The following is a 72,089-nucleotide window of genomic DNA, read 5'->3' as shown; positions in this document are numbered from 1 at the left end:
TCCTGCAGCTTTGTGTCGGAAGGCAACTGGTGCTTGTTATATTTGTGGTGAGCAGGGACATCTGCGGAGAGATTGTCCTCAGCGTATGGGTTCTGCTAGTGGATCGGGATCACAGGTTGGATCTCAGGCTTCTACTTTTCAACGTCAGCAGCCAGCACCACAGAGTTCTTCTGGTTACCGTTCACAGACTCAAGGGCAGGTGTTTGCTCTGTCTCAGGATCAGGCTACTGAGGGAAGCGATCGCTTGTTGGCAGGTACCTTTTTGTTATGTGGTATTCCTACACTTGTCTTAATTGATACTGGAGCATTGCATTCCTTTATTTCTAGTCGCTTTGTTAAGAGACATAGATTACCTTATGTATCATTAGATATGAATTTAGTTGTATTGATAAGTGTATTTTATACACTTAATTTGTATATGATTTTAATTGTTAATTTTTTGTTTTGAGCAGATTTATGTGGGTGTTTTGTTGTTTTTATGGTTGTAGAAATTTATGGAAGTTATGTGAAAAAGAAGAGAAAAATAAGAATTTAGAAGAGAGTTGAGGAAGAAAAGAAAATAAAGAGAAAAGAATAAAAGAAAGGAAAAAAAAAAGAAGGAAATAAACGTACAGAGAAGAAAAAAGAAGAAAAGAAGAGGAATAGTAATGGGCTTTTCTTATGGGCCATGATCAGCGCTTGTTTTTAGTGCTCCTTTAAGAGCTAACGCGCAAGATTCTGAAGATTGAAGAATTGGAATTTCGAGACAAAGGCGCGCCCGCGTCATTCCTAGCGCGCCCACCCCGTTGCTATTTGGAAAGTTTTATTATTTCGGGCAATAAGGTGCGCCCGCGCCGTTGCTGTTTGGAAATTTTTATTATTTCGGGCAATTATTCTATTGGGCTTTTGAGTGGGCTTTTGTGCATGATATAAAAGGAATTCTTATCAGAGAGAAAGAGGAGGAGCCGCCACACACCACACGGATATCAGAGAAATATTTGATCGTGTGATTTCTGAAGATTTTTGGAGGATTTTGTGCTTTACTTGAAGAACAAAGACGGAGATCGATAGATCGGACACGGCATCGACGACGGATTTGTTTCTTATCCTTTATTTATTTAATTCTGAATTTATGTTTGGATTTTTGAACATGTTTTGTTTTATTCAGAATTTTATTATGAACTAATTTTTTATAGTCTAGAGGCCGGATGGAACCTAGTGTAGACGCTTTCATGAATTCTTGATTTTATTAAATTGAGTTTCTTCCAGATTAATTGTTTTTTCTAGAATTGATTGTCTTTTAAATTATCTGATCAATAATTGATTTGTTATATTTATTTAAAATCATTGCTCGGGAGAGGGAATTTTGAATAGGACATTAGAAAATACACTGTTAATTATTTATACAGCTCGGGATAGTGTATAATTTTAACAGAGCTTTTTAAAAAAGAACATTGTTTTGTGATAGATCACTGCGATAAATTCTTAATAGGGATATTGGAATTGAATTGTAGTTGATAAACATTATTTGTTGCTCGGGAGAGGGAAATATACACGTAAGTGTTTTTGGCTATTAATTGATTGGAATTCATGAAGATTAATTAATTAGGATTGATTGTTGTTGAAACCAGGTGAAATCTATACCTTTAGACCATTTTTCTCTGATTGATATTATCTGAAAGTTGTGTGCGTGCTTATCAAAAATATCTTGATTATTTTATTTTTCTGCAAAATTCTCAAAGTTTGATTTTCTAGATAAAGTTTGGACTATTTTAATTACAAGCACTGATTATTTTCATTTTACTCCCTGTGGGATCGATATCTGAATTATTCACTATATTAAAACTTGACACTCGTACGCTTGCGAGAAATTTTCACAACATGTATCTACTCCGTTGTAGCAGAAGGTAGTAACTAAGTGTCTAGTGATGGGTTGCCTTCTAGAATTTTAGGGTCATGTATTGTCTGCTAATTTGATGATTTTAGCGATGGCAGATTTTGATTGTATTTTGGGAATAGATATGCTGACTTTGCATCACTCTACTGTGGATTGTTATCAGCGTCTTGTACAGTTTCATCCGGATGAGGGTGATAGCTGATACTTTAATGGTGAGGGTGCGCGACCTCCGATGCCACTTGTATCGGCTCTGAAGGCATGTCATGTCTTAGAGTCAGGTGGGGAGGGCTACCTCATTTATGCAGTTGATATGTCCACGAGTAGTCCGGGTATCGATCATTTACCGGTTGTCAGCGAGTTTCCTGATGTATTCCTTGATGAGATTCCTGGTTTTCCTCCGGTTCTAGAGGTTGAATTTGGTATTGATCTAGTATCAGGAACGACACCTATATCCCGAGCACCTTATCGTTTGGCACCGTCAGAGATGAGGGAATTGAAACAGCAGTTGCAGGATCTGCTTGATAAGGGATATATTCGTCCGAGTGTTTTTCCATGGGGAGCACCTGTTTTGTTCGTCAAGAAGAAGGATGGATCGATGCGATTATGTATTGATTACATGCAGTTGAATCGTGTCACCATCAAGAATAAGTATCATTTGCCACGAATTGATGATCTGTTTGATCAACTACAGGGTACTTCTGTCTACTCCAAGATAGATCTGAGATCAGGATACCACAAGATGCGGGTACGAGAATCAGATATTTTTACGACTGCTTTTAGGACCAGATACAGGCATTATGAATTTTTGGTTATGCCATTCGGTTTGACGAATGCATCGACAATCTTTATGAATCTGATGAATCAGGTATTTCGAGAATATCTGGATAGATTTGTCATCGTCTTCATTGATGATATTCTTGTCTATTCTCATGACAAGGATGAGCATGCACAACATCTAAGGATTGTTTTGCAGACGTTACGAGAGAAGCAGCAGTATGAGAAATTGAGCAAGTGTGAATTCTGGCTTGATCGGGTAGTGTTTCTCGGTCATGTGATTTCTAGTGAAGGAATATCTGTTGATCCAAGTAAGATAGAGGCAGTGCTGAACTGGTCTCGTCCGACGACGGTTGCTGAGATTTGAAGTTTCTTGGGTCTAGCTGGTTATTACCGTCGGTTCATCGAGAATTTTGCACACTTGGCCAGGCCTTTGACACAGCTTACACGGAAAGATGTTGCCTTCATTTGGTCCTCGGATTGTGAGGAGTCATTTCATGAGCTGCGTAGACGTCTTACTACTACACCTGTGCTCGCTCTACCTCTGGATCGGAAGGTTATGTTGTCTATACTGATGCCTCTGGTCAGGGGTTAGGATATGTTCTGACACAACATGAACATGTTATTGTCTATTCTTCTCGACAATTGAAGACACATGAGAATAATTATCCAGTGCATGATCTCGAGTTAGCCGCCATTGTATTTGCGCTCAAGATTTGGAGACATTATCTTTATGGAGAGAAATTTGAGATATTCACGGATCACAAGAGTCTGAAATATTTATTCACTCAGGCGGAGTTGAATATGCGACAGAGACGCTGGATGGATCTCTTGAAGGATTATGATTGTGAAATCAAATATCATCCAGGTTCTGCTAATCTTACTGCTGATGCCTTGAGTCGGCAGGTGAGACTTTCTGCACTTCAGACTAGTGAAGTATCTCATATGGTTCAGGAATGCTGTTCATTGAGTTTTACACTCAAGCACAAGAAAGGGAGAAATGGAATTCGTTTGTATACTATATTATCTGAGCCAACATTTTATTCCCAGATCAGGGAAGCTCAGATATCTGATGTTAAGACTCAGCGTTTGGCACGTCTAGCCAATAAGGTTAATACATCTGGATTCCATTATCAGGCAGATGGTTTATTGTGCTTATCGAATCGAGTGGTTGTACTTGATGTCGCGGAGCTCATGAATGATATTCTTTCTCAAGCTCACATGAGTCGATTGTCAGTTCATCCTGGAAGCATGAAAATGTATAAGGACTTGCAAACTAGATTCTGGTGGAAAGGGATGAAGTGGAGTGTATATCAGTTTGTTTCGAGATGTTTGGTTTGTCAACAGGTCATGGCTGAACACCGACGACCAAGTGGATTATTGCAGAATCTTGAGATTCCCGAATGGAAGTGGGAGTATGTGACTATGGATTTTGTCACCCACTTGCCTATGATTTCACGTCAGTGTGATGCTATCTGGGTCGTTGTTGACCGTTTGACGAAATCAGCACATTTTATTCCTTACAACCGGGAGTATTCTTATGATCGCATGACACACTTATATGTCCAGGAGATAGTGAGATTACATGGGGTTCCAGTGAGCATAGTTAGTGATAGAGACCCACGATTTCCCTCACATTTCTGGGATAGTTTTCAGCAGGCATTGGGTACCACTATGAGTTTGAGCACTGCATATCATCCGGAGACTGATGGGCAGTCAGAGCGCACTATTTGTACGCTGGAGGATATGCTACATTCTTCTGTCATGGACTTTGGCTTATCTTGGCAAGATCAATTACCTTTGATCTAATTTGCTTACAATAACAGTTATCATCGTAGTATTGATATGAAACCTTTCGAGGCATTGTATGGTCGACGGTGTCGTACTCCGTTATTCTAGGATGTGATAGGAGAACGAAAAGTCGAGGGTCCTGAGTTGGTGCAACAGATTGTAGACAAGGTAGATTTGATCAAGCGAAGGATCAAAGCTGCTCAAGATCGGCAAGCCAGTTATGCTAATATTCACCGCAGGATACTACAATTTGAGCCTGGTGAATATATGTTCTTGCGAGTATCACCTTTCAGGAAGGTGATGAGATTTGGTGTGAAAGGCAAGTTGTCACCTCGTTACATTGGGCCTTTCCAGATACTGAAGAAGATTGGAGATGTTGCATATCGTTTGGCATTACCGCCATATCTTTCCAGTATACATGATGTTTTTCATGTGTCGTTACTTTGACAGTACATATCTGATGAATCTCATGTTATTCAGCCTACTGATGTTCACCTAGAGCCAGATCTGTCGTATGTTGAACGACCACTCCGTATCCTAGATAGGAAGGAGAAAGTTCTTAGAAATAAGACTATACCACTTGTGATGGTACAGTGGAAACGTCGAGGTGTTGAAGAAGCAACTTGGGAAACCGAGAGTCGTATGCGAGCGGAATATCCTGAGTTTTTTGCTTTTTACTTTTGATTACCATGTAAAGATGTAATTACAAGTTTTTGTAATAAAACATGGTGTGATGTTTCATATTGTTATCTTGATTGGTCTTTAGATTTTATTTCGCGGACGAAATGTCTAAAGGTGGGGAGAATGTAGTAACCCAGAATCCATTTTAAGATAATAATATGTTAAACACGATTAAGGGTTAGTAATTAACCAATTCCGAGGCTTAATCAACTTCAGACCAAAGAATTGGACTTTCAATATTTGAGCCAGTTCGGACGGTCCGAAGTGGACTTCGGACGGTCCGAACTAAGCAGTCCGGGAGCTCCGATCATAGTCTTGTTGACTTTTGAGTTAAGGCACGTTCAGACGGTCCGAAGTAGGATCGGACGGCCCGAACTTCTCCTGTGCCAAGTAGGCAGGATTACTCAGCCATGGTTTTTGACAAGTGTCGGATTTAGGACACTTCGGATGGCCCGAAGTGGCGATCGGACGGTTCGAACTCGATGTGTCTCGCATGCAGGCAGTGAGTTGGATCGGACGATCCGAACCCGAGTTCGGAGGGTTCGAACTTGACCGGAAATTTTTCCTATAAATAGGGGTCTCCGGAGTTCATTTTGAATTACGAATTTCCGAGTTTCCTTCTTCAGTTATATAGTGTGAGATATACACTTGAGGGCCCTATCGGTAATAGTGAGATTCTGGAATAACAAAGAAGTTGTTATAGTCATCCAGAGTCAGCGACATCAAAGGGATTACTATGGACGAAGGTATGGTCTGGGAATCTATTTAATTTTTGGGAGTACTTATTAGCTTAGTTAAGACTTATAGAACTTGTTTAGTGATACGGTGAACTTTTAAATATAGGCTTGGAACCTAGGATCATACTAGACTTGAACTAGCCTAGAGGTACGTACACATTGACTGAGATTGCCAGCGAGTATACATGTTTATATGTTGCATTTATTTGGCATTATTATGTGGCATGATGTATGTTTTACCGCTTTCTGTACTCATATATCATGTGCACATACACGTTGAGCCTATACTTTGTTATACCTGATTATAGAGCTGCTCAGCTCTATACTCGATAGTCTGTCACTGAGAGTACCGCGACGGCGGGGACATGTATGTCTGACTACTCTGGTGTACTAGACGAGTGTGGTTGCACCCAGAGGTTGATCCGCGCGGTGGCAGCACTCATGTGGAGCCGGTACTGAGCATGACTTTTCAGATGATCCTTTACCAGTCATCATGTTGCATGCATCATATATATACGTGTACTCATGTTTATGTACTGGGCATTAGCGCTCACGTCCTAGTTATTATCTTGGACACCCTATTCCATGGGGCAGGTCGCAGGATGGACGGAGCCGGTAGATCGAGGCAGGACTAGGGAAACGGAGCTTTTCATGGGATTTTATACAGCAGGATTTATTTAGCTGTATAAATGTTTTAGACAGTTTACTTTAAGTTTTTCGATATGGTTGTATCACTACAGTATTAAGCCTGGACTTGTTTTACTAAGCTGATATGTAAATTATGGATTATGTTTCCGCACGTTTTACTCTGTTAAGTATTTTGCTGTATTAATTTTAATGCATGCTATTAGTTGCCAATTAATAGGTGATTCCATACAGGATCACTACATTGAAAACCAAGATACCAAACAATTTCCTAAAAAAAAACAAGTTCCACTAGTGCTTTTCTTATCTACCTTATATCCACCAAAGTCGGCATCACAATAAGCTTTTAAATCAAAGAAAGAATTCACAAGATTTGATTTTAAATACTAAAAGTATTAGTATTTCCTTATTTTAAATACTAAAAATATTAGTATTTTCTTCCAATTTGTGCAAGATGCAATCTTGATTTGATCACAAAATATATTAAACTATCAATTAATTAACTATTTATTTTTTGTAGGAATTTAATTTTCCAAAAACCAAAGAAAAAAGAAAGTATAGAACTTTTGTAAATATATTAATTAATTTTATAAACGTAGTATTTTTGTAAATTAATAGTTATCAAAGGAAAAATAAAAGTGACATTCTGGTAATTAAATAACAAACATTATGAAGATTGGTCATACCAACATACTAATTTCTCTAATACCAATATATCAACTTTAATCAGTCAAAAAATAAAATAAATATATAAACTTTAATATATTATAGAGATTATTGTCTCTATTTACATATTTTTGGTCCCTATGCATTTGAAAAGATGGATATCCGGCCACCTAGTTCGATATAGATGGATAATCAATCCTACTTATTGCTAGCTGTAACATTTCATCAATATTGATGTGTAGATATTTGTACGTATTCATGAAAAGATGTTCAAATGAGAAAAGTTTATTAAACCTCCTCACTAATATATACCTATCAATTATAAAAGTATAAACTAAGTTCAAAGTTTTTCTTTGTGTATTTTCAACTTTGTCCTTGGTTTTTACACACTTGATAAATCCTTGACATCCTTGATTTGTATACACTTGTATTTTCAAACTATGAACTTGTTGTTCTGATCATTGACATCCTTGTTGTTCTGTCCTCTACGTGCAGCCATAGTCTCGATGTCTAACATCGCCCATATAACTCATTCACGACTTTTACATAGAAAAACATAACATTTAACATGCATAAATCATAAATGTAGCATACTCTATGATGTACTTAATCATCAAAAACCTTAAAACTTACCAAAATGAAGAGGAAGAATCCGAGTCATAAGCGAGAATGGATGCACGCGCTATCTTACAGAACCAACTTCTCTGATACCAAGTTGTAACATCAAAAAACTAAAGGACGCTACTAAACTTACTATCTTATTTAAAAATAATAATTGAGTAAAAGAAAATACTGACTGTAGTAAAATATCTCTTAACAAGTTTTGCCAACGAGTAAAAATTAAAAGTAAAAACCATTTTCAATTCAAATAAACTTAAATCATGAACAACATGAAAGTTCATCTGACAGTGTGCTTGTGCATGTTCTCCTCGCACGACCTTCTACTCTGCATCATGTCCCTCGACATACTCGTCAATGACATCATTAACTTCATCATTATCTGCACCATTCAAGTATAGTGAGTCTAAAAAATCAACAAACATTGCTCATTTTCAAAATAAATACATAAAAAGGTTCATCATGCTATGGACGTGTAAAACATAAAAATAAACATCATGCATAACACATATGTCATAAAAATTTTCATTTTGGGTGATGAGGTGCATGCAGTTGTGGTAACCACCATTTATGAGCTATTGAGTTCCTGTGATCACGGTTGTTGTTTAACAAGCATATAACATTTGGTACATCCCATAGAAGACAAAGCCAATATGTGTACCGTCCCATATCGACCATCACATATATGTACTTTAAACTTTCATTCTTTGAAAAGGTCCTCCTGGAACTCATCATGGAATTCTAATCTCGTACTACTACCACAAAGACACATACTCATCATCAAAATATTTTCTCATGCATCATCATAAAATCATCATCATCATAAAATTGAATGCACTTTCTCATCATAAACATTTTTCATCATAAAACATCATAAACCTTCATCATTTCTTTCATAAAAACTTCATTCTTTCAAAATAAACATATATTTAGTGAAGAAAGATAGCATCTACATGCAATACATAGTTAACCTAATCCATGTGGGTTGTTCTTTCAGTTTTACACATCAAAACTTGAAATTTTTTTGATAGAACATCTAAAAAATACTTAAAATGTCTTAAAAGATCATTAACATAAATTTAGGACCTCAAATACACATAGTGAAATTTTTTGGACAGAATACTTCTCGCCAGGGCGGAAAAATATTTCCGCCGCAGCAAAGGCTCGTGCCTGGGGGTGAGAATATTGTGCCAGGGCACGAGGCGATCTGCCTGGGGTTTCCAGGAAGGTCGGCGCTGGTGCAAATTTGACCAAAAACTTTTCCAAATGATCCACTTCGATCCCCTTGATGTCTTTTGAGAAAAATACAAACTCACACGTTGAAAAGTACGAGTAAACACACGAGAAATCTTCAAAATACGAAGCGAATCCATAAACAATCCAACTTTCAAAAGTTTTATTAAAAACCTCGCAAACATCATACACACACAAAAATTCTGAATTTTTACATATCTCAAGTCATAAATCTCAATAAACTTCCAATAACTTTACATCAAAACCTCAAGAACGATCCACACTTCACGAATCTACATCATTTTCTTAAAAATCAATGCAAATGAATACTTATACACAACAACATGCATATTTTCATATGAAAATATGTATATCTTGAATGGTGGTTTCAAAAGCAATAAAAACTTATCTGATCGTTTTTGGTTGGAGATAACCGGTACCTTGGTAGCGATCCTATCCTTGCATGAACGAGATTGGGAAGTATTTATTCTTCCTTGGTGCAGCGTTTGAATGAGATAAAGGAGAGGGAATAAGCGGTTGGCAGCTGGGGGAGAGAAAATGAAAAAAAGGATTTTAACGCCTACTAAGTTGGTAACTAATGGTCTTGAAAGTCGGCCCATTAGTTGCGAATACAGTTTTTTTTTAAAAAAACTCTTCCCAAATATTAAAATAACATTGCACCAATCTAAAAATTAAAATAAACATGAAATATTTTTCTTAACCTCGTTGGCCAGTATCGTTTCTCAGTCCAGAATAATCTCAACCTGAATACATTAAAACTAATTGCAACATTAAAACATCAGGCATAAACATATCATAAATTTAAATTTCAAGAATGACATACATAAATTCATAAAAATTATTTTAAAATATCGTGAGTGAACTAGTGGACTTTTGGGCCTTATAGATTCCATTACCAATCTAATGATCCTGATGATGCGGAACTAAGGAATGAGATTCTAGCTCAAGATCACAGAAGTCGACGGACAGTCATCTTGGAAGTAAGAAGATTTATAACTACTTGCGAACTAGATTATTGTGGAGAGGAATAAAGTTGAGTGTATATCAGTACGTTGATGCCTTGTCTCTCAGAAGGTTTAGACCGAGCATAGACGACCATGTGGGTTATTGCAGAGCTTAGAGGTTCCTGAGTGAAAATGGTAGCATGTGACCATGAATTTTGTCATCCATTTGCCTATGACCTCTCGACAATGTGATGCTATCTTGGGCGTTGTGGATCATCTGACGAAGTTTGCACACTTTATTCCTTATAACCAATATTATTCTTTTGATCGCATGACATGACTATACATCCACGAGATTGTACGTTTCCCTTGAGTTCTATTGAGTATAGTCAGTGACAGAGATCCATGGTTTACCTCACGCTTCTAGGGTAGTTTTCAGTAGGCATTGGGCACCACTCTGAGCATGATTACATCATATCATCTAAAGAGAGATGGACGGTCGGAACGAACATACATACATTGGATGATATTCTAAGAGAATCTGTGATGGACTTTGGCTTGTATTGGCAGGATCACCTATCTCTGGTCGAGTTTGCCTATAATAACAGTTATCACCGTAGCATTGTGATGGAACCCTTTGAGGCATTATATGGATGACGAAGTCGTACTCCACTATTCAGGGATGATGTTGGAGAGCGACATGTTGAAGGGCCAGAGTTGGTGCAGCAGGTTGCGGATAAGGTTTACTTGATAAAGTGAAGAATCAAAGCTGACCAGGGCAGACAAGAGAGTTATGTCAATACTCAGTAGAGGACATCTCAGTTTGAGCATAGAGAACATGTCTTTCTCCGAGTGTCACCATTCCGAAAGGTGATGAGATTTTGCTTAAAAGGAAAATTTTCGAGTAGGTACATTGGACTATTCAAGATCCTGGAAAATATTGGAGACGATGCTTATCGTATGGTGGTACCGTCATATCTCTCCATTATCCTTTACATATTCCACGTGTCGTTACTTCGATAGTACATAACTAACGAATCACATGTGATACATCCGACTGTAGTTCAGCTAGTACTGGTTCTGTCATACATGGAACTACCACTTCGGATCTTGGACAGGTAAGACAAAGTACTCTGGAAAAAGCGCATACCATTGGTCATGTTTCAGTGGCAGCGTAAGGGTACTGAAGAGGAAACTTGAGAACTTGAAATCCGTACACTACAACAAAAAAGCTAACAGACAAGTATGAAAGAACGTTGTTAAAAGAAGGTCTGAAACCGATGTTAAAAGCCCTTTTGTTAAAAATACGGTCAAAGACAATGGTTAAAAACTGTTTTCCTTTTGAGCCAACAACAACGGTTTTACAACGGTGAGTCTTTTTTATTGCACTTTTAACAACAAGATCTTTAACATCAGTTTTAAAAACCCCTTTAATAACGATTTTTCACCCTTGTCTTTTTTCAGGTATAAAATAAAAAAAATACAATTTCCAATATTATAAATTCCTAAAAATTTGATATTTGAAAAATATACAAATTTTTAGTATTGTAAATTAATCAATATTCAAAATTTGAATCCTAATTTCATGCACTAGAAAATAGTGCTATGCTAATATCTTGATAAACTTAAAACCGCATCGATCTTTTTTCCTAATAGAGATACTTCATGAAAGTCGCATCCATCTTTTTCTTCTGATTTGTCTGTCCAATCAAATAAGCATCTCCACACTCAGCAAAATAAAAAAATGAAGAATATTTAGGAATCAAAATACAAAAAAGTTTATAAACCAATACACAAAAAGCGACCCAATTAACTAATAATTAAGCACATGTATAAAAATTCATATAACAATATCTATTATCTATCACAAAATACATAATACTAATCATCCTTGGCCAGGTTGCCAAATGAACTCATCTCGGCAAATAATAACAGTCCTCTGCCACGAGGCAAACCATGTCACAAGAAAGAATTTAAATCAGAGAAATGAAAGAGAATTCTAATCTCTCTTGTTGAAAACTGAGAATAACATCCTAACCTCCAATTTCAATCTATCCACAACTCTTGAACCCGAAATTATATGGGCATTTACTATATCTGCCCACTCCAATATATGGATGACACCTCAGCATTAAACAAACAAATAAGAATCGACCTGAGATTAAGAGGGAAAAAAAATTCAAATCTCACCTATCAACAGGTGAATGCAAAGCTCCTACCATGACACTTACCTGTTATTTGAAATGAACCTTGCCAAAGCCTGAGATATCACAAACATCTCACCTGAGGCATGGCAGAAGTAACTGTTCATGTAAAAATAATTTGTCAAGGTCAGAGTACATGTTTTAATGGGAGACTAGCGTGAGAAGTATTTTTAAATAGCTAATTTATGAATGACTAAACGATCATTACATTACATTGTAGGGATGACATGAGACTCTTTCTTTCAAGGGTGAGAGTAAGTATGACAACATTACTATCCTTTTTTTAAAAAATTAGCAGCACTATCCTTTTTGTGCCATAAATAGAGAAATTTATGTTGGGAAAATAATTTTCATTACGGTAAACTAGACATAAGATTCTTAAACCAGAGAGACTTGTATTTGATAGAGACAGTTGCTTTCAATGTGAAGAATATCAAGCATAGAATCCCATCATTTTCTTGGAATTAATGAGAGACAATTTAATTAAAAAACTCAAAAGTTCATATATTATATAAAGGTGCCTACCTTACAGTTGTCTAAGAAAGCTCAAATAATGTATTAGAATTGATGGCATGAAGAAGCTTTTCTCTCAAGGTGCTCAATCGCTTGTATGTTGGAAGCCTAAAAAGATATCATCTAACCGCTAATGATTGGACAAAATAATGCAACTGAAAATTGAATGAACAATGCAACGGACAAACGTATGGGCCTCTGAACGGTACCTTGAAAGTATTATAGCATGTAGAAGCATCCTGTCCTCCAAATGTTGCCAAAAGAGGAACATGACAGACCACCTATATTACGCTTGAGACAAACATTTACATTATCTTAGTCATGAATCCTATTGTGCATGTTTCCATATAGCTAGCTAGCTTTTGCATCTGTCAACTCAACTGTAAGCTGGCTGAAGAAAATTTTCATATATAGCTGAAGGTATATTATATTACAATCAATGGCATGAATACGAAATAAACAAACTGGATTTGATAAACATCTTCATCAAGGTTTTGGAAAATATCGAATAAATTAAATACCTTATGAATGGTATATGCAGGCTGAAGGAGGTCGACAACAGCTGGTTACAAACTTTTGAATCAAATACATCCACGTCATGGTTCTCAAAGTGATTCTTCAGTAACCAACCGTAAAATCCGAAGCCAGTTCCTCAACATCACCAACATAGTTCTGCATAACCAAGTCACTTATGACATCAGCTATTGAATTAAAGAAAAATAAATGAATGAAACTTCCTTTTGATCCTTTTGACACCCTTTTGATCCTCCGTCTTTTTCAAAGATGTACCTAGATACATATATGTAAACTTTGCAACAGAAACAATAATTCCTATCAATATCACAATTAAATAATTCGACATCTACAAGAATAGTGGATTTATATATCAATAATAATGCGATAATTGCAATAAAATTTGAAATAAATCGAGGAGATACTTTTTCATCTCCAAGCAGCCCAACCTCACGATAACGAACTAAAATATCGAGATAAAAGCTGAAAATAAGCATAAAAAACCGTTGTCATAAGTTTTAAAAACCCGCTCATAGACAAGGGTTTTTAAAACAGTTGTTTTTGACTACAAAAGAAGTCCAAAAAACCCGCTCATAAACAACGGTTTTAAAAAACTGTTGTCTTTGACCTATGAAAGACAATGGTTTTTTAAAAACCGTTGTCTATGAAAGAGTTATTTGAACTTATGACAACGATTTTCAATAAAACCGTTGTTAAAGGTAAAAGACAATGGTTTTTTGAAAAATTGTTGTCTATCAAGTGATGTTGAATCCTTATATTCTTGAAGTGGTATGTAGACAGAATATCCTGAGTTGTTTGATACATATCATTTAGATACGTATGGATATCATGTAAATATTGAAAGAGTGGGTGCCCGGTGAGCCAACTTGTGGCTAAGAGCTTTGATGACTCTTTGTATAAACAATATTTTGTTTAATATAATTTACACTTTTATAATGGCAATGACTTTATCTTTCTTCATATTGTTATATTGTGATATACTATTGTTGTTTTGATAAAGACCTTGAATATACTATAGTGTATGTAAGATGTGGTAGTGCATGGGGATGACTATCATGAAACACATCTTATAGTCACTGTATATTCTAAATAGTTCCTAGTCGATTGAGCCATCCGTTAATAAGGATAAGGATCGCTCGAGATTGAGACTAGCATTTGCGATGCCGAGTACCACGTTTCATTGGTATGGAACATAGAGATGTTCAAAGCATGCAAATGGATATTCATACGATGAATGATCGAACTACCCTATCCGGACTTTCCAAGTGGTTATCACTTATCGAGTGGATAAAGTCCGCGGTTTTGGTTGTACACCATTAGTCCTTGCTACTTGAAACATCATTGAGACTCTATATGCTAGTACTGTACTTTGACTCGTTTACCGACTCCATTGGGGTCATCAGGTGTCGGGATTGGGTACAGTTACAACACATATAGGAGTCGATGCTTTGTTGTCAAGGATTCACCACATACTTGCGAGTGTGGATATCCTATGCAATCTGAGGAGATATTAGTGTGACGAATCTCTGGACAGAGTACATGATGTGTTTTAAGAAATGGTTTCTTAGTAGCACATGCGATGTCACTATTTGATCTTCAAGATGTATTGCATAGTTATCGAATCTCGAACGACTCTCAATTTACCAATGGTTGTTGATTCGATCGGGATATTTGGATGAAGGGACCGTACTGTACGCTAACCAAAATCTATTGGTTCTTGCAGGCACTATCAGTGATACCTAGGGAATCATGGGGCGATGTTGCTAGGCGCTCTTACCATGATTCGATGGGCAAGTCGGAAATTGTTGTTCCGAGTCACAAGGAGTTGTGAGCCCACGGCTAGCTGTATCCCTGAACCATTGAGGGTCACACAGAGTAATGGATTTTTAATCCCCGTTGAGATAGTTAAATTTAAAGAGTTAAATTTAATGAACAAAGAAGTGGGACTTCTTATTTAAGAGTAGAGAAGTAAGATTTCCTAAAATGACATAGGGATGTGCATTTTTGGAAACCACTGAATTCGGATTCAGAAAATTTATCTTGACTTTAAAAGATGCAGAAATGGTTTCTGTGCACATTGGTGAAATTGGTTTATCAATCTGAGTCACGATGAATTTTATATTAATTTCTGAACATGCGGGCTTTGCTTGTCAGGCTTGAACTTATGACTAATGGGCCCTAAGCTGTTAGCAGCCCACATTATAAATAAGTTATTGCAGTACAGAAATTACACAACAGAGGCTCACAATTTTCGAAAACTCTAGTTGTTTTTATTAAAAGTGGCAGCCCCATTTTCTCCTCTCTCTGCACGAAAATTCCAGCCTGTGAATTTTGAATTTGCAGTCTGGTTTAACGGATCAAATTCGTTAATTCTCTTCGTAGAAACTTCTGATAGATTTTCTAGTGCAATCTATCAGAGGGATTAAATTTCCGTTCGTGGACCTGATTGAAGAACAGTTCGTCCATCAGTTCCTGGGATATACAACAAGAGCAGAGTAATCTGTTGGTGTCCATAATCTCGATTCGAGATTGGAGGTAAAAATTTATAATTGTTATTTAATTTTTACACGCACAATTTAATCGTAAAGTTTTGATACCCATTATGGAATCGTTCCATATATAAAATTTTTAAACTTCCGCTGCACCGGGTATCAATTCTGATTGATCTGATCACCGTTCTCCAACAGTGGTATCAGAGCCAGGTTGCTCAGATCAAGCGATTAAATTAATCGATTGTACAAAAATTTTTTAAGCCTCGGTTTTTTGAAACAAAATAAATTTTTTAAAATAAATTTTTTTTTTCGGGCAAAACACGGGCAGCGATTGGATCGCTGCCCAGGGGGGGGGGAAGCGACGGGCTGCCCGGCCCGACCCCTTTGGGGCGCGGGCAGCCCGGGAGCGTCCCGGGCGGCCCGGGAAAAATTAATTTTTTTATTTTAAATTAAAATTTTAATATGTTAAAATTCTATTTTTGGTCCGATCGAAAATTGTTTTTGATTGGTCCACGAGGCGTCGGATCGAATTGTTCGAGTCCGAAAATTTTAAAATTGATTTTTGGATAAATTTGAATTTTTGGAAAATTTATAGATTTTATCCGTTAAATCAGATTTTATGAAATTAATTATTTTTGGTACAATTGATGATAAGATATGATCTTATGGAAATATTGAGTAAAATATGATTTTATGTATAAAATTGGATTTTATATGTAAAATATGATTTTATTTGATAAAAAGATAAAATATGATTTTGTATGTAAAATAAGATTTTATATATGGAATATGATTTTATCCTTTTAAATTTAATTACCATTGTATGTTATCCAATAAATTAATTTTGAATTAAATGTTATTGGATAAGGATGATCGATTGCCATGACCAATTTTGTAGGTGTATGTTAGGAATTTACATTTGTTTTTATTGTTGTTGGATTTATTAATGGGCCTGGTTTATGGCCCAATATGAATTGTCATATGTAATAAAAGTGGGTCTGGTTTATGGCCCGTTCCCACCCCTTAAAATGTATCCCCTACTTGTCATAGTTATTTATTGTAAATACATTAGATTTAGTGGGAGATGAAGATTTGAAGACGGAGGTGGGCCCAGCAGACAATAAAGACTGAAGAAATGTAAATTGGAAGCTCAATGTAATAGGATTGCATTGCATACCTGCATATTACCTAGGATTGGACTTAGACTCGTGATTGGCAACCACGGGTCGATTAGAAATGGAATCGATCATCCTATATAATATATGATATTATCGTTGTATGCATGTTTTAGACTAAATTGTATGAATCCCGCAAGCATACAAATTATAAATGATGAGACAAATTTTCAAAATTAAAATCTCTCATTTTAAATATGATTTAAAATTGATATCAAGATAAATAAAGGAAATTTAAATATTGTTTAAATGTTCCTACCTTCCATCAACGATCAATGTATGAGATGCTACCCGCGGATATGGTCCGGCTCATATTATTGGGGGGGCCCGTTCGTCGGAAAGCTGTACATTGGATCGACACATGTTGTAAGTTGGGTGGAACTCCCATGGGATCGACTCATATTATTGGGGGATCCACATGGCGACCGTCCATCACAACTTAATATTGATGGGTCATCTTGACATGTCACAATAAACATCGTCATATTATTGGGCCCTTATTGGACATGAGGTAAAAACGTGGAGGTTGCTTTGGAAACAATTGGGCTCTACCTTTTGAAAATTATGGTTGGCTGATATTATTCGGGACCATAGTTTGTCAATTGGACTCCATGTTCCCACTAAGGAAAATAGTTTCCCGTTTTCACTAGAGGGTAGTGAAATCGTTAAAATAGTGGGAGTGAGATTCATAAAATAAATTTTGCCATATTTTATGTCTTAGTAAATTAATTAAACAATCACCGATAATTGTCTGTTTCATCTCAGTATTTCATTAAGATGAATTCGCGCAATCCACTATTTTCTATTCTCGAACAAAATAAACTGACTGGCGCAAACAATACAGAATGATTCCATAAGTTAAGATTGTCCTAAGTTTGGAAAAGATTTTCTAAGTGTTAGAAAAGGCTTTTCCAAAAACAGCCCCGGCTGATGTAACTGCCGAAAGGTTGGCCGAACTAGAGAAATGGTTGGACCATGATCTCAAGGCCAAATGTTACATGCAAAATTGGACAAGTCTAAACAAGTTTGCCATCACTGCAAGAAATCCGGTCATTGGAAACGTAACTGCAAGGAATACCTCGAGCAGTTGTGAACTGCAAAGGGTATGTTTTACATTGAAATAAATGTTTTTCTTAATACTACTTCTTGGGTATTGGATACCAGATGTAGATCTCACATTTGCAATGAGTTGCAAATGATGACAAGAAGTAATAGGCTAAGGATGGGTGAGACATAGCTATGGGAAATATTTGTTTAAATTTTGCAAACCAATTTTAAGTTGTATTATGAGAAAGATATTTTTATTTGTGCCAAAGATTTCATTAAAACATTATTTCTATTTCTATGCTTGATAGAGATGGATTTTCTTGTAATTTTGTGAATGAGATTTGCAATATTTACAAGAATGAATGTTTGGTTGGAAATGGACAACTTGAAAACGATCTATATAACTTAAAATTAAAAGACGTTCCAATAAATTATGTTGATAAACCGGTAACAACAAACAAAAGAAAAATCGATAGTCAAAACCCGGCAAACCTTTGGCATGCTAGGCTAGGTCATATTTCCTCAAGGAGGATGAACAAGCTAGTGGGAGAGGGCATGTTTGATATGTCTGATATTAACTCTCTACCTACTTGTGAGTCCTGCCTGAAAGGAAAAATGACTAAATCTCCTTTTAAGGGGAAACCTGAGCGTAGTCAAAATCTGTTGGATTTGATCCATACAGATGTTTGTGGTCCATTTAGAATTGGTACTCAATTTGGCCACACCTACTTCATTACCTTTACTGATGATTATTCAAGGTATGTGTATTTATATTTAATGAAATATAAGTCTGAAGCATTTGAAAAGTTCAAAGAATTCAAGGCTGAAGTAGAAAACAAGCTAGGTAAAAGTATTAAAGCACTTCGATCGGATCGAGGTGGAGAATACTTAAGTACCGAGTTTTTGGACTATCTGAAAGAGAATGGGATTCTCTCTCAGTGGACTCCTCCTATGACACCACAGCTGAATGGTGTATCGGAGCGTCGTAATCGAACTTTGTTGGACATGGTTCGATCCATGATGAGCTTCACTGAGCTTCCACCTTCGTTTTGGGGCTACGCGCTTGAAACGGCGGTGTTGTTGTTGAACAACGTCCACACCAAAGCAGTGGACAAAACACCATACGAGTTATGGATGGCAAAGCTCCTAAGTATTCGTACTTGAGGATTTGGGGATGTCCTGCTTACATGAAGCAGACAGTGGGAGATAAGTTGGATAGTCGATCCACCTTATGTTATTTTGTAGGGTATCCGAAGAATTCAATCGGATATTATTTCTATCATCCTGCTGAAACAAAGGTGTTTGTTTCAAGGAATGCCACCTTCTTGGAGAAGGAGTTCTTATTGGATAAGAAAGGCGAGATGATGGAACTCGAAGAAATTCGAGAAGAACCCGAAATACAAAATAATGATCCTGTACCTCAGGAACCAATGATGGACACGCCTATACCTAGAAGATCCGAGAGGACTTCTAGACCTCCTATTCGATATGGTCTTCTTCTTGAAGGGGATCAAGATGAACCCGATGTTGGATGTGATCCAATAAACTTCAAGGAAGCAATTTTTGATGCGGATTCAAATTTATGGCTTGAAGCTATGCAGTCGGAAATAGATTCGATGCATACAAACCAAGTTTGGTCTTTAGTAGATCCTCCCGATGGAATTGTTCCAATAGGGTGTAAATGGATCTACAAGAGAAAGCTTGGGCCTGATGGTAAGGTATTGACCTACAAGGCGCGATTGGTGGCGAAAGGTTATACTCAAAGACAAGGAGTTGACTATGATGAAACCTTTTCACCAGTTGCAATGTTCAAGTCCATAAGAATCCTTATTGCCATAGCTGCTTGGTATGACTATGAGATATGACAAATGGATGTGAAGACTGCATTTCTTAATGGAAACATTAAGGAAGAGATCTATATGACGCAGCCTGAGGGATACACATCCATGGGAAGCGAGCATAAGGTATGAAAGCTTCAGAGATCGATCTATGGTTTCTAACAAGCATCAAGAAGTTGGAACCAGAAATTTGATGAAACAATAAAGGATTTTTGTTTCATCAAGAACCCGGAGGAACCGTGCGTGTACAAGAAAGTAGTTAAGGATGCTGTGACATTCTTAGTACTTTATGTTGATGACATCCTACTCATTGGGAATGATGTAGGGATGTTGCAGTCAACAAAGATATGGTTATCAGGTAGATTCTCGATGAAGGATTTGGGTGAGGCATCCTATATTCTAGGGATACAGATCTATAGAGATAGATCTAAGAGAATGATAGGACTCACTCAATCAACTTACATCGAAACCATATTGAAAAGGTTTTCAATGGATGGGTCCAAGAGAGGACATCTACCTATGTGTCATGAAGTTTCTCTATCCAAGTCCATGTGTCCCAAGACTGATGAAGAGATAGAGAAAATGACACATGTACCATATGCGTCAGCCATAGGTAGTATCATGTATGGGATGATATCTACCAGACCGGATGTAGCATTTGCTCTGAGTGTCACGAGCAGATATCAAGCTAACCCCGGTCAAATGCATTGGAAAGCCGTGAAGGACATTCTTAAGTACTTACGAAGGACTAAGAATATGTTCATGGTATATGGAGGAAGAGAACTGAAATTGGAAGGCTATACCAACTCTAGCTTTCAAAGTGACGTGGATGACTCAAAGTCAACCTCTGGATTTGTGTTCATGCTCAATGGCGGTGCTGTCTCTTGGAAGAGTTCCAAGCAGGACACCACAGCGGATTCCACCACTGAGGCAGAATACATTGCGGCATCAGCTGCTGCTAAAGAGGCCGTTTGGATGAGGAATTTCGTCCAAGAGTTGGGCGTTATTCCGGAAGTTGTTGGTCCAGTCCCGGTGTACTGTGACAACACGGGTGCCATTGCTCAGGCAAAGGAACCAAGGTCTCATCAAAGATCCAAACACGTACTGAGGAAATACCACATCATCCGGGAGATCGTGGAAAGAGGAGACATCACTGTCGAGAGAGTGGCCTCTGCAGACAATATCGCTGATCCACTTACTAAGCCCTTGCCAGGACCATTATTTGACAAACATCGCGAAGCAATGGGTCTACGTAGTATGACTAGTTGGCTTTAGGGCAAGTGGGAGATTGAAAGAGTGGGTGCCCGGTGAGCCAACTTGTGGCTAAGGGCTTTGATGACTCTTTGTATAAATAATCTTTTGTTTAATATAATTTACACTTTTATAATGGCAATGACTTTATCTTTCTTCATATTGTTATATTGTGATATACCATTGTTGTTTTGATAAAGACCTTGAATATACTATAGTGTATGTAAGATGTGGTAGTGCATGGGGATGACTATCATGAAACACATCTTATAGTCACTGTATATTCTAAACAGTTCCTAGTCGATTGAGCCATCCGTTAATAAGGATAAGGATCGCTCGAGATTGAGACTAGTATTTGTGATGCCGAGTACCACGTTTCATTGGTATGGAACATAGAGATGTTCAAAGCATGAAAATGGATATTCATACGATGAATGATCGAACTACCCTATCCGAACTTTCCAAGTGGTTATCACTTATCGAGTGGATAAAGTCCGCGGTTTTGGTTGTACACCATTAGTCCTTACTACTTGAAACATCATTGAGACTCTATATGCTAGTACTGTACTTTGACTCGTTTACCGACTCCATTGGGGTTATCAGGTGTCGGGATTGGGTACAGTTATAACACATATAGGAGTCGATGCTTTGTTGTCAAGGATTCACCACATACTTGCGAGTGTGGATATCCTATGCAATCTGAGGAGATATTAGTGTGACGAATCTCTGACCAGAGTACATGATGTGTTTTAAGAAATGGTTTTTTAGTAGCACATGCGATGTCACTATTTGATCTTCAAGATGTATTGCATAGTTATCGAATCTCGAACGACTCTCGATTTACCAATGGTTGTTGATTCGATCGGGATATTTGGATGAAGGGACCGTACTGTACGCTAACCAAAATCTATTGGTTCTTGCAGGCACTATCAGTGATACCTAGGAAATCATGGGGCGATGTTGCTAGGCGCTCTTACCATGATTCGATGGGCAAGTCGGAAATTGTTGTTCCGAGTCACAAGGAGTTGTGAGCCCACGGCTAGCTGTATCCCTGAACCATTGAGGGTCACATAGAGTAATGGATTTTTAATCCCCGTTGAGATAGTTAAATTTAAAGAGTTAAATTTAATGAACAAAAAAGTGAGACTTCTTATTTAAGAGTAGAGGAGTAAGATTTCCTAAAATGACATAGGGATGGACATTTTTGGAAACCACTAAATTCGGATTCAGAAAATTTATCTTGACTTTAAAAGATGCAGAAATGGTTTCTGTGCACATTGGTGAAATTGGTTTATCAATCTGAGTCACGATTAATTTTATATAAATTTCTGAACATGCGGGCTTTGCTTGTCAGGCTTGAACTTATGACTAATGGTCCCTAAGCTGTTAGCAGCCCACATTATAAATAAGTTATTGCAGTACAGAAATTACACAACAGAGGCTCACAATTTTCGAAAACCCTAGTTGTTTTTATTAAAAGTGGCCGCCCCCTTTTCTCCTCTCTCTGCACGAAAATTCCAGCCTGTGAATTTTGAATTTGCAGTCTGGTTTAACGGATCAAATTCGTTAATTCTCTTCGTAGAAACTTCTGATAGATTTTCTAGTGCAATCTATCAGAGGGATTAAATTTCCGTTCTTGGACCTGATTGAAGAACAGTTCGTCCATCAGTTCCTGGGATATACAACAAGAGCAGAGTAATCTGTTGGTGTCCATAATCTCGATTCGAGATTGGAGGTAAAAATTTATAATTGTTATTTAATTTTTACACGCACAATTTAATCGTAAAGTTTTGATACCCATTATGGAATCGTTCCATATATAAAATATTTAAACTTCCGCTGCACCGGGTATCAATTCTGATTGATCTGATCACCGTTCTCCAACAAATATGTATGATAAATTTTGATGAAATAAAGCATGCATTCAAGTTATCTTGATTTGTTATCCTTGACTTAGATTTCGAGGATTAAATTTCATAAGTTGGGGAGAATGTTTGCAATCAGTTTCATGTTGATATGGAAAAATACATTAGGGTTTTTAGTACCGGTTGTATTCTGCCGGTTTATTTTGTAGTAGGTTTTAAGTTTGCGCAATAAACTCTGTTGTTTTAATAGGTATTTTTATATTAAGCTAATTGCATGCTTAAGATTGCTAGTTAGTAAGTGATCTAGACTCAGTCACTAGACTACATGTCTTCACTTACCTGACAAAACTTGACCATCTATTGATAACAATCCACAGTGATTCCGTACATCACCTAAGAGATCAATTTAAGCAAAAATTTCTAGTTTCTGATTCCTTCTGGAATCTTACATCACGGATTTGCATATACTGGACTTAGAGTTCTACTCTAATCAAATTCTGAGACAAAACTGAACTTAACAATATTTCAAATTGTTTTTCATCAAGGAAATTCCTTGTTCCAGGACAACTTCGATCAAAGAAATCTCACAACCTTATATTTCACATACATAAATCTGACGATACCAGATGATAGATACACTAACCCTTGGCATTAAACCTAGTACCAAACTGAATCTCACTGCTAGAGAAATATCTATGATCTCAACAAGAGAATCCATTCATTTCCGGAATGTTATTGGATATCTAAATCTTCTGTGTAAACCATCAAAACTGAGGTAGCCTACCATGTACAATCTCTAAAACACAATAGGCTTCTAGAATAAAATATCAGCATAAGGTCGTGCTTCTTCAAACTTCAAAACAAAGACAATCATTCCCTACCAAACGAATAAAATACATTCCATAGTACTCGATATCCTCCAAAACTGTGCCTATGATGCAACTAGTCATCTCTGACAACAATAATTAGATCTGGCCAAGGGCTGGGTTGGGCCCGGACCCGGCCCGGAACCGGCCTGTGGTCAACGGGCCGGTTAACCGGGTCAATGGGCCCAACCCGAAACCGGGACCGGACCGGCCACTAGGTGGTCCGGTCCCGATTTTCCATTTGGAAAACCGTCAACCCGGCGGTTTGGACCCGCTGGGTTGAATGGGTCTGACCCGCCGGGTTGGAATCGTCCAACCCGGCGGGTTGGACACGTGGCGCCCAGATCCAATGGCCACTAGCAAGTGGCCGTTGGATCTCTCTCAACGGCCACGATTTTGTGGCCGTTGAAAACCCGGCCGATCCGGCGGGTCGGCCCGCCGGACCCGTCGGGTCTACCGGTTTTTTTTTTTTAAAACCTACTTTTTTTTCTATAAATACCCCCAATCTCCTTTCATTTTGTTTACACAATTCTCTCTTCATTCTCTCTATTCTCAATTCCTTTTAATTTCTTGAATTATCAAAAATATCAAGTTTCAATAATTCGATTATTAGTTTATTGTCAATTGTTGATTTATTTCCATATTTATACAAATAAAAATGTCCGGAGCGGAATCAAGTCATAGGGGTGACAAAGGAAAAGGAAAGGAAAAGAGCATCATACCACCCGAGGTCGAGTATCCTCAATTCAATGTCGATGACTTTGATCTTGAATATTCCGATGATGAAATTCAAGAAATTCGACAAGAGGCGCAAGAAAGACAACAAGTTGAACAACCACCACCACCACGTCATCATGCAAGTCAAGAAAGTATGAACGATTCGGCGGCCTCTCAAAGACAAACTTGAGCGGTGCCTCGCCCGACATCCGATATCTTCACCAAACATTTCGACAAGGTGACGCTTCCCTCCGGTGATTTGCAAGCCAAATGCAAATATTGTTCAAAATGTTACAAATTTAAACAAGGAGGTGGTTCTGGAACTTTGAAGCGGCATATCGAGAAAAATCATCCTGTGGAAATTGGGATTGATCGTGCTCAAACTCAAATTCCGACATTCTCTTCTCAATTGGGTAATGAATCTCAACTAGTTAAATATAACGAAGCTAGATTTAGAGAAGAAACGGCTAAATTTTGTGCGGTTGAACAACTTTCTTTTAGTTTTAGCGATAAATTATCTTTTAAAAATTGGCTTTCTACAAGTGCAAATCCTTCTATTAGACGTATTCCAAGAAATAGTCTCAAACGCACAATGAAAAAGTTAGTTGTTAATCAAAAAAAAGAATTAATTAAGGAATTTTATAGTTTGAATAATAAAGTTTCTTTGAGTTCCGATATTTGGAGTGATCATTGGCAAAGTTGTTCATATATGGGTATTACATGTCATTGGATTGAAAATAATTGGAACATTCAAAAAAGATTGCTTGCATATAGATGTTTCAACGAATCACTGATAAGTGCATTTTATGCGCTTATATTGCTTAGTATTTAGCTTGAATCTTGTGTTTGATTGGTAGGTATTATGTGATGTTATGTTGTTTTTTTTGGATGAAGGCAAGAAGAGCCTTGGATTTGATTTGATGGATTTAAGCTAGAAAGAATGGAAGAAAAATCAAAGATCAAGACTTGAAAGATGAAGATAAGAAGAAAATACGAAGCGAATGAGTGCCCGCGCCGCTCTGAGTATTGTGAAAAGCGTACATCAGGCGCGCCCGCGCAGTAATACCGAGCGTCCGCGCGATGGTCTGTAGCAAACAAGGAATTTATGCGTGGGAGTGGAGCGTCCGCGCAGGAATTTGGAGCGCCCGCGCCACTCTGAATAATATAAGATGCGAAGAAGCTGCGCGCCCGCGCCATTCCATTGAGCGCCCGCGCCATCATGCGCAGACTTATTTTTGGAAGAGTTTTATGTTTTGGAAACTCTTGTTTTAATTCCGAGGCTTATCTTTGGACGATTTGTTGCCAAGATATAAGTTTTTTATTAAGTTTTAAAATAAAGAGACGCAGACTTTGAATTAGAGTGGAAGATTTATCTCTTGCAAAGACTAGGTTTTTTTTGAGAATTCTAGAATTTCGCCTTTTATTATTATTTTTATTTTGTTCTTCATGAATTGTGTTGGCTAGTTCTTAATACTTGGTTAAGGAAGATGAAGCCCTTGATTAATTTATTCGTGAGATTTATGTTTTACAGAGCTTGATTATTGTTGAGTATCAATAATTATTCTGATTTATTTCATGATTGTATATTTGATTATTAGCTTGATCACCTGATAATTCTTATATAAAATCTATTGCTATATTGGAGTTTGAATCCGTAATTGTTTGAATTATCTGATTTGTGAAGCAACTGCAATTAATAATCGTCCGCTTGTGAGATTAGGAATTGTAGGGATAATAATTTACTAAGCTAAATTCATCCGCTTGTGTATGAGTTGTCTAGATTTATCAATTTTACTAGTTTGTATGCTATCGTGGGTTTAAATCTAATCGCTTATATTAGGTTAATTCATTGGTAAGGGTTATCTTAGAACACTTGTGTCTAGTTAACTACAATTAAGGTGAAACAGGAATTTAATTTCCAATGATGAATATTCAACAGGATTAAATATTTTTAGATAATCGATGATCGAACGAATGACATCAAGGGTGTAGTTGACCAAAACCAAGGCTTGTCTCTTATTGAATTTTTCGTTGTGATTTAATTGTGCTTGGTAATTGATAGAATTGCATTCATAATTGTTTTTAAATTTTAGTGGATAAATTTCAAACCAAAAACCCCCTTTTTACTATTTTCGTATTTTTAAAGAACACGAAATTTTACCTTTCCTCGTGGAAACGATCCCTACTCACACTACTGCATGTTTTTATTTATCTGAGTGAGTCGGGTAATTTGGGCGTACACGATAAGTGCTACCAAATTTTGGCGCCGTTGCCAGGGAATCGGTGTTAAATTTTTTTTGTGTTCTTTTTAGTTTTTTTTTTGTTTTTTTTGTTTATCTCACTCTCTGTCTTTTCTTTATCTCTAGTACCTCTCCCATCGTTCATGCTTTCAGGTGATTCTTCGTCTGAAGAAGAAGTCCCCTACGACCCGGAAATTGAAAGGACTTTGTACAGGCGTAGGCGAGAAGCTCGTAAAAGATAAGAAGAAGAAGAAGAAGAAGAGATGGCTGCTAATGCGAACCTGAGCCTCAGACAATTGGGCACTCCAGATTTGAATCAGCAACCCTTATGCATTACTTTTCCCCCCTTAGAAAATAATGCTACATTCGAATTGAAATCTGGATTAATTCACTTATTGCCTTCTTTCATGGTCTTGCAGGTGAAGATCCTCATAAGCATCTGATGGAGTTCCATGTAGTGTGCACTAGCATGAAACCACATGGAGTAACAGAGGAGCAGATCCAACTTCGAGCCTTTCCTTTCTCTTTGAAGAGTGCTGCTAAGGATTGGCTATACTACTTGCCCTCTGGATCGATCATAGTCTGGACTGACATGAAAAGAATTTTTCTCGAAAAATATTTTCCAGCGTCGAGAGCAGCAAACATCAGGAAAGAGATCTATGGAATCAAGCAAATGACGGGGGAATCACTTCACGAGTATTGGGAGCGGTTCAAAAAGCTATGCGCTAGTTGCCCGCAACATCAGATAAGTGAAAACCTCTTAATTCAATATTGCTATGAAGGTTTGCTACCTCATGACAGGAGTATGCTGGATGCGGCTAGTGGAGGAGTTTTTGTGGACAAAACTCCGGTGCAAGCAAGAAACTTAATAGAAAATATGGCTGCCAATTCTCAGCAATTTGGCACCAACAGAATTGATCATGCACCCAGGAGAAACAACGAGGTAAATGTCTCTTCCCTTGAGCAGCAATTAATTGAATTAACGACTCTTGTGCGTCAAATGGCTGTAGGGAATGGACAGAATGCGAAGGCATGTGGCATCTGCGCTGCAATAGGACACGCCACTGATATGTGTCCTACACTTCAAGAGGACTCAGTTGAACAGGTAAACGCTACTGGCAGATTTCATGGACCACCACAACGGAAGTATGATCCGTATTCCAACACATACAATCCTGGTTGGAAGGATCATCTCAATCTTAGATACGGGAATCAACAAGCAAATCAACCTGGACCTCAGGCTCCACTGCAAAATCAAGCTTTTAGGCCACCCTTTCAACCACAACAGCAGTGCCCTCAAATTCCTACACCAGGTGAGTTTCTTGAAAAGATAGTTAAGGATCTTGCAACTAACACTTTGGCCTTCCAACAGGACACCCGGGCAAGTATTCAAAACTTAACTACTCAAATGGGACAGCTCGCTACAGCAATCAACAAGCTGGAAGCACAAAATTCCAGCAGTCTACCATCTCAAACTGTGGTGAACCCAAGAGAGAATGCAAGTGCAATAACTCTAAGAACTGGGAAGGAATTGAAGGTGAAGGAGAAATAAGTTGAGGTTGAGCCCAAAGAGAAGCTAAAAGAAGAAGAAGAGCAAAAGGTAAGTGATGAAAAAGCATCCAAGGATGAAGCGCCAAGAGGTAAGTTCCCTCATTTATCTGAATATAAGCCTGTTGCCCCTTTTCCCTTAGCACTTAAGGACTCTAGGAAAGGTGAGGGGATTAAGGAGCTCTATGAAACTTTTCGTAGATGTGAGGTTAATATTCCATTGCTAGATGCTATTAAACAGGTACCTCGATACGCAAAGTTTTTGAAGGAGTTGTGCACAGCAAAGAGGAAACAGACATTGAAGGGTTGTCAAAAAGTGGAATTAGGTGAGAATGTATCTGCAGTGATCCAAAGAAAATTACCCGCCAAATGCAAGGATCCAGGTATGTTCTCCATCCCATGTACTATAGGAAATATTAGACTTGAAAAAGCCATGTTAGATCTAGGAGCATCAATTAATGTTATGTCATACTTTATTTATGCATCCTTGGAACTTGGCCCATTGAATAATACTGGAATTGTCATACAATTAGCTGATAGGTCTAATGCATATCCTAGAGGAGTAGTCGAAGATGTGTTAGTGCAAATGAATGATTTGGTTTTTCCTGCCAATTTTTATGTGCTAGACATGGAAAACGGTGATCATAATAGTCCTATTTTGTTAGGCAGGCCGTTTTTGAAAACTTCCATGACAAAAATTGATGTTCACATTGGCACACTCACTATGGAATTTGATGGCGAGGTTGTAAAATTTAATATTTATGATGCCATGAAATTTCCTGATAGTGATGATTGTGTGTTTTCTGTTGACATTGTGGATTTCTTGGCACAAGATTTTTGTGAGCATGCAAGAAAAGATGATTTAGAGGTGGCTATTACAGCACCCATTATGCAGACAGAATATGAGATTCGATGCAGTCAAGAAGTGGAAGAGATTGAAAAAATTCTGAATAGTTCACCTGAGCTACCTCAGTCAGGTAATGTCTCTTACATATCTTTACCAATATCTAATACTAGGCATCTTCCATCTGTTTTGCAGGCGCCAGTGATCGAGCTAAAGACGCTTCCAAACCACCTTAAGTATGTTTTCCTTGGAGAAGGAGAAACACTACCTATCATCATATCCAACAGCTTGGAAGCCGAGCAAGAAGAACAACTGGTCAAGGTTCTGAAGGAGAATAAAACTGCTATTGGGTGTACCATAGCAGATATCAAGGGAATTAGCCCGTCTACATGCATGCACCGAATTCTGATGGAGGATGGGGCGAATCCCTTATGTCAACCGCAGAGGAAATTGAATCCACCAATGATGGAGGTGGTCAAAGCGGAAATTCTGAAGTTACTTGAAGTTGGGGTCATCTACCCAATTTCTGACAGTCAGTGGGTCAGTCCGGTTCAAGTGGTACCCAAGAAAACCGGAATTACTGTGGTGAAAAATAAGGATGACGAGTTGGTTCCCACCCGTATTCAAAATGGGTGGAGAGTTTGTATTGATTATAGGAAGCTGAATGCAGGAACCCGAAAGGACCACTTCCCTCTTCCCTTTATTGATCAAATGATTGAAAGGTTAGCATGTCATTCTTACTATTGTTTTCTTGATGGTTATTTTGGTTATTTTCAGATTGCGATTGCACCGGAAGATCAGGAGAAGACGACATTCACATGCCCATTTGGAACTTTTGCATACCGACGCATGCCCTTTGGTCTATGCAATGCACCGACTACTTTCCAACGGTGTATGGTTAGTATATTTTCTGATTTTGTAGAGCACATATTAGAAGTCTTCATGGATGATTTTACTGTCTATGGTGACTCTTTCGAAGACTGTCTGTCTGATCTTGCTCTAGTTCTTAAGAGGTATGTCGAAACCAACCTGGTTCTTAATTCTGAAAAATGTCATTTTATGGTTGGGCAAGGTATAGTGTTGGGTCATGTCGTCTCATCTAAGGGGATGGAGGTAGATAAAACTAAAATTGATATTATTCAGTCTCTACCTTACCCCGTAAGTGTGCGGGAGGTGCGCTCTTTTCTTGGCCATGCAGGTTTTTACAGGAGATATATTCAGGATTTTGCCAAGATTGCATCCCCTATGTGCAAACTGCTGCAGAAGGATGTGTCGTTTGAATTCAATGAGCCATGCAAAACTGCTTTTGATAAACTCAAGGACTCATTGACTTCAGCGCCAATCATCCAACCACCGGACTGGACCAAGCCATTTGAAATCATGTGTGACGCCAGTGACTATGCCGTAGGAGCGGTATTGGGACAAAAAGTTGGGAAGGCATCGCACGCTATCTACTACGCTTCGCGCATTCTGAACGATGCCCAACGAAACTACTCCACTACTGAAAAGGAGCTTTTAGCAGTAGTTTTTGCTTTAGAGAAATTTCGTTCATATTTACTTGGTGCTAAAGTTATTGTTTATTCTGATCATGCAGCTCTTCGTTTTCTGATGGCGAAGAAGGAGGCAAAACCAAGACTGATAAGATGGATACTACTGCTGAGCGAATTTGATGTGGAGATTAAGGACAAGAGAGGGACCGAAAATCGAGTGGCTGACCACTTGAGTTGACTAGTTCATGTTGAAGAAGAGCTGAAGTTACGAGAAGAATTTCCTGATGAGCAGTTATTTTCAGTCAGCACAGAATTACCATGGTACGCAAATATTGTGAATTATTTAGTTACTAATGGATTCCCTTCTGAATTCTCTAAGGCACAGAAAGATAAGGTCCGAAGTGATGCTAAATATTATGTGTGGGATGATCCATACTTGTGGAAGCACTGCGCTGATCAAGTCATACGACGATGTGTATCTGCAAGCGAGGTAATCCCAATTCTCACATTTTGTCACTCATATGCTTGTGGTGGCCATTTTGGAGCAAAAAGAACAGCTAGGAAGGTATTGGACTGTGGATTTTTCTGGTCATCCATATTTCGAGACGCTTACATGTTTTGTAAGTCATGCGCTCAATGCCAAAAGACAGGTAATATATCCCAGCGTAAGGAGATGCCTCAACAACCCATTTTAATATGTGAAATCTTTGATGTATGAGGCATCGACTTCATGGGGCCTTTTCCTAGTTCATATGGATTTATTTATATAGTACTTGCTGTGGATTATGTCTCGAAATGTGTGGAAGCCAAGGACACCCGTATTGACGATTCTAAAGTGGTTGCAGAATTCATTCAGCATAATATTTTCTCTAGGTTTGAAATTCCAAGAGCCCTCATTAGTGATAGAGGAACGTACTTCTGCAACCGCACTGTGGCTAGTTTATTGAAGAAATATCATGTGACGCACAAACTCTCCACTGCGTATCACCCGCAATCGAATGGCCAAGCCGAGGTCTCAAATCGAGAAATCAAATCCATTTTGGAGAAGACAGTGAATCCTACTAGGAAAGACTGGAGTTTGCGCTTGGATGATGGACTGTGGGCATACAGAACCGCGTTCAAGACACCGATTGGGATGTCCCCATATCGATTGATTTTTGGGAAACCATGCCATCTGCCTGTCGAATTGGAGCATCGAGCCTACTGGGCTATTAAAATTTCAATACGCAGACGGATGAGAGTGGAGCGCATAGAAAGCTGCAGTTGCAAGAACTAGAAGAGATACGCAATGATGCATATGCGAGCTCAAATATTTACAAGGAAAAGACAAAGGCGTTCCATGACAAGATGATCTCTAGAAGGGTGTTTGAAGTCGGTCAAAAAGTTTTGCTCTATCACTCACGACTTCGATTATTCCCAGGTAAGTTGCGTTCTAGATGGATTGGCCCGTTTGTTATCACTGATGTCTTTCCTCATGGTGCATTGGAAATAAAAAGCTTGGAAACTGCGAAAACATTCAAGGTGAATGGCCAATGATTGAAGCATTATTTTGAAGGGGTCCAAGCAAATGCGGAAGAGGATGCGCATGATCTCACACTCGATGATCCGCCACAGATTGATTAAATTCACAGCATCCAGTCGGGCTGACGACTATAAACCAAGCGCTGTTTGGGAGGCAACCCAAATCTTTATTTTTTTCGTCTTTGCACCTCTGTTTATTTCGTTTCTTTTGTCATTTTTTTAGTTTTTACTGTACTAATTTTGCGTGACTTGAGAATTGATTTGGTTTTACTTTTCCACAGGTTTTGTCACACAAAATTGGGCAGATTCGAAGCCCAGGCGCGCACGCCCCATTCAACTGGGCGCCCGCGCAGCTTCAAAGTCAGGAAACGTACTTTTTGCGAAGGCCAGGAGCGGACGCCCGACCAAACCGCGCACCCGCGCGATTTCTCATTTTTGGAAAATATAAAAAGACGTCAAGCAGGCGCGCGTGCGCCATTATACCGATCGCCCGCGCGAGTCCTGGGCACCAATTTGTGGAAACTCGATGCGCAAGCGCGTGCGTTCCACTACACTGAGCGGCCGCGCGACGGGTTTTTAAAGAATCCGAGGATCGATATAATCTTCACTTTCTCATCTATCCTACATTCTAAAGCCCTAAATCCCTAAAACCCTCCCACTCTCACTCAATATTCCTCTCCAAATCGTTTCCTTCTTTGAGAAATTGTCTACTACATCCCACATCCCTGTCACCAAATTCTTTCCCCAATTTCTCTCAACCCATCGAAGACGCGTGAATTTGGGTCGAGTTGCTCATCTCGTTCGTGGGAATTGTTTGGAGCTTTTCAAAGTCAGACATCGAGTTCTATCTTATATTGGGTAAGTGTTGGCTTTCATCTCCGGGTTTGAAGCTCTTTTTCAAGCCGAAATTAATATTGTGAAGTTGTGAAGTGTGGATTTTGTTGAAGTTTTGGGGGAATATTATGTGTGAATTTTTTGGTTGGTGATTGTGGTGAAGTTATATTGGTGTGTATTGTTGAAGTTTAGAGGGAAGAATAGAGTGGTATATTGACATATTTGAATACGTTTACAGGAGTGCACCCCAAGTGTTTGATAGATGGCGCCCAAGAAGAAAACTAAGTTTGGTGCTTCTTCTTCTTCTGCTCGCGCTCCTACCGAAGCTAATAGGCGTTTTTGGAATGCCCAGGCTGCTGCATATTATCAAGAATGACTTGGTAACTCCAGCGGAGTAGCGAACGAGAGAAGAGAGAGCTGCAGCACGTAGAGCACAGGCACCCCAGCATCAGTCGGCTCCTTCTGCGACTGATCGATTGACTAGACTAGAGGAGGAGGTGCGACTGTCACGACAGGAGCAGCAACAGCAGAAAGAGGAGATTTGAGCTATGTAGCAGACGTCTGACGTCTTTATGAACTATATGATGGACCTTTCTGCAGCTGTTCTCCCGCACTACTTTCCTGATGGTGCTAGCTTCCTACCTCCGCGACCACAGTGGCCTCCGATGTTTGGCCCGACTGACCCTCCTACTGATCCACATTCTAATGGTGATGATGGTGACCACTGACGGTCATCACCCGAGGTACATGTCCTGTTTCTGTTTTTTATACTGTCATATCATTGAGGACAATGTATGTACCTAAGTTTGGGGGGAGCTCAGTAGGTTGTTGGATTTTATTGTGTTTTGTCTTGTTTATTTGAGTGTCAGTGTGGTTGTTTTTATGTGTCGAGTTAGTTAGTTAGTTTGTTTGCTTGAGTTGTAAGAGTTGCATAACTTTTGAGAAAAAATTAAGAAGTGAAAATATAGCCGATGATGATTTTTAGTTGTGTTAATTGGAAAAAAAATTGACTCCTTGAATATCTGCCTCCCTACGAATTTTTTTTTTTTTTTGAAACTTTGACCAAGTGGACTTCAAACTCCTATATACTCTGTGAATTTTGTTTGATCCTGAGTTTGAAACAGACAAATATAGATAGGATTGAGGCGTTGTTTGGATCATTTGGGCCTTTACTGATTAATTCATGCAATATCCTTAGTTGCCCTTTGAGCTTTCACATATACATGAGCACATGAGGTGCATTTGCTGAGTATTTGTTGTGCAAAATCACCGTTTACTGTTGGTGATTCTTCTTTTTCTGCACTGGTTGAATTCATGTGAGTTAATTGTGGAGAGAGATTAATCTAGAACTAGCTTGAACATCCCTCGAGGTGCAATACGGGTATACTGTGACTTAGGAATGAGATAGAAAATTTTTCTAAATTAGATTGAGCCTTTCAAGCCACCCTTAATACATTGTGTCCCTAGTATCTCTTTTGAGCCTAATTGAAAACGAATGGCATGCGTGAAAACGTGTGATAAACCCCCATTCGACATTATTTCAAGGTCCTACAACTACTACCTGCAGCTTAAACACTATTTCCTACCATTATGGAGTAATTGCATGTTTGATTTTTATACTCTTGATTTGAATGCTAATAAATGGATAGTGTGTTGAGAAGTGCAACGAAAAAATCGAAAGAAGTGTAGTAGTGGAGGGGATGAGAAATAAAATAAAGAAATAGATTGGGTGGAAGGAAGAAATCTGAAAAAAAAAAAAAAAAGAAAACTGTGAATAAAAGGCGAGTTGAAAATGAAAAATAAAAAAAAATGGAGTTGAAAGAATGAAAAGAGTTTGTCATGTGAATAAAAAGGAGTGGATTTAAGGGATAAGATCATATTTTACTCCCTCTTTGAATTATTTCCTTCGTTTGTAGCCATAAGCCCAGCCTTACATTATAAGCCGAATAAGACCTATGGACCGAGTCACAGTCGCCTAATATACTAGTGGAGAGGGGTTGTGAGAGTTTAGCTTATGGATTGTCGATTGACATTTTTGATGAATATGAATTTTGATCAAAACACGCACACACTATATTCTTTCTTGAGCTAATTTCATTGTGAGCGTTTTTGATTGAATACCCTTCATGTTGGTTCCGAGTTACCTTGAAAGTCCTCATGATCTATAGATGTTTGAATTGAGTTTGGGGGAGAATGTTGTGAACGTGAGTTGGGGAGTCTAAAAGTCTATGAGGTTGAGCTATGTTTCTTGCTTAAACAATTTTCCAATGTTAGGAGGATGTGATGTGATTGGATTTGAAAAATTGTGATTTCGTTGCTGAGGCTATTGATACACGATAATTATTGATGATTCTCTTATATTGTGTATACTTATTTTTATTAGGTGTTTTGTTTTGTTCGGGACGAACAAGAGTTCAAGTTTGGGGGAATTTGATAAGTGCATTTTATGCGCTTATATTGCTTAGTATTTAGCTTGAATCTTGTGTTTGATTGGTAGGTATTATGTGATGTTATGTTGTTTTTGTTGGATGAAGGCAAGAAGAGCCTTGGATTTGATTTGATGGATTTAAGCTAGAAAGAATGGAAGAAAAATCAAAGATCAAGACTTGAAAGATGAAGATAAGAAAAAAATACAAAGCGAAGGCGCGCCCGTGCATCAATATCGCGCGCCCGCGCCGCTCTGAGTATTGTGAAAAGCGTACATCAGGCGCGCCCGCGCAGTAATACCGAGCGTCCGCGCGATGGTCTGTAGCGAACAAGGAATTTATGCGTGGGAGTGGAGCGCCCGCGCAGGAATTTGGAGCACCCACGCCACTCTGAAGAATATAAGATGCGAAGAAGCTGCGCGCCCGCGCCATTCCATTGAGCGCCCGCGCCGTCGTGCGCAGACTTATTTTTGGAAGAGTTTTATGTTTTGAAAAATCTTGTTTTAATTCCGAGGCTTATCTTTGGACGATTTGTTGCCAAGATATAAGTCTTTTATTAAGTTTTAAAAGAAAGAGACGCAGACTTTGAATTGGAGTGGAAGATTTATCTCTTGCAAAGACTAGGTTTTTTCTGAGAATTCTAGAATTCCGCCTTTTATTATTATTTTTATTTTGTTCTTCATGAATTGTGTTGGCTGGTTCTTAATACTTGGTTAAGGAAGATGAAGCCCTTGATTAATTTATTCGTGAGATTTATGTTTTACAGAGCTTGATTATTGTTGAGTATCAATAATTATTCTGATTTATTTCATGATTGTATATTTGATTATTAGCTTGATCACCTGATAATTCTTATATAAAATCTATTGCTAAATTGGAGTTTGAATCCGTAATTGTTTGAATTATCTGATTTGCGAAGCAACTGCAATTAATAATCGTCCGCTTGTGAGATTAGGAATTGTATGGATAATAATTGACTAGGCTAAATTCATCCGCTTGTGTATGGGTTGTCTAGATTTATCAGTTTTACTAGTTTGTATGCTATCGTAGGTTTAAATCTAATCGCTTGTATTAGGTTAATTCATTGGAAAGGATTATCTTAGAACGCTTGTGTCTAGTTAACTACAATTAAGGTGAAACAGGAATTTAATTTCCAATGATGAATATTCAACAGGATTAAATATTTTTAGATAATCGATGATCGAACGAATGACATCAAGGGTGTAGTTGACCAAAACCAAGGCTTGTCTCTTATTGAATTTTCCGTTGTGATTTAATTGTGCTTGGTAATTGATAGAATTGCATTCATAATTGTTTTTAAATTTTAGTGGATAAATTTCAAACCAAAAACCCCCTTTTTACTATTTTCGTATTTTTAAAGAACACGGAATTTTACCTTTCCTCGTGGAAACGATCCCTACTCACACTACTGCATGTTTTTATTTATCTGAGTGGGTAGGGTAATTTGGGCATACACGATAAGCGCTACCAATCACACACGGCACAAAATATTTCGCAACTTATATTTGTTATTTTAGAAGAATATGGTCTAACTACCAATGTTTTTTCAATGTCTTTTGACAATGCTAGTGCAAATACTTCTAGTATTAGTGAGCTTATTGAAATATGTAAACCATCACTAGGTGGCAAATTTTTTCATATTAGATGCACATGTCATATTTTAAATTTGTGTGTTCAAGATGGGCTAAAAAGTTTAGGCATACATATTCAACCAATTTGGAACGCTATTCATTATTTATGGACGCATCCTCGAGTTATGAAGCAATGAGGAAAATTTTATAGATTAAATGGTATGAAGCCTAAGCGGTTTGCACGAGATGTTCCAACTCGTTGGAATTCAACATATAAATTGTTATTATCCTCTTTTGAATATAAAGATTTATTATGTACATTTTTTCATCAATTTGTTCAAGCTCGTGATATTTATTTGTTTTCAAATCAATGGAACATATGCACTAGTATTTGTGAAATTTTAAAAGTTTTAATGATGCTAGTGACCAATTATCTGGTGTTTATTACCCTACTTCACATTTAGTTTTAACACATTGTTGCAACATTCCTTGTATTTTTCATGAACATGTTAAATCTAATGATAGTGCTTTATCTCAATGTATTCTCGTCATGAAAGCAAAATGGGAAAAATATTTTTTAATTGCTCATTCCTGAAATTTTTTTATGTGCTTTTGTTTTAGATCCTAGACTTAAATTAGATGGCTTAAGCGACATGTTAACATTATATTATGAATCTTTGGAGCCTATTGCGAAAACGATTCCTTCTATCTCATTGATTTTGTTTAATATTAAAAGTCATTTACTTGATATTTATAATGAATATAACATCAAATATGGTGGACAAATTGTTTCACATGAAACACAATCCACTGCAACTAGTAATGTTACTTCTAAACTTACTAAAGCACAACTTTTATTAAGGAAACAGACGAAACGTCCACGAGGATCCTCAAGTTCCAGTCAGGAACTTGAGAATTATTTTACTACTACTTTTGATTTTAGTGATACAAATGAGAAAAAATTCGACATTTTGAGATGGTGGTCGCAAAAAACACAAATATATCCAATTTTGGCTATAATGGCAAAAGAAATTCTAGCTTGTCCGGTTTCAACAGTTGCAGTGGAGCAAGCATTTAGTATTTGAGGAAATACATTGGATGAGAGACGTTCTAGCTTAAGGCCGGAAAATTTGGAAGCCCAATGTTTGCTCAATGATTGGTCAAAAGCCGCTACTCGAACACAACATATTCAAAGTGATGAAGAAGACCAAGATGATACCGAAGGAACATCCGGAACTACGACAGGAGGAAATGCGAGTGAAGTAGAATAAAATGTAATAGATTTGTAATATAAGTTATAAGATGTTGAAATTCTAATATATTGTTTATTTAATAAATGTAATAGATTTTTATTATGGAGATATGAAATATTTGATTGAGATTATTTAAAGAATATTTCTTATTAAAAATTTGTTTAAAAATTTAAAAAAAATTGAAGTTGCTCACTTGCCCGGTTGCCCCTTCGAATTTAATTCTAAGGTTAAGCGCCCCAGCACTGATTTTGCAGCGCTGGGGCGCTGCCCCTTTGAATTGAATTCGAAGGCTTTTGAAGCGCTGGGGCGCTGCAATTCTTTTTTTTTAAAAAAAATGCACGGGTTAGCCCGGACCCTGAACCGGCGGTTAACCGGACCCGGACCCGGACCCGGAACCGGCCATGGGCGGGCCGGTTAAGGGTTGGCTAAATGCCGGCCCGGACCCGACGGGTCCGACCCGTGGCCAGGTCTAACAATAATCAAGATCAGATACTTAAGCAACTGATGTCTCTGATGCCAACTGATGTAAACCGAGATACAAATGAGGTTTAAGTTTGAGAGAAATGCTCGTTTTAAATTTTATTAATAATATCAAAACTGTCCAAAAATAACAACGTAAGTCCTATAAATAATAAATAGAGTTCTACTTCGAGTGAAAGAATAAAAAATACCAAATTAATAAACAAGACAATCTTTAAAATAAAGTTTAATAAAACACTCATAAAATAGAGTTAACTATCTTCAGTCATAACTCCTTTACGCAATAGTTTGCATACTCATGTTTACATACAACGTGATTTATCGCTAACACCTTTGCTCTTATATTGGGCAGTACTCCATTCCCACGAAGCAGGTCTTATGTTGGGTGAGATAGGTAGTTTGGGTCGAGGTTAGTTGTGGAGGAAGAGTGGATATCCGAGGAGGTTTATTTTTCCGTTATTTATGTTTACTGGTTTAAGATACAAGTTCATATTGGTTGTATAACTATTTAAGATTTTAGCATGTATATCGGTACCGGTTCTAAGTCGGATTTAAAACTGGATTTTCTTTTTGTGAATTTTCTCGTAGTTTGTTTACTTTAATTTAATTGCATGTTTAGTAGTGGATCTTGGTTTGGTTGCCACATATTTCTTTAAATTTATGGGCCGAAATTATTAATACTTCTGGCTCATCTAAAAATTTGTTTTTGGACCGAAAAGATTCTAAAATTAATAATCAAGTCAAGAAAGGGATTATAAAAAGAATTTATTATTTCCTACTTTCCATGACAGTCAATTACATGATGATACTACTCGTGGTCAACGCAATAAACCATTGAAATTTTGAAGTAATGATCACCAGAAAACTATGATTTTCGACAGACATGTTATATAAATGGATTGGGACGTCCATGACTATTCTCCATATAATTTGAAATTCATGGGCCCTGCTCATTGTTGTTTAATATCAATGTGTTGAATTGACGTAAGATGATGTTAATCGTCATAAAAATGAGATTATGAAAATTTTGAGGCGAAAAACTTTTGTATTTCAACAAGCCCGAAGTTACAGGGTAATGAAATTCGTAAAATTTAACAGGAGGTAATTAAACATATAAAAGTCGATGTTTTATAAAAAAATAATAATTTAATAATCCGATAATATTTATTTGTTTTATTTTTAGTATATTAAAATGTTTTGTCTAAGTGCTCTGTATCGATATGATGACTATCATGTTCATGTCGAGGTTTGTTCGGGCCGCACGTTTTTGTGGGGTGGTCTCCTTTAATGATTTACTTACTGTTGGTGGCTGGACATGCTTCTCATTCAAGCAGGCAGATCAGCTAAAGGGTTTGCTAGAGTCTGATTGTAGTAATTTTGATTGTCACGAGAAGATTGATATATATGGGTGTGGGTGTGTTTTAAGTTCCTCAATATATTGTGACATTTATTTTGAGTTACATGACTCTTTACATGTTGATATTAACCTTATAAGTATATAAATACTTGGATATTAAATGAATTTTGTGGATAACTCAACAGATCATTCGTATTATTTTTAATTAAGTTGTTATTTTGTAAAACTTTGGCAAACAAGATTATTGGTTTTAAATTATCACTTGCAACACTTGTGAATCTTGCTAGTTTTTTTTTAAAATATACACACGAGTTTCTGTTGCAAATGTAGTATAATCTTCAAACCATATCGCTCAATACATAAAGTTTGAATATATGTGTTCGACCATTAAATTAATTTGGCTCATTAATTCGTCATTTATTTCATTTAGCATTTTAATGATGAACCTTGGTGAATTAAAGCTCAAGAAGATTGGAGGAACTGCAAAGAAACTGGTCAATAACCTGGGTAGTCGAGGAACTAACTCGAGAAAGAAAATGGAGTGAGAAATAAGAAGTCAAAGAAGTTACAAGTTAGTGTGATAATTAGTAGGTTTATTGGTGCCGTAGTTAATGGATTAGTGGATGCAAACAGTTATCGTAATAACTAACTCGGACAACTAAAGTTTAAAAAACAATGCAGAATCACCATATCCAACAATCAACAACTCATCATCAATATATGCATAAATTACAAGTTACAAATCCCCTGGTTCAATCAATTCGTTGCAATTTCAACACATTTTTTCAAGGCTGTTAACAGACTTATCATGATTCTTTGTTCTCCCGGAGGTGGTTCATCTTTCAAGGGTCCATTTCTTATGGCTCTGAATAGGGGAACTACACTATCTTCAGTTGCGCCAAATACCAAGCAATCTATGTACACAGCCACTTCTGGTTCCCCATCAGCTTTAACACTAATGAATCCAAGTCTTGCTCCCCCAGGAATCTTGTCCACCTGTTTAAACACAAACCATGGAAGTCTTAATACTTAATTAAACCCCGTTATAAAATCAAATCTTTAATACTTAATTAAGCCCAAAAATTACAAACACACACTTTGAGATTTTAAAAGAGAAACTAATTTCAGACTTTCTATGGGGCAGCTAACGAAATTGAAATTTGATATAAAATTTATTAACCTAACCTTGAGGGGCACCGGAAGTGGCAAATTAGCACCTTGGCAAAGACTGTTCCCCCACTGTTATTCATGTGACAAATGTTATCACTCGATGAATTTATATATGAAAAAGACACACACACGAACCCATCAAGCTTCTCTTGATGAAACGGAAAGCAAAAAACAAGAATCGAACCTGGAAGAGTAAGGTTTCGAATCTAGCAATGTCAGTGTTTGATGGAAGTTTCAGGGTTCCCAAAGAAACCCCATCTTCTTTAATGGGAATTATGTCACCTTGTGATGCCTTAATTATTGGAATAAGGCTTATTTTACCAGAAAATCGAAGAGGGTGGTGATTGAAGAACTGGACAATGTTGTTGGAGATGAATTTAGGAAGCTTGGGATAGATAAGGATTGGGCAAGAAGATGATTTTGGGTGGGAGGGGGTATGAGTTATGTTGGCTACTGCTCTAACGTCCATGGAACCAAGCATTCTTCAGATTCCGTTTTGTGGTGCCAATGATATGAAGGTGGATAAAATATGCTGCAAAATATTTATCGGACATATTTGGGAAAATGGTGTTTTTTTTTTTTTTTTTTTTTTTTTTTTTACTTTAAAATAAAATATAGATCAGAATTGATTTTGAAAAACATTTCACTAATCGATATGTGGCAGAAATATTATAAAACAACAATTTTTATTTTATTTTCTTTTTTGAATATTAGGGATGAGGACGTTTACACGGTCTTGAACTCAACCTTTCCCAATTGTGGGAGATTGCCGTGCCCGTGCCCCTAGGCTAACAAGTCTTGGGCAAAAAATAATATTTTTTGTCCAATAGAAAATGGATATTTATAAAAGGAAAAATAATATTTTTCATCAAATAACTTGTCAAATATATGTTTTTGTGTACTAAGTATAATTTTCAATTACTTGGTCCAATTGTTGATGTGATGTCGGTTATGTTAGTATTTTTCGGGGCTACGAAAATATTGTTGGAGAACCTCGATCAGATCAATCAGAATTGATACCCGGTGCAGCGAAAGTTTAAAAATTTTATATGGAATGATTCCATAATGGGTATCAAAACTTTACGATTAAATTGTGTGTGTAAAAATTAAATAACAATTATAAATTTTTACCTCCAATCTCGAATCGAGATTATGGACACCAACAGATTACTCTGCTCTTGTTGTATATCCTTGGAACTGATGGACGAACTGTTCTTCAATCAGGTCCACGAACAGAGATTTAATCCCTCTGATAGATTGCACTAGAAAATCTATCAGAAGTTTCTAGGAAGAGAATTAACGAATTTGATCCGTTAAACCAGACTGCAAATTCAAAATTCACAGGCTGGATTTTTCTCGAGCAGAGGGGAGGGGGCGGCGGCCACAGTAAGAAAAACCAGGGTTTTCGAAAAATATTTTGTGACCTCTGTTGTGTAATTTCTGTACTGCAATAACTTATTTATAATATGGGCTGCTAACAGCTTAGGGCCCATTAGTCATAAGTTCAAGCCTGACAAACAAAGCCCGCATGTTCAAAAATTAATATAAAATTCATCGTGACTCAGATTGATAAACCAATTTCACCAATGTTCACAGAAACCATTTCTGCATCTTTTAGAGTCAAGATAAATTTTCTGAATCCGAATTCAGTGATTTCCAAAAATGCCCATCCCTATGTCATTTTAGGAAATCTTACTCCTCTACTCTTAAATAAGAAGTCCCACTTCTTTGTTCATTAAATTTAACTCTTTAAATTTAACTATCTCAACGGGGATTAAAAATCCATTACTCTATGTGACCCTCAATGGTTCAGGGATACAGCTAGCCGTGGGCTCACAACTCCTTGTGACTCGGAACAACAATTTCCGACTTGCCCATCGAATCATGGTAAGAGCGCCTAGCAACATCGCCCCATGATTTCCTAGGTATCACTGATAGTGCCTGCAAGAACCAATAGATTTTGGTTAGCGTACAGTACGGTCCCTTCATCCATATATCCCGATCGAATCAACAACCATTGGTAAATCGAGAGTCGTTCGAGATTCGATAACTATGCAATACATCTTGAAGATCAAATAGTGACATCGCATGTGCTACTAAGAAACCATTTCTTAAAACACATCATGTACTTTGGCCAGAGATTCGTCACACTAATATCTCCTCAGATTGCATAGGATATCCACACTCGCAAGTATGTGGTGAATCCTTGACAACAAAGCATCGACTCCTATATGTGTCTTAACTGTACCCAATCCCGACATCTGATGACCCCAATGGAGTCGGTAAACGAGTCAAAGTACAGTACTAGCATATAGAGTCTCAATGATGTTTCAAGTAGTAAGGACTAATGGTGTACAACCAAAACCGCGGACTTTATCCACTCGATAAGTGATAACCACGTGGAAAGTCCGGATAGGGTAGTTCGATCATTCATCGTATGAATATCCATTTGCATGCTTCGAACATCTCTATGTTCCTTACCAATGAAACGTGGTACTCTGCATCGCAAATGCTAGTCTCAATCTCGAGCGATCCTTATCCTTATTAACGGATGACTCAATCGACTAGGAACAGTTTAGAATATACATTGACTATAAGATGTGTTTCATTATAGCCATTCCCATGTGCTACCACATCTTACATACACTATAGTATATTTAAGGTCTTTATCAAAACAACAATAGTATATCACAATATAACAATATGAAGAAAGATAAAGTCATTGCCATTAATAAAAGTGTAAATTATATTAAACAAAAGATTGTTTATACAAAGAGTCATCAAAGCCCTTAGCCACAAGTTGGCTCACCGGGCACCCACTCTTTCAATCTCCCACTTGCCCTAAAGCCAACTAGTCATACTACGTAGACCCATTGCTTCGCGATGTTTGTCAAATAATGGTCCTGGAAAGGGCTTAGTAAGTGGATCAGCGATATTGTCTGCAGAGGCCACTCTTTCGACAGTGATGTCTCCTCTTTCCACGATCTCCCGGATGATGTGCTATTTTCTCAGTACGTGTTTGGATCTTTGATGAGACCTTGGTTCCTTTGCCTGAGCAACGGCACCCGTGTTGTCACAGTACACCGGGACTGGACCAACAACTTCCGGAATAACGCCCAACTCTTGGACGAAATTCCTCATCCAAACGGCCTCTTTAGCAGCAGCCGATGCTGCAATGTATTCTGCCTCAGTGGTGGAATCCGCTGTGGTGTCCTGCTTGGAACTCTTCCAAGAGACAGCACCGCCATTGAGCATGAACACAAATCCAGAGGTTGACTTCGAGTCATCCACGTCACTTTGAAAGCTAGAGTCGGTATAGCCTTCCAATTTTAGTTCTCTTCCTCCATATACCATGAACATATTCTTAGTCCTTCGTAAGTACTTAAGAATGTCCTTCACGGCTTTCCAATGCATTTGACCGGGATTAGCTTGATATCTGCTCGTGACACTCAGAGCAAATGCTACATCCGGTCTGGTAGATATCATCCCATACATGATACTACCAATGGCTGACGCATATGGTACATGTGTCATTTTCTCTATCTCTTCATCAGTCTTGGGACACATAGACCTGGATAGAGAAACTCCATGACACATAGGTAGATGTCCTCTCTTGGACCCATCCATTGAAAACCATTTCAATATGGTGTCGATGTAGGTTGCTTGAGTGAGTCCTATCATTCTCTTAGATCTATCTTTATAGATCTGTATCCCTAGAATATAGGATGCCTCACCCAAATCCTTCATCGAGAATCTACCTGATAACCATATCTTTGTTGACTGCAACATCCCTACGTCATTCCCAATGAGTAGGATGTCATCAACATAAAGTACTAAGAATGTCACAGCATCCTTAACCACTTTCTTGTACACGCATGGTTCCTCCGGGTTCTTGATGAAACCAAAATCCTTTATTGTTTCATCAAATTTCTGGTTCCAACTTCTTGATGCTTGTTTTAGACCATAGATTGATCTCTGAAGCTTGCATACCTTATGCTCGCTTCCCATGGATGTGTATCCCTCAGGCTGCGTCATATAGATCTCTTCCTTAATTTTTCCATTAAGAAATGCAGTCTTCACATCCATTTGCCATATCTCATAGTCATACCAAGCAGTTATGACAATAAGGATTCTTATGGACTTGAACATTGCAACTGGTGAAAAGGTTTCATCATAGTCAACTCCTTGTCTTTGAGTATAACCTTTCGCCACTAATCGTGCCTTGTAGGTCAATACCTTACCATCAGGCCCAAGCTTTCTCTTGTAGATCCATTTACACCCTATTGGAACAATTCCATCGGGAGGATCTACTAAAGACCAAACTTGGTTTGTATGCATTGAATCTATTTCCGACTGCATAGCTTCAAGCCATAAATTTGAATCCGCATCAGAAATTGCTTCTTTGAAGTTTCTTGGATCACATCCAACGTCGGGTTCATCTTGATCCCCTTCAAGAAGAAGACCATATCGAATGGGAGGTCTAGAAGTCCTCTCGGATCTTCTAGGTATAGGCGTGTCTATCAATGGTTCCTGAGGTGTAGGATCATTATTTTGTATTTCGGGTTCTTCTCGAATTTCTTCGAGTTCCATCATCTCGCCTTTCTTATCTAATAAGAACTCCTTCTCCAAGAAGGTGGCATTCCTTGAAACAAACACCTTTGTTTCAGCAGGATGATAGAAATAATATCCGATTGAATTCTTCGAATACCCTACAAAATAACATAAGGTGGATCGACTATCCAACTTATCTCCCACTGTCTGCTTCACATAAGCAGGACATCCCCAAATCCTCAAGTACGAATACTTAGGAGCTTTGCCATTCCATAACTCGTATGGTGTTTTGTCCACTACTTTGGTGTGGACGTTGTTCAACAACAACACCGCCGTTTCAAGCGCGTAGCCCCAAAACAAAGGTGGAAGCTCAGTGAAGCTCATCATGGATCGAACCATGTCCAACAAAGTTCGATTACGACGCTCCGATACACCATTCAGCTGTGGTGTCATAGGAGGAGTCCACTGAGAGAGAATCCCATTCTCTTTCAGATAGTCCAAAAACTCGGTACTCAAGTATTCTCCACCTCGATCCAATCGAAGTGCTTTAATACTTTTACCTAGCTTGTTTTCTACTTCAGCTTTGAATTCTTTGAACTTTTCAAATGCTTCAGACTTATATTTCATTAAATATAAATATCCATACCTAGAATAATCATCAGTAAAGGTAATGAAGTAGGTGTGGCCATATTGAGTACCAATTCTAAATGGACCACAAACATCTGTATTGATCAAATCCAACAGATTTTGACTACGCTCAGGTTTCCCCTTAAAAGGAGATTTAGTCATTTTTCCTTTCAGGCAGGACTCACAAGTAGGTAGAGAGTTAACATCAGACATATCAAACATGCCCTCTCCCACTAGCTTGTTCATCCTCCTTGAGGAAATATGACCTAGCCTAGCATGCCATAGGTTTGCCGGGTTTTGACTATCGATTTTCCTTTTGTTTGTTGTTACCGGTTTATCAACATAATTTATTGGAACGTCTTTTAATTTTAAGTTATATAGATCGTTTTCAAGTTGTCCATTTCCAATCAAACATTCATTCTTGTAAATATTGCAAATCTCATTCACAAAATTGCAAGAATAACCATCTCTATCAAGCATAGAAACAGAAATAATGTTTTTAATCAAATCTGGAACAAATAAAACATCTCTCAAAAGTAACTTAAAATCGTTTTGCAAAATTAAATAAACATCTCCCACAACTTTAGCTTCAACTCTAGAACCATTTCCGAGCCTCAGCTGGGTCTCACCCATTCTAAGCCTGCGACTTCTTGTCATCACCTGCAAATCATTGCAAATGTGAGATCCACATCCGGTATCCAATACCCAAGAAGTAGTATTAAGTGAAACATTTATTTCAATATAGAACATACCCTTCGCAGTTCGCAACTGCTCTAGATATTCCTTGCAGTTACGTTTCCAATGACCGGGCTTCTTGCAGTAATGGCAAACATCCTTGGACTTTTCCATGTTTGAAGCCTTTGTCTTGAACTTCTTCTCGGGTTCGGTTTTCTTGGGTGGGGCAGAACGTTTCTTACCCTTTGTACTTGGCCCCTTCTTAGCAGAAGAAGAGGAGCCCACCAAGAAAGCCGGTTTATCCTTCTTTAAAGTGGATTCATATGTTACAAGCATATTGACCATCTCTTCAAGGGAGGCCTCTATCTTGTTCATATTGAAATTTACCACAAATCCGTCAAACGAAGAAGGAAGAGATAGAAGTAATAAGTCCACGTTGAGTTCATGCTCCAACACCAAATCAAGCGTAACCAACTTCTGTATGAGCCAAATCACTCGTACCCCATGATCACGGACCGAAATCCCTTCACGCATGCGACACGTCATTAGCTCTTTTACAGTAGCGAACCTTTCAGCTCTCATTGAGCCCCAAAAAGTTCCTTGAGTTGTACGTGAATGTCAGCAGCATTCACGGTGTCCTCAAATTGTCTCTGGAGTTCATCAGACATCGAGGCTTGCATATAGCATTTGGCCTTGATATCATGGTCCCACCATGTATCAAGTTTGGCCAACTCTTCCGGACTTATGTCAGCTGGTGCTTCCTTCGGAGGAGATTTTTCTAACACGTAGAGCATCTTCTCCGAAGTCAAGACAATCTTCAACTTACGGAACCATTCCGTATAGTTTGCGCCAGTCAGTTTATTTTGTTCGAGAATAGAGAATAGTGGATTGCGCGAATTCATCTTTATGAAATACTGAAAAGAAACAGACAATTATCAGTGATTGTTTAATTAATTTACTAAGACATAAAATAGGCGAAATTTATTTTATGAATCTCACTCCCACTATTTTAACGATTTCACTACCCTCTAGTGAAAACGGGAAACTGTTTTCCTTAGTGGGAACATGGAGTCCAATTGACAAACTATGGTCCCGAATAATATCAGCCAACCATAATTTTCAAAAGGTAGAGCCCAATTGCTTCCAAAGCAACCTCCACGTTTTTACCTCATGTCCAATAAGGGCCCAATAATATGACGCCATTTATTGTGACATGTCAAGATGACCCATCAATATTAAGTTGTGATGGACGGTCGCCATGTGGATCCCCCAATAATATGAGCCGATCCCATGGGAGTTCCACCCAACTTACAACATGTGTCGATCCAATGTACAGCTTTCCGACGAACGGGCCCCCCCAATAATATGAGCCGGACCGTATCCGCGGGTAGCATCTCATACATTGATCGTTGATGGAAGGTAGGAACATTTAAACAATTTTAAATTTCCTTTATTTATCTTGATATCAATTTTAAATCATATTTAAAATGAGGGATTTTAATTTTAAAAATTTGTCTCATCATTTTAAAATTTTTATGCTTGCCGGATTCATACAATTTTGTCTAAAACATGCATACAACGATAATATCATATATTATATAGGATGATCGATTCCATTTTTAATCGACCCGTGGTTGCCGATCACGAGTCTTAGTCCAATCCTAGGTAATATGCAGGTATGCAATGCAATCCTATTACATTGAGCTTCCAATTTACATTTTTTCTGTCTTTATTGTCTGCTGGGCCCACCTCCGTCTTCAAATCTTCATCTTCCACTAAGTCTAATGTATTTACAATAAATAACCATGACAAGTAGGGGATACATTTTAAGGAGTGGGAACGGGCCATAAACCAGGCCCACTTTTATTACATATGACAATTCATATTGGGTCATAAACCAGGCCCATTAATAAATCCAACAACAATAAAAACAAATGTAAATTCCTAACATACACCTACAAAATTGGTCATGGCAATCGATCATCCTTATCCAATAACATTTAATTCAAAATTAATTTATTGGATAACATGCAATGACAATTAAATTTAAAAGGATAAAATCATATTCCATATATAAAATCTTATTTTACATACAAAATCATATTTTATCTTTTTATCAAATAAAATCATATTTTACATATAAAATCCAATTTTATACATAAAATCATATTTTACTCAATATTTCCATAAGATCATATCTTATCATCAATTGTACCAAAAATAATTAATTTCATAAAATCTGATTTAACGGATAAAATCTATAAATTTTTCAAAAATTCAAATTTATCCAAAAATCAATTTTAAAATTTTCGGACTCGAACAATTCGATCCAATGCCTCGTGGACCAATCAAAAACAATTTTCGATCAGACCAAAAATAGAATTTTAACATATTAAAATTTTAATTTTAAAATTAAAAAAAATTAATTTTTCGCGGGCCGCCTGGGACGCTCCCGGGCTGCCCGCGCCCCAAAGGGGCTCGGGCCGGGCAGCCCGTCGCTGCCCATGGGCAGCGCCGAGCTGCCCGTGCGCACGGCGCTGCGCTGCCCGGGGCAGCGATCCAATCGCTGCCCGTGTTTTGCCCGGAAAAAAAAAATTTTATTTTTTAAAAAAAATTATTTTGTTTCAAAAACCGAGGCTTAAAAATTTTTGTACAATCGATTAATTTAATCGCTTGATTTGAGCAACCTGGCTCTGATACCACTGTTGGAGAACCTCGATCAGATCAATCAGAATTGATACCCGGTGCAGCGGAAGTTTAAAAATTTTATATGGAACGATTCCATAATGGGTATCAAAACTTTACGATTAAATTGTGTGTGTAAAAATTAAATAACAATTATAAATTTTTACCTCCAATCTCGAATCGAGATTATGGACACCAACAGATTACTCTGCTCTTGTTGTATATCCCTGGAACTGATGGACGAACTGTTCTTCAATCAGGTCCACGAACAGAGATTTAATCCCTCTGATAGATTGCACTAGAAAATCTATCAGAAGTTTCTACGAAGAGAATTAACGAATTTGATCCGTTAAACCAGACTGCAAATTCAAAATTCACAGGCTGGATTTTTCCCGAGCAGAGGGGAGGGGGCGGCGGCCACAGTAAGAAAAACCAGGGTTTTCGAAAAATATTTTGTGACCTCTGTTGTGTAATTTCTGTACTGCAATAACTTATTTATAATATGGGCTGCTAACAGCTTAGGGCCCATTAGTCATAAGTTCAAGCCTGACAAGCAAAGCCCGCATGTTCAGAAATTAATATAAAATTCATCGTGACTCAGATTGATAAACCAATTTCACCAATGTTCACAGAAACCATTTCTGCATCTTTTAGAGTCAAGATAAATTTTCTGAATCCGAATTCAGTGATTTCCAAAAATGCCCATCCCTATGTCATTTTAGGAAATCTTACTTCTCTACTCTTAAATAAGAAGTCCCACTTCTTTGTTCATTAAATTTAACTCTTTAAATTTAACTATCTCAACGGGGATTAAAAATCCATTACTCTGTGTGACCCTCAATGGTTCAGGGATACAGCTAGCCGTGGGCTCACAACTCCTTGTGACTCGGAACAACAATTTCCGACTTGCCCATCGAATCATGGTAAGAGCGCCTAGCAACATCGCCCCATGATTCCCTAGGTATCACTGATAGTGCCTGCAAGAACCAATAGATTTTGGTTAGCGTACAGTACGGTCCCTTCATCCATATATCCCGATCGAATCAACAACCATTGGTAAATCGAGAGTCGTTCGAGATTCGATAACTATGCAATACATCTTGAAGATCAAATAGTGACATCGCATGTGCTACTAAGAAACCATTTCTTAAAACACATCATGTACTCTGGCCAGAGATTCGTCACACTAATATCTCCTCAGATTGCATAGGATATCCACACTCGCAAGTATGTGGTGAATCCTTGACAACAAAGCATCGACTCCTATATGTGTCGTAACTGTACCCAATCCCGACACCTGATGACCCCAATAGAGTCGGTAAACGAGTCAAAGTACAGTACTAGCATATAGAGTCTCAATGATGTTTCAAGTAGTAAGGACTAATGGTGTACAACCAAAACCGCGGACTTTATCCACTCGATAAGTGATAACCACTTGGAAAGTCCGGATAGGGTAGTTCGATCATTCATCGTATGAATATCCATTTGCATGCTTCGAACATCTCTATGTTCCTTACCAATGAAACGTGGTACTCTGCATCGCAAATGCTAGTCTCAATCTCGAGCGATCCTTATCCTTATTAACGGACGGCTCAATCGACTAGGAACAGTTTAGAATATACAGTGACTATAAGATGTGTTTCATGATAGCCATCGCCATGTGCTACCACATCTTACATACACTATAGTATATTCAAGGTCTTTATCAAAACAATAATAGTATATCACAATATAACAATATGAAGAAAGATAAAGTCATTGCCATTAATAAAAGTGTAAATTATATTAAACAAAAGATTGTTTATACAAAGAGTCATCAAAGCCCTTAGCCACAAGTTGGCTCACTGGGCACCCACTCTTTCAATTATTTTTTGGTGCCATTTAATACCCCATGAAACAGAACTAAAAATAGAGAAAAATAAAGTCAAAATTCACTTTGCGAAACTAAAATTTAAATAATTAATGGACTAAAATGAAACAACTTATTAGACAAAAATAGATTTTTTTTAAAAAAAAATAAAAAAAAATAAAGGCAAGACTTTAGCATATTTGAAAATCAAAGAGAATGTACATGTTCCTCCTGCGATATAAATTTTGGGACCAATTTATATATATATTTTATTTATTAATTATTATTGCGTTTGAGGCAAGAGAGAGAGGGGATAATTAATGATTATGTCCCTAAAGTTTCCTAACTTTCCCAAAAATATACTAACACTTTTTTTGGGGTCAATTACATCCCTCTTTTTATAAAAAGTTTCCCTGATATGTCCTCCAAACTAAAAATTTCCTATACTACCCTTATATTAATATTTTATATTAATATTTTGTATAAATATTTTCCAATGTATAAAAATGGTATCAGAGCCTAGGTAATTTTATTCAGACTTTATATTATTCATTAAATCATACTTTTCTTTGTTGAGAAAGAGATTTTCAACAAACCATGGTTTCAAACAAGAGTTTGAACCAGAAGGATTTCATTTATATGAAATCCCAAAAACAAGTGAATCTATTTAAAATAGATTCTTTACAAAACTTAAAGATACTTAGGTCTTATATACTTTCTGAAGAGATTAAGAAATATGATTTCTAATTCTCAATTTCTAGAGATCACACCATATTCCTCTAAACTCTCCGGAGATCTTAGAGAAAATCAAAAGACGGTACAATATTACAGTAATCAGCTGTACGAAATACCTCAACAGATTGGAGAAATCCTTAAAAAACAAGAAGAAATTCTTGTAATATAAAGGATCTTCAAACCAAAATCGTAAATCTAGAACACACTTCTAGTTCTAGAAAGGGAAATACAGGAGGAAGGTTACCACTCTCGTTTGGTACCGAACCTCTGTTACATCAGAAAGGTAAAGCCAAAATGGTTCAAAAACCTTTAACTGATGATGATGATTAATCTTATAAAGGAAGTATCAGAGAAAAACACCATCTGATGACTACTTTAGAAAGATTAAATCTCGAGGATCTACAAGATCTTGCGGATTCTTTTGAGAATCTCAAAGTAGTAGATCTAAAAATGAATTTCCCTAAGGGTGAACAACCCATAGGGAATCCCCCTAGATATGTGGTTAAAACAGAAGAACAACATAGTGAGTTCCATGTTGGAGAAAATTCACATCCAGCCGGAACCAGATCAAGAAGGAGTAATATATCAATACATCAAACTCCTTATGAAAAAAATTGTGTTAGACCCTATACATCCTTATGGGGTTATGTTAAACCTGGATATTCTGGACTTCAAAAACAGATAAGATGTAGTGACCCTTACCCGGATCACCTACTAAACAGAACTTATGCATGCAATTAACTTAATTAAACAGATATCAGAATAAAACTGCGGAAACCATAAACATTATACAATCCCAAGTAAAGGAATCTGTAACTTATCCAAAAAAATATACAACCAAATCGAATAGCTGTATAAACCCAAACAACAGTAATAAAACCTAGACAAAGCTCCAGTTGGCCAACCACTGACTAGCCCCTCCTGGATCCACCCTCCTCGTCCAATCGCAAACCTGCCCCATGGAATAGGGTGTCCAGAAAATACAGAGTACGAGACGTGAGCATACAACGCTCAGTGCGAGAGTATGAGTATATATGCATGCAAAGTGAACTCCCTATAGACTCGAGGTCAAGGATCAGATAACAGAGACAGACCGGGCCCTGGTATGTAGCACGCTGTGCCGTCGCTTTAGGAGGTGACTCCCATACCGAGATAATCGTGGATACGCCGGACCCAAATCAATGGAAGTACATCCACTAACAGGATAGGGTACAACCCTACTACAGACATCTCGAAGGAGATACAACAAGATGCAAATGAATGCAGCATAATATCATGGCATATAAATCATGCAGTCATATAATACATGCATACTCAGTCAGGATATCTCGAACAGTACTTTCGTACCTCAAAACAGTGAAAGCTCTACCAACTCTAGGTCCACGCCTATAGTCTGCTCTACACTGCCAAATGATACTACTATCATTAAAGTGCTCTAAAAGCCTTAACTAAGCTATTGCATACTCCTAAATATTTATAGGGAGCAAAAGCTATACCTTCGTCCGTCGTTAGCCCTTTGATGTCGATGCCTTCAGAACTTGGGCACAACTCCGCTACGACTACCGAACGCCTCTCCGACCTCCGGACCAAGCCTAAGAAGACTAGAACAGCTCCAAAAGGACTAGAAAGGAAAGGAGAACTCGGAATTGGCAAATGAAAGTGAAGTCTCGGCCTTCTATTTATAGACAATGATCGGAACTTCCGATCCTTGATCGGAACGTCCGAACCTCGATCGGAACGTCCGATCCTGTCATCGGAGCTTCCGAAGATCCTGATCTGCCACGTGTCAAAATATCACTTGATGACTCCGGATAGGGGTGATCGGAGCTTCCGGTCCTGATCGGAGCTTCAGATCCAACCACACGTCATGCCTGACGTAATAACATCGGTGCCTCCGATCGCTCATCGGAGCTTCCGATCCTGTTCGGAGCTTCCGATCGTGCCTTCGGAGCTTCCGATCCGTCCAATACCCAATTCAATTAAGTAGAATTAATCCTTTAATTACTCAATTAGGGCACGGGCTACTACATTCTCCCCCACTTAAGATATTTCGTCCTCGAAATCAGATCTTAAGTACCGAATGCAAATACAGAAATCAGAAACATTCTTTATTCAAATCAAACGTTTACAGAGTTTGCAACTGAATACAACTTAAAGAATGAAATCAAAACAACTCAGGATGGTCTTTACGCATCCTGTCCTCAAGCTCCCAAGTAGCTTCCTCAGTGCCTCGGCGCTGCCACTGAACTAAAACCAAAGGAATGACTTTGTTCCGTAAAACCTTATCCTTATAATCCAGGATACGAAGAGGTTTCTCAACATAAGTCAAATCCTTGTCTACCTGAACCTCAGACCGCTGCAGAATATGAGATTCATCCGCCACATACTGTCGCAACAGAGATACGTGGAACACGTCGTGAATGCTGGATAGATGCGGTGGCAATGCTAGTCGATAAGCCAAATCGCCAATACTCTCCAAGATCTCAAACGGACCGATAAATCTGGGAGACAACTTGCCCTTAAGGCCAAATCTGAGAATCTTGCGGAAAGGTGACACTCTCAGAAAGACTTTCTCCCCGACCTCGAACTGCAAAGGCCTACGCTTGATATTAGCATAACTGGCCTGACGATCCTGTGCAGTCTTAATCCGTTTCTTGATCTGATTAACAATGTCTATCGCCTGCTGGATAAACTCCGGTCCTTCAGCCTGTCTCTCCCCCACTTCTTCCCAAAAGAGTGGAGTACGACAACGTCGCCCATACAACGCTTCAAAAGGTGCCATCCCAATACTAGTGTGATAGCTGTTGTTGTAAGCGAACTCGATCAACGGCAAATGATCCTGCCAGGCTGAACCAAAATCCATGACGCACGCTCTAAGCATATCTTCTAACGTACGGATAGTGCGCTCTGACTGACCATCAGTCTCCGGATGATAGGCTGTACTTAAACTGAGAGTAGTACCCATCGCACGCTGAACACTCCCCCAGAATCTAGAAGTAAACCTGGGGTCCCGATCGCTGACAATGCTCACAGGCACTCCATGAAGTCGGACGATCTCCTGAATGTACATCCGTGCCATGCGATCCACAGAGTACTCTCGGCTATAGGCAATGAAATGCGCTGACTTGGTGAGTCGGTCCACCACAACCCAGATAGCATCACAGTTCCTCGGGGATACCGGCAAATGGGTCACAAAGTCCATAGTGATAAACTCCCATTTCCATTCAGGAATAGGCAGACTGTGAAGCAATCCTCCAGGTCGTCGGTGCTCTGCCTTGACCTGTTGACACACCAAACATCTCGAAACAAACTGATAAACACTGCGTTTCATTCCCTTCCACCAGAAACGAGTACGTAGATCCTTGTACATCTTGTTGCTCCCAGGATGAATACTCAACTTAGTGCGATGTGCCTGAGATAAAATCTCCTCTCGCAACTCTTCATCCTGTGGAATCACAAGCCTACCAGACAAACACAGAAAGCCATCTGACTGATAATGAAATCCAGACGAGCTACCCTCGTTAGCTAGACGAGCTAAACGCTGGGTCTTCGAATCAGACATCTGAGCATCTCGGATCCGCGAATACAAAGCTGGCTCAGATAATATCGCAAACATCTGGATACTCTGCATACCTTTCTTATGCTTGAAGGTATAACCTGAAGTACAACAGTCACTGATCGCACTAGACATCGAACAAGTCTGAAGTGCGGATAGTCGTACCTTGCGACTCAAAGCATCAGCGGTGAGATTAGCAGCTCCCGGATGGTATTTAATCTCGCAATCATAGTCCTTAAGCAAGTCCATCCAACGTCTGTGTCTCATGTTCAATTCTACCTGAGTGAACAAATACTTGAGACTCTTATGGTCGGTGAAGATCTCAAATTTCTCGCCATAAAGATAATGACGCCAGATCTTCAAAGCGAACACGATGGCTGCCAATTCCAAATCATGGACTGGGTAGTTGTCCTCGTGAAGCTTCAGCTGTCTAGAAGCGTATGCGATCACATGCCCATTCTGAGTCAGGACACAACCTAACCCCTGAAGAGAAGCATCCGTGTAAACTACATACCCTCCGGATCCTGACGGTAATGCTAACACCGGCGCAGAAGTCAACCGCCGTCGAAGCTCACGAAAATTCTCCTCACACTCGGAGGACCACTCAAAATCCACACCCTTGCGGGTAAGCTGCGTCAACGGTCGAGCTAACTGAGAGAAATTCAGAATGAAGCGACGATAATACCCTGCTAGACCCAGAAAACTACGGATCTCAGCAACTGTCGTCGGATGCGACCAATTAAGTACCGCTTCAATCTTGCTTGGATCAACAGAAATCCCTTCCCTGGATATGATATGGCCAAGAAAGACCACTCTATCCATCCAGAACTCACACTTGCTCAGCTTGGCGTACAATTGCTCATCTCGAAGAGTCTGCAGTACCAACCGTAAGTGAGAAACATGCTCTTCCGTATTACGTGAATACACCAAGATGTCGTCAATGAAGACCACGACAAACTTGTCCAAATACTCCCTGAAGACACGGTTCATCAGATCCATGAATATAGCCGGCGCATTAGTCAAACCAAATGGCATCACTAGGAACTCGTAATGCCCATAGCTAGTACGGAATGCAGTCTTGGCTACGTCCTGATCACGGACTCTCAACTGATAATACCCAGATCTCAAGTCAATCTTGGAGTAAATTGATGTACCCTGCAGCTGGTCAAACAAGTCATCAACACGAGGCAACGGATACTTGTTCTTCACAGTGACTCGATTCAGCTGCCGATAGTCAATGCACAGCCGCATCGACCCATCCTTCTTCTTCACGAAGAGAACAGGAGCTCCCTAAGGAGATACACTAGGACGAATGTACCCCTTGTCCAAAAGATCCTGTAGCTGATTCTTTAACTCACGCATCTCTGACGGAGCCAGACGATACGGTGCTCTAGAAATAGGCGAAGTACCCGGCATCAACTCTATGCCAAACTCGACTTTCCTAGCAGGAGGAAAACCCGGAATCTCATCAGGAAACACATCTGGAAATTCATCCACAACAGGAATGCTCTCTATCCCAATACTCTCAGCGGACAAATCAACTGCATAGATAAGGTAGCCTTCCCCGCCAGACTCTAGAGCTCGACAGGCTCTCAAAGCGGATACCAAAGGCATCGGGGGTCGCGCTCCCTCACCATAGAAAAACCAGCTCTCACTCCCCTCCGGATGAAAGCATACTAATCTCTGATAGCAGTCCACTGAAGCTCGATAGGTAGTCAACATATCTATCCCCAGAATGCAATCAAAGTCGTCCATCGCCAGGACCATGAGATTCGCCAACAGAACGTTCCCTTCGAACTCTAAAGGGCAACCCATCACTAGACGCTTAGCCAAAGCAGATTGGCCCGTCGGAGTAGAAACAGACATCACTACGTCTAGTGCAATGCATGGTAACTTATGCCTCTTAACAAAACGTGCAGAAATGAAGGAATGAGATGCACTAGTGTCAATAAGTACAAGAGCAGGTATACCATAAAGCAGAAATGTACCTGCGATGACTTTCTCATTCTCCTCCACAGCCTGATCATGTCTCAGGGAAACACCTGGCCAGAAGCTCGTGGCCTCAAATGAGAACTCCCAGCAGACTGTCCCTGCGACCTCTGCTGTACGGTAGCCTGAGAACCCGATCCTGAACTAGAACCAGAACCACCTCCCCCAGACATTGGACAATCTCTCCGGATATGACCAGTCTCTCCACAACGGAAACAAGCTCCAGAAGCTCTTCGGCACTTGTCGGATGGATGGTTCTTCCCACAATGATCACACTTGTCCTTCTTACCATAACGGACAACACCTCCAGAACCAGAGGAAGAAGAAGATCCAGACTTCTTGAAAGTTTGGGCACGGGGACCCAAAGAACTAGCAGGCCTCGACTGAGGGAAAGACCGGTTCCGCCGAATGCTGTCCTCTGCCTGATGACAACGGCTCACCAAACCCTCATAGGACATGTCGTCACCAACCGCCACACGGTCATGGATCTCAGGGTTAAGGCCCTGAAGGAACATATTATACTTCATCTCTGAGCTATCAGCAATCTCGGGGCAATAGGATAGCAGATCAAAGAACCTCTGCTGATACTCATCGATAGACATGGTTCCCTGTCGCAGACTCAGTAGCTCACCTGCCTTCGACTGTCGGAGTGCAGGAGGAAAATACCGCTTTTGGAAAGCTGTGCGAAACTCGGCCCAGGTGGCCACTCCTCTCGCCGCAACAAAAGGTGTAGAAGTAAACCTCCACCACCTGCGCGCACGCCCATCCAGAAGATAGCCAAGGGTCTCCACCTTCTGCTCATCGGTGCATTGGAAAGTTTGAAAAGTCGTCTCCATGCGGTCTAACCAGTTCTCCGCATCCTCTGGAGACTCACCTCCAACTAAGGGCTTAGGACCCATAGCTAAGAATCGACGCACAGTGAAACGCTCGTCGTCATGATGACGATGACGCCGTTCTCGACGAGGCTCCCGGTCGGCATCACCCCAACGCCCACCAACACTTCCATGAGAACTCTGGTCGTCACGATTTGACATCTACAAAAATACCTCAAGATGAGACTAAATCCCAAGAATTCTTTTGCATGCTCTGATACCATAAATGTAGTGACCCTTACCCGGATCACCTACTAAACAGAACTTATGCATGCAATTAACTTAATTAAACAGATATCAGAATAAAACTGCGGAAACCATAAACATTATATAATCCCAAGTAAAAGAATCTGTAACTTATCCAAAAAAATATACAACCAAATCGAATAGCTGTATAAACCCAAACAACAGTAATAAAACCTAGACGAAGCTCCAGCTGGCCAACCACTGACTAGCCCCTCCTGGATCCACCCTCCTCGTCCAATCGCAAACCTGCCCCATCGAATAGGGTGTCCAGAAAATACAGAGTACGAGACGTGAGCATACAACGCTCAGTGCAAGAGTATGAGTATATATGCATGCAAAGTGAACTCCCTATAGACTCGAGGTCAAGGATCAGATAACAGAGATAGACCGGGCCCTGGTATGTAGCACGCTGTGCCGTCGCTTCAGGAGGTGGCTCCCATACCGAGATAATCGTGGATACGCCGGACCCAAATCGATGGAAGTCCATCCACTAATAGGATAGGGTACAACCTACTACAGACATCTCGAAGGAGATACAGCAAGATGCAAATGAATGCAGCATAATATCATGGCATATAAATCATGCAGTCTTATAATACATGCATACTCAGTCAGGATATCTCGAACAGTACTTTCGTACCTCAAAACAGTGAAAGCTCTACCAACTCTAGGTCCACGCCTATAGTCTGCTCTACACTGCCAAATGATACTACTATCATTAAAGTGCTCTAAAGCCTTAACTAAGCTATTGCATACTCCTAAATATTTATAGGGAGCAAAAGCTATACCTTCGTCCGTCGTTAGCCCTTTGATGTCGATGCCTTCAGAACTTGGGCACAACTCCGCTACGACTACCGAACGCCTCTCCGACCTCCGGACCAAGCCTAAGAAGACTAGAACAGCTCCAAAAGGACTAGAAAGGAAAGGAGAACTCGGAATTGGAAAATGAAAGTGAAGTCTCGGCCTTCTATTTATAGACAACGATCGGAACTTCCGATCCTTGATCGGAACGTCCGAACCTCGATCGGAACGTCCGATCCTGTCATCGGAGCTTCCGAAGATCCTGATTTGCCACGTGTCAAAATATCACTTGATGACTCCGGATAGGGGTGATCGGAGCTTCCGGTCCTGATCGGAGCTTCCGATCCAACCACACGTCATGCCTGACGTAATAACATCGGTGCCTTCGATCGCTCATCGGAGCTTCCGATCCTGTTCGGAGCTTCCGATCGTGCCATCGGAGCTTCCGATCCGTCCAATACCCAATTCAATTAATTAGCATTAATCCTTTAATTACTTAATTAGGGCACGGGCTACTACATAAGATCTTATAGATGATTGGATATCAGCAATGAGAATAGCAGCAGGAACTTTAGATCTCAATAAAGAAGGATTTATCAAACTTCTGGAAATGAGTCTAATGGGATCTGTCAAGATAGCTTGGGAAATGACCATGCTAGAAACCAAGGAATCAATCTTAGTTGGAGAATCACTTAGCGAGATTGGAGGAAGAATGGCCACCCTTTTTAAAGCACAATTCATAGGGTTAGACTATTTCAATAATCAAGATAGAGAGAAAAAGAAAAGATATACTCAATCTCTGTATAGCCTCGAGTTACATGATATCTGTTTAGTTGATGAATATATTATGTTATTCACCAAATACAGATGGAATTCGGGAGTTGAAGAAAATATAGCCATTCAGCTATTTTTCGCAAAAATGCCAAGCCCTTGGAGAGAAATGCTGATAAAAGAATACGTTCCAGGTAATCTTGATACATTGGCAAGACGCGCCTCCTTTTTGAAAGGTAAATTGGCGGAATGGTGCCATATGACAGCATTACAGAAGAACTACAAGAAAATAAGGGGTATTAATAAGCATACTCCTCTATGTTGTAGAGAAAATGATCTCCCTACGGTTATAGGGAATAAATCACAGGGATTTAAGAGAAAGAAATTCAGAAATAATCCCTACAATAAAAGAATGAAAAGTTCTTGGAACCAAGAACATTTTGGTCCAAACAAAAGGTCAGAACCTATAGGTCTAGTAGAAGAAGTGGACCTACACGAGCATCCCCACCAACAAACTTATCACAAAGCAGGGGAAGAACACCATCTAGAAGAACTTTCAGAAGAACACATACGAGAGCAAGTGAAAGTTTTAAGGATTGCAATTGCTAGACATGTGGAGCTAGAGGCCATATATCTACAAACTATCCAGAAAACGAGAGAAAATGAGTTAAACTCTTTGAAGCAACACCAGATATGGATGATGCGGTCTTCTTTCAAGATCTAGTCCAAGTATATCAATTTGAGGATATCCCCTCAGATGAAAGTATATACGAAGAAGAGATATTGTTTAACCAAGATGAATCTGAATCTGAATCTGAATCAGAATCAAGAAGAAGTGTTTCGACACGAAACACATGAGAGTTTGGCTGGGTTTTTTAGTCAAACCACGATATCTCATAATATGGTCCAAAGGATTATGAGAGAAAATCCAACATTACAAAAGTACCAAGGATTTTCGGCAGGACAAGTAGAAAGAGTCTTAGGCAACCTAGGGCTTAGACAAAGAAGACATCATTTGATTTACAAAGTATCCAGAAGGGAAATGGCAATCAGTGAAACCCCGTTTCTAATCTTCTAAACTCGATTAATTAAACACAAACGAACACGAGGAGCCGCGGAAAAGAAATCAATTTTTTTTTTAAAAGGGAGGCCCCGCGGGCGTGCCTCAGCTTGGCGCGTGGCGCCCTGCCCGGGAAGGAACGGGCTGCGCGGCGCGCTGCTCCTGCTGGTAGAAAATAATTCCAACGCACAACCAAAGCTCGGGGGAGCGAAACGATCATTGCTCTAACAAAAAAATCATGCATTGGTACAAAATTCAAGTAACATACAATACAAGACTAATAGAGTTGTTCAACCGCTCAACAGAGTAGAACATACATCGGTTCCATGTTCCTCAATCCAAAATGCCATACGATACAAGTTCAAATACAAAATCGACTTCCACAACAACAAGGCCTCACTCTATCAACTCATCCACCTAGCCATGCGATCTCTGACTCGATCCTGCCCCACCTGATGCCAAGCACACATACAAAGACAAGACAACAGCCAGATAAATCCGGTGAGAATACAATTCCCAGTAAAAGAGACAAAACATGCATATCACTTAAAATATCAAACATGATATATGACACAACCAGTTAAGAATTCCAATGGCATATCAGTAACTCCAAATCAAAATGCATAAAATGCAATGCATGTCTTTAAAACAAGGATTATCAAATCTGGATAATCACAAGGTAAAGGTTCTCTTCTCTCAATTAGGATCCCGAGGATAGAATATTACCAACACACCGACTCTCCCGATCGAGGTGGACGGTGCATATTTTACTCCTCTAGACTCTGGGTACCTATAGAGAGTGTTTCTCGACAATTGGTAAAAATCTGCTAACCAATGTCACTCAACTATAGTCCACAGAACATCTAACTCTTCTGGGCCTCTCTTGCCCGCAAAACAATGGTAGTTGGCTCAATATGAATGCAAGTGCAAATCAAACAACAAACACATAGACTTCAAGTAGCATGCAAGTATGTGATTTCTTCGGGACTCTCGAATATAACTCCGATTCGAGAACTCGTCCCATTTCAAACGATGTCGTCTCTTACCTCTTCTTTGATTGATGTAGCTGAAATCCGGACAAGCTCGATCAATTCGTCAACGATTCGAATTCTGTAATTTCTGGACTCCAAAATCTGCAACTGAATCTGAAAGGAGATATAAAATAATTCCAATGTCAATCCATCCAAATCAAACCATTCAAACTCAATTCCAACTCCTAAATCCAAAATCTCATCAATATAAACGATTGGTATTCCAAAACTCAAACTGGCGGCATAACGGCTAAAACTGATCAAACCGGAAATATAGACAGTATAATATCAATCCAATAAACTCAAATACACCATCAAACAACCAAAAATGGCTCAAACCCAACAAATCTCCAAAACCCAAATTTTGAATAATCTACCAAAAATCAAAACAATTCCGAACGACGTCCAAATTCAAAACCGAAAGATAATAAACAATCAGAACTCTGCCAAGAACAACATACCTGAAAACCAATCTATTCTAACAATATCCGAAAAATGGAAAGTGTCCGATCGAAGATAAACTTACGCTATAACAGAGCTCTCGTTGCCGTGATCGCTAATCTACCTTTAGAATTAAATAACGGACGGATTGAGCTCGGGGTGAAATCTAGGAGGTCAAAGAGACGTCCATGGCGTCTGGAGAGGGAGGAGGCGGCTTGGAGGGGAAGGGAATGAGATTGAAAAGTCAAAAGGGTTTATAAATATCTAACAAATCCCATATTTGCATTTTAGTCCCTGAAAAATCCAAAATTTGCAAAAAGGATCCTGATCAAAATCAAGTCGGCTCTAGAACTCTGTAATCTCCGATTAACTCAACTAAGCTCAATTAAGACAGATTTGGGGCGTTACAATTCTTCCTCTCTAAGAACTGATTTCGTCCTCGAAATCAAATACAGTTCAATCTCAAAGGTAAGGGATAAAAACCCAAAATTTACAAGAGAATCCAACTCTTAGAAAAATTCCTGAAAATGTTGTCTCCAATTGAACTCTAATTCTAAAACCTCTTCTTAAAATCTGTAGCAACTACACTGCACTAACACAAACTGAAACGGTCTGGCTATGGAGCTGCTACTCTATTCGGTCATACTCTGAATCAGTCACCTCAAGCAATTTGTCATCTCAACAAATCCGGTCTCATCAGCTAAAAAGCAAAAGAAATTCTGATCTGGTAACCCAACAACAAGGATTCGGTGATAATCCGCATCAAAGGACGGAAAACATTACGTGAAAACCAGAAAGAGACAGAATAAAACAATTCTGTAGGATAGGTCGCCCATCATCTCCGGACTCTAATGATATTCAAACAATCTCAGAGACGATTTATCTCTCTTCTCATTTCTGACAAATCTTTCTAAAATTCGGAGTCTTCAGAATTATTCGATCTTTTCGATCAAAATACAAAAGTATGCATCTAAAATCTGAATACTTCGATCGCTAAGTCCAAGTCCTCTTCATTCTTGACACACAATCGTCAACTGCTCAAAAACCTCGAAACAAATCTGATCCCAAAGCAGGTGATTCAAAAGAAGAACCATCCCAATACAATAGAGGATTTCAATTCTGCTCGCACAACTCGTCAAAAGATTCCTTCCAGATAATCATCTGATAGTTTTTGTTGTATAAGAACTTCATAGAAGTTTGCGTCACTCGTCAGCTAGTGCAAGAGTCAAGCACCATGCTTCAGATTTTCCCCCTCTTGGGATCAGGGAGTTTCATATCTTCCTCTTATTCGAACCATGGACCTTCAGGATCGGTACCATGATTTACCAAGTATGGTTAAGGTTGAGCTTGAGAGAAGGCAAAGCCTCTAATCCATATCATCTGTTCTAGCTGTCCATCGTTCTGAGGATAATCGCTGAACTCAGATGGACTAGAATATCAAAAGTCTCTTCGAAGACTATACTAAAAAAAGGCCATAACCATGATCTCTATCTAAAATGACCAAATTCTACATTCAATCAATCTGACAAAAGTTCTGACAGAAACACTAACATCTGATCATGTCTGAGAACCATTCTGTAGGGAATACAATAGCAGATTCATCAATCGGTCAATCAAACTCGGATGACAATTCAAACTCAGACTGACCGGTAGCTCTGCGACAACACCTGTCGAAAGTTCCCAATTCTATTCTGAAAAAATAAACGGTATCACCGAATTCAGATCTCTCTCTCAGCTACCAGCTGTGGACAGTCCAGACTATCAGTAATTATTCTTTAAACTTCCTTCTGCATCTGTTCTGAAAAGATCAATTCCTCAATCCTCTGAAAATCCGTCTGTCATCTGAAAGAATACTGAATAACTTCAAAGTGCCGATATCTAGATACTTGGTAGCGCTTATCGTGTATGCCCAAATTACCCGACTCAATCAGATAAACAAATAATGTAGTAGTGTGAGTAGGGATCGTTCCCACGAGAAAAGGTAAATTTAAAATGTTCTTAAAAATACTGAAATTAAATAAAAGGGGTTTTGGATTTTTAGAATTAACTACTAAGAAAGAATTAAAATTACGAAAATCAATAAAATAACGAAACTTGGTATCGGTCGACTACACCCTTGAAATTATTCATTCGATCATCGATTCCCTAAAAATAATTAATTCACATTGAATATTCATCATTGGAAATCAAATTCCTGTTTCACCTTAATTTTAGTTAATTAGAAAACAACATTCAAAATTAACCCTTACCAATGAATTAACCCGATAACAACAATCTAGATTTAAATCCACGGTAACATTCAAATGAGTAAAACTAATGAAGCTAGACAACACAAACACCAGCGGTTGTATTTAGCCTAGTCAATTGTTGTTCCTACGAATTAATAAATTCAACTGCAGAAAATATCAAACGTAGTTGCTTCACAAATTAGATGGTTCAAACAATTACGGATTTGAATTCTAATTTAGCAGTAGATTGTACGAAAGAATTATTAGGTGATCAATCTAATAATCAAACACACAAGCATAAAATAAATCAGAACAACTCTTGATACTCAATTCGGAATTAAACAATATAAAACTGAATCTCACAAATAAAATAACTCAAGGGTTCGTCTTCCTCAACCAAGTACAAAAACTAAGAAAGAATTAAGAAGAAACTAAATCTAAGAATTGGAAAGATAAAACCTAGCCTCCAGAGCATTCTCCGCGTTCCAAGACGTCCAATCTCTTCAGAATGATTCCTCCCACTCTAAAATTTGAGATATATCTTTTAATTAAGGCTAGAGTCCTTAATAATAAAAATTCCTAAATTACAAATATTTTTCCGAATAGCACGTCTCGCTCGATCGGCAATATGTTGCGGATCGAGCGAGCAACTTTTCTGAACCTACTGTTTTCATATTTTTTTGGCCGCTCGAACCGCAAGATGTTGCGGATCGAGCGAGCAACTTTTCTCCCAGCGAGCAGCGATTTTGTAAAATTCATATCCAGAGATCTAGCCGTCGAATTGAGCTGAAATTTGGATAGCTGCTTTAAAAAATCTTGAACTTTATTCTGGACGGTGAAGATCGGATTTGGACTTCTATAAAATTAAATATGATTTTCTGATCATTGCTGCTCCGTAATTCATTCTCGCACAATAGCTTTTCCATATTTTTCTCGACAAAATGCTACATCCTATACAATAAACATGGGAGAATGTAATGTAGACACGATGTATGAAATATTAACACAATGCTTAATTAAAACACATAAACGCATGCAAAAAACAACACAATGATATTAAAATATGCAACACAAACATGCCCATCAAATACCCCCACACTTAATCCTTGCTCGCCCTCGAGCAAGTCATGCAAAAACAAAATGAAACAACAACAAACACATAAGCAAGGACGAATCACTCATATCATAGCCTCAGAGAAAACCACTTTCATCTAAAATAAGTTCATAGCTACTCTCAATCATCAATGATACACCTTCAGTGGAATGCGAACGTGTGTGTGTGCCATGTTACCCCAGTTAAATGCAACTTCAAAAGAACAAAGTTTTAAGACTGTTCGTCGACATATAACAATTCAGTGCAAGCCTCACCATCAAGAATTCTCCTCCCAACAATCCTTCAACACAACACAACTGCCTTGAGAATAATTACGCACATCTGGATTTTGCACCCGGTATTGCTTTAGCCCCAATAATTACCCGCATACTTAGCTATAACTAAGACAGGATTAGAATTTCAATCTCCTCGTCTATAGCCCGGATGGAGCATCAACCCCATTTTATCCGCATACTTAGCCTTGAATTTGATCTTTTAGGATTAGGATTTCAATCCTTTTCAGGCCCGGATGGAGTTGTTAATTTTTTTTTTCTAGGTGCGCCCAAGATCGTTTATGCCATATCAAAGAAATCATTAAGATTCAAACACTATCAAGTTCTACAAACACCTATTGTCGTGCAATGGTCCAACAGACATCCACAATATCTAATACATCGCTACACTTCACTGGTTAAACATGCGTGCTTAAGAATATTCAACAAACAACCTACGATTTCTCAAATCTGATCAAGAGTTAAATTTTTTTAAAAAATCATCATTTTTCAACTATCTCATCATAGGCTAACAATCATCATCCTACTCATGTAACACGACAAACACTAACAAACTAACAAATGATACGGAACGAATTATATGCATATACTCAACAAACGAATGCAAAAAAAATGACAAACCATCGAATGAACTCCTCCCACACTTAACCAAAGCATTGCCCTCAATGCTCTAGTACTAACGACACAAACACAAATAACAAAATGATAACGAGATGCAAAATTAAAACAAAACTCCCCTGGTTCAAGTGTTGGCGTTGTCGTCCTCTTTGTCCTTAAGCTGAATAATGGGAGACTCATATTGAAAATTGGTCTGCAGATGGGGAGGCTAGGCTCCTGAAAACAAAGAAAATAAAACAACAAAACAAAACAAAACAAAACAAAACAAAATAAAAAACAAAAAATGAAATAAAGGAAAAAGACACTGGGTTGCCTCCCAGTCAGCGTTTGATTTTCAGTCATCGGCTTGACTCTCAGAAGCACTGCTCAAAGAGCGGCTGACGCCCAAAATAAGTGTCATATGACACTAAAAATGGGTCTTGGTTCCATATGCCCTCAAGCTTGGCCAGATATATACAGATGAAGCTCGTCACCTCAACAACACTCCGTAGCTGGTAAACATGGGAAGAGAATATCTCTGCGGGCTCTTGGAAACCAAAATCTTTCGAAACTGGTACTCCATCATACATTGTTTCTTCCAGTACATCTTTCGGCTGATGTTCAACAAGAAGAGAAGACTCAAACACATCTAAATCTTCAGTAGGAATTGATTCGCTCTCCCAATCCTGGTTCTCTGAATAATCATCATCGAACCAAATTGGGTTGGTCACTGCTTGAGTATCTTGCTTCACTTTATGTTCTCTGTGTCCCTGGGGAATTGATCTCTTGAGATTCTCTATATGCTCCGCAAGGTTGCATCTAGACTTTTTTAAATCTTCTATAGCTTCCACAGTCGATGCCACAAACTTGCTCATGATATCCTCTAGCGGATGCAAGATCAACTGCGAACAACTTCCCTCCTCCTTTTGAAGCTCAAATGGTTGGTCTGTAAAATTCGGGTATTGAGAGTGTGAATACCAGTAATAGTCAAACTCGGCCATATCATCCAATAGGTGTCTCAAGGTATCATCATCTTGGCAAAATATTGAAATACGGGCCGTGAAAGCTCCATCAATTACCCATCTTCTTGTCACTGCATCCAAACCATCAAAAAAATATGTAAGGAGAGAATATTTAGAAAAATCATGATACCGGAAGAGGGTTGCTAAATCATTGAATCTCTTCCATGCTGCGTAGAAAGGCTCTCCGTGTTGCTGGGTAAAACTAGTGAATACTTGTAGATTTGACATCTCAAAGTATTACACCGCAAGAATCCTCCTTCGCCTACGCAAAATAATTTCTATCTCTGGGTCGTATGGAAATTCTTCTAATTCCGAAGATTTACCTGCACGCACAAACAAACCAGAGTAGCACTAGGAGGAATAATAATAAAAAACAAAAACACAAATAAATTAAACGCCTTTCCCCGGCAACGGCGCCAAAATTTGGTAGCACTTATCGTGTACGCCCAAATTACTCGACTCAATCAGATAAACAAATAATGTAGTAGTGTGAGTAGGGATCGTTCCCACGAGGAAAGGTAAATTTAAAGTGTTCTTAAAAATACTGAAATTAAATAAAAGGGGTTTTGGATTTTTAGAATTAACTACTAAGCAAGAATTAAAATTACGAAAATCAATAAAATAACGAGACTTGGTATCGGTCGACTACACCCTTGAAATTATTCATTCGATCATCGATTCCCTAAAAATAATTAATTCACATTGAATATTCATCATTGGAAATCAAATTCCTATTTCACCTTAATTTTAGTTAATTAGAAAATAGCATTCAAAATTAACCCTTACCAATGAATTAACCCGATAACAGCAATCTAGATTTAAATCCATGGTAGCATTCAAATGAGTAAAACTAATGAAGCTAGACAACACAAACACCGGCGGTTGTATTTAGCCTAGTCAATTGTTGTTCCTACGAATTAATAAATTCAATAGCAGAAAATATCAAACGTAGTTGCTTCACAAATTAGATGGTTCAAACAATTACGGATTTGAATTCTAATTTAGCAGTAGATTGTATGAAAGAATTATCAGGTGATCAATCTAATAATCAAACGCACAAGCATGAAATAAATCAGAACAACTCTTGATACTCAATTCGGAATTAAACAATATAAAACTGAATCTCATAAATAAAATAACTCAAGGGTTCGTCTTCCTAAACCAAGTAAAAAACTAAGAAAGAATTAAGAAGAAACTAAATCAAAGAATTGGAAAGATAAAACCTAGCCGCCAAGATGGTTCTTGAGCCTCCTCTGCGTCTCCTCTCTCTTCCCAATCAATATCCGACTCTAAAATTCGAGATATATCTTTTAATTAAGGCTAGAGTCCTTAATAATAAAAATTCCTAAATTACAAATATGTTCCCGAACAGCACATCTCGCTCGATCAGCAATATGTTGTGGATCGAGCGAGCAACTTTTCCGAACCTACTATATTCATATTTTTTTGGCCGCTCGATCCGCAAGATGTTGCGGATCGAGCGAGCAACTTTTCTCCCAGCGAGCAGCGATTTTGTAAAATTCATATCCGGAGATCTAGCCATCGGATTGAGCTGAAATTTGGACAGCTGCTTTAAAACATCTTGAACTTTATTCTGGATGGTGAGATTGGATTTGGACTTCTATAAAATTAAATATGATTTTCTGATCATTGCTGCTCCGTAATTCATTCTCGCGCAATTGCTTTTCCATATTTTCCTCGACAAAACGCTACGTCCTATACAATAAACATGGGAGAATGTAATGTAGACACGATGTATGAAATATGAACACAATGCTTAATTAAAACACATAAACGCATGCAAAATAACAACACAATGATATTAAAATATGCAACACAAACATGCCCATCAATACTCTGCTTTCTCGAAACATCTGGCGTAACAAAACAATTACTCCCAACATACGATCTCGGCACTGAACTGAAACTCAAACTGTTAACCCAATCTGAATTTCTTCAACGAATTCTCATACCCGCTTCAAACTTAAAATCGAAACTGTATCAATCGTCAATCAAGGAGAAATACCGATAGTAGATAAAATAAAAACATATCTTTCGGCTTAGAGCAACAGCTGCTGCATTCGATATCTTTGGAAAGAAAGGATTTCCAATCAGAAATTCCTCAGTACTTCTAATCATCTTCTCTTTCTTATACTCAGTATGTTCGAAAAAATTATTACTACATATTCCAACATCAGGGAAGATTACGGAAATTTCCTCATAAGAAAAGTGATACAGATCTTCTAATCAATAAGATCGCGACGAGATCAAAGTCCAGATTCAGACATTGAGTCTCGAGCATCTTCAGCTGTCTCGATGCTCAGGCTAATAATTGATTCTTCCAAACAAGAATAAGCCTCAAATCTCAATAAGAATAAATGCAAAGCACCATAAGGTATTCAATACAGAAGAATAAAGAATTCTGAAGCGCTGGTCAATCTCTTATTAAAATCTATAAGAACTGTTCTCATAAGATTAAGTCCAGACATAAGAATACCTCCTGCTGAGTAATCGGCTTACGAACGATAAGAATTTCTCACAGAATCTGCGATAGGACTCAAACATCTTCAAATTCTAGGTAAAGACGTCGATACAGATCAATTCGTATTGTCCCGGTCTTGAGGTGATCAACAGAAATTACACCTCCAGATAACATGATTGAGAATAACAACTCAAGCCAATAAAAATTTCGACGTCGGTAATATAGCATATCACTGGTCGGCATTCAATCAGCGATCATCAACAAAGAATCTAAAAGATCAGTACAACTCTTCAAACGGATGTGAAATCCACCGATCGAAAACTTACGAATTCATTTAACATATCTGATAGGTTTAGTTCAAAGGGTCTATAAAACTGAAGCCGAGTTTACAATTCAAACGGTACTACAACAAAATCAAGCGGCCATACCTCATTTCGAATCCACTCTTCCATACCTCTTTCTTACTAACTCTCAACTGATGATGTCTGATCTCAAGTCGTTGCTGAAATTATCCTCATAAATCAAAGGCAATCCAGGAATCTCATCTAACAATACCAGCAAAAACTCTCTAACCACTGATTTATCAACCAATTCAGGCTAGATTCTAGGACATCAACTGCATACAAAGAGAATTCCTCCGTACAATTCTAAAATCAAGCGGTCATACAACAGACAAAGAAACTATGGAATGCAAAAGCTAAAAAGGCAGAGGATGCATCATAGTAATATCCTCAGTTAAGAATAAGGAGCATAACAGAACTATCAGAATAAGAGCATAAAGTCATACTAAAAAATTACCTGCTGTGTCATCATCGGGTGCAACACAAGTCTGCGGATCCTCATTGAGAGCAAGATACAGCGTCTGTTGAATCGGAGGTTGATTCATGATCGCAGAGCCTCTAGGCCGATTCTGGTGCGGTGGTTGAAATGAGTGAACTACACGAGCTTGTCCCTCCTGTTGAACCATCGGTCTAAAAGAACTCCCCGTCTGAGACCCAAACGTATAACGCTGAGGAAATCTCCTAGAAAAGTGTCCTGGCAGATGGAAGATATTGCAGCATTTAGAAATCCCAAGGCAATGCTCGCTGAGGTGTTGACCTCCACAGTTATTGCAAGTTACACTGGAAGATCCTGAACTATGTCCGGAACCAGACTGTTTCGATCTGCTGGAGCTGGAAGAACTACTCCCATACTTCTTGAATGACTGTCCTCTCGGTTGAAAAATACCTCTAGTGGTACTTC

At 38.6% G+C, this 72,089-nt stretch overlaps 1 protein-coding gene across 1 annotated transcript; it reads right to left on the bottom strand.

Annotated features, from left to right (window-relative positions):
* Positions 1 to 40,764: 40,764 nt before the first annotated feature.
* LOC140893181 (uncharacterized) lies at positions 40,765 to 41,738 on the bottom strand. The gene is made up of 3 exons (XM_073302245.1): positions 41,428 to 41,738; positions 41,259 to 41,312; positions 40,765 to 41,069 (listed from the first exon to the last, which is right to left on the bottom strand). The coding sequence occupies exons 1-3, from the start codon at positions 41,722 to 41,724 to the stop codon at positions 40,830 to 40,832; spliced, it is 591 nt and encodes a 196-aa protein (XP_073158346.1). The 5' UTR covers positions 41,725 to 41,738; the 3' UTR covers positions 40,765 to 40,829.
* Positions 41,739 to 72,089: the final 30,351 nt, after the last annotated feature.

The sequence above is a fragment of the Henckelia pumila genome, chromosome 3 (genome assembly GCF_033568475.1).
Source record: "Henckelia pumila isolate YLH828 chromosome 3, ASM3356847v2, whole genome shotgun sequence".
NCBI classification, from domain to species: Eukaryota; Viridiplantae; Streptophyta; class Magnoliopsida; order Lamiales; family Gesneriaceae; genus Henckelia; species Henckelia pumila.
The sequence above is the reverse complement of the archived record's forward strand: the minus strand, read 5'-3'. Positions and strand labels throughout refer to the sequence as shown.

Excerpts from the sequence above, each read along its gene's own strand:
- LOC140893181 (XM_073302245.1), bottom strand. The coding sequence starts at position 41,724 with ATGCTTGGTTCCATGGACGTTAGAGCAGTAGCCAACATAACTCATACC. Across the intron at positions 41,313-41,427 it reads TCGAAACCTTACTCTTCCAG|TGGGGGAACAGTCTTTGCCA; the intron begins GTTCGATTCTTG and ends CATGAATAACAG. Across the intron at positions 41,070-41,258 it reads CACTTCCGGTGCCCCTCAAG|GTGGACAAGATTCCTGGGGG; the intron begins GTTAGGTTAATA and ends GTGTTTAAACAG.